Source organism: Melopsittacus undulatus, chromosome 7, assembly GCF_012275295.1.
Source record: "Melopsittacus undulatus isolate bMelUnd1 chromosome 7, bMelUnd1.mat.Z, whole genome shotgun sequence".
Taxonomy (NCBI): Eukaryota; Metazoa; Chordata; class Aves; order Psittaciformes; family Psittaculidae; genus Melopsittacus; species Melopsittacus undulatus.
In genome coordinates this window covers 44725177-44797265 of record NC_047533.1, presented here as the reverse complement: position 1 = coordinate 44797265, position 72089 = coordinate 44725177, and the positions used below count along the sequence as shown (strand labels likewise).

General features: G+C 39.6%; 1 protein-coding gene across 2 annotated transcripts; it reads left to right on the top strand.

Moving 5' to 3' along the window:
* Window positions 1–39652: 39652 nt before the first annotated feature.
* Window positions 39653–49731, top strand: NPY2R (neuropeptide Y receptor Y2). 2 transcript variants are annotated; one of them, XM_005148936.4, is made up of 2 exons: window positions 39653–39674; window positions 47162–49731. In XM_005148936.4, the coding sequence occupies exon 2, from the start codon at window positions 47198–47200 to the stop codon at window positions 48353–48355; it is 1158 nt and encodes a 385-aa protein (XP_005148993.2). In that variant the 5' UTR covers window positions 39653–39674; window positions 47162–47197; the 3' UTR covers window positions 48356–49731. The 2 variants fall into 2 exon arrangements, with proteins under 2 accessions (XP_005148993.2, XP_030904704.2); XM_031048844.2 differs by lacking the exon at window positions 39653–39674 and adding an exon at window positions 43939–44219.
* Window positions 49732–72089: the final 22358 nt, after the last annotated feature.

Genomic DNA, 72089 nt, shown 5'->3' with positions numbered 1-72089 from the left:
GGAATCTAAAATGTCACTGGGTACCTCAGTTTAGCCAGTCATTTAGAAATCAGGAAAACCACAGAAATTGGGAAAAAAACCACCTTTTAAACTTAATGCTTACATTTCTGGCCATCAACTAGGTTTTAATACTAAACTTCAGAATTTCTACACTTTTTCAGAGTGCCGTGTGAGGTGCTGGTTGTGAAATCTGTCAGAACTAATGTTATTGTCTGTTTAATTGTACACATGGTATTTTGAAACTGTATGTGCTGACATTTCATGATACAATAACTCCAAAACCCCCAACATGTTCTAGGATTTAGCTGCCGTTATTCTGGCAGAGCAATGACTAGAAGATGTAATAAAAAAGGATTTCAAACTCTAAGGAGGCAGAGCTGGTTTCTAGTAAGATACATCAGAAATCCATCCAATCCCTAAGGTATAAATGTAGGCTAGAAATAAGGATGGAAACAATAAATTTATGTACAGATACATAGGATGTATTTCTCTACTTCCAATTTTCTGCAGTGGGACTTATACTTAAATAGAGTAATCATATACAGGCAACATTAATCTCACTGAAATCAATCTTCCTGTATAGAAACAGAATATAGCAGTGAACTGGGACATCAGGCAGTGTCTCCATATGAAGCATGATTTAACAGACTAGGTCTCACCCAAGCAAGGAAGAAAGGTGAAAAATGTGAACATGACAAAAGCTCATTCCAAACCCTGGAAAAATACAAAGGAACTTGCAAGAAACTTGACATGGCAGCAGCAATCTTTGTGGAGTCACAACACTATATACTACCAAATCTGTGTGGCAGGGACACCATGTTTACAAGACTCAAGGACTGCTCCGGTGGCCTTCCTTGTTGCTGCTGCCTCCCCTGGAAGCTCGTGTGGAATTGTACCATAACACAAAGGTCTCAGTCTCAAGCACAGCTATTTCAAAATTACTTTTGTATTTCTCTTTGTCTACGATTCAGTATGGATAGCTGTGTGGAGTACACACATTTGATGAGAGAGCTCGAATTCTCATTCAGTTGGATGAGATAATATGGATAAACAAAATGGGCTTGGAGATGCTGTCTTATGACTGCATACATTCCGGTTACAGGCCAGTCAGAAAGGAGACTTTCTTCCTTATCCTTGTTACCCTGGTAAGTCTCCCAAACCAAACTTTTATATCTCCTTTCCTACATCACATCTGGTTTTGTTTTTTTTTTCTTCATTTTGTTTAATGTTTTTGTTGTCAATAGGAGCAAGAGTATAATTTAGTTCATATGCACAGCCTATTTCCACTTCACCAAACAAATGATGCCCTATCACTGTTTGAGAAGCCTCTGATTAAGACCTATATAGTTAATATCAACTACATACCATAAGTAAAGCAAATCCTGTACATTTTTGGCATTATAAGATTGGTTGTGACAAGCAAGTTCATGAAATGGTGGGTTCAGTGAAGTAAAAGTTTTATTCAGGGCTTGCTAAAATAAAAATTCTGCATCCAAAATTCAATTTTCACATTTTCCTCTGAAATTCCTGTTTTGATAGAAAAAAATAAAAGTTTCATTCATCAATAAAAAGAAGGGAGACATTTACCAGAAATATTTTTCATTATTTCCCACTATACCTGGAAGATCCTGTTTTGTTTAATAGCAGCTACAGATTGTTGCCAGCAAGATATGTAAATGGGGCTTTCCTTTGAGTAATTTAGTAACACATAGGGCTTCAAGGCATACAGATTCCCTCCTGTCATTCCCCATGATGATTTTCACCTAAAACTATTTAGTCAGCAGACATACAAATAGCTCTTTCGGCTTTAACAGTATCTATTAGAACACTTGTAAAACAATTATAGGAAAAGCTGTTCTATGCCCTAAAGTTTGCCCAATAGCAAGTATCTGTTCCCTGTGTGTTATTGCTTGCTCCCAGGTCACCTGTGAGACAGTACTTAGTCTGCCCCAGCAGAAAGCTAACAAAATTGTTAACAGGGAAGAAATTGCTCCTTCTCCGGTCATGGGGGAGACTTCAGAGGGAGACGTGAACTGAAAGCTCATTTCTGCTGGAGACAGAAGAGTCCTTGCTTTGACGTCAGTGTCGATCAAGAGTGAAGTGGCACTAACCAATTCTGATTAAGCCTCAAGTTCTTTACAGGCTCTGAATAAATCATAGGAAAAAGCATTTGATGCTGTAAGCTTGCTGAGAAAGTTTAATCATGGGCTATTCACAGTAGTTTCAGGAACATACCACTTCCCAGTCACTTGTATTTGCTATACTTCCTACATCTAAAACCACATCTATACCTACTGCAAGTGACTGTTGTCTTTTCCATCTGAATCCCAGCAGGCTCTGCTGGTTCCCCTCCCACAGCACCGTGGTACACCAGCCTGCTGAGGACTACTGGCTGTGAGTGCCACAGCAATCCAAGAGAACTAGAATTGTCACAGAAGCCAGCTCCTTGAGCTTGTTGCTCTACACCAAGGCAGCACATTTCCAGCAGAGTCATGAATCTCAATACAAGTGCTTCCCTTGCAACACCATTAAGTCAGCCCTTAAGACCAGCAGCATTTCTCAGAGTTTTTTAGTTCACTTCTTGCCCAAACACACCATAAAGAAAGAGGCCCAGTGTCACAGGGGATCCTAAATTCATTGAGAAAAGGGGGTTTGGTTCTATGTTGAAGCAGGAGCATTCCATCCTGCCCACATGTCTGCGAGCAGTAACTAACATGGTTGTGGCTCATTGCCCACACATCAGTCCAATATAACTGCTATGTATACTTGCTAAAAGCTGCCTTAGTCCAGTCATGGCATTAAACCAGCCTCACCTCCCAGGTTTGTCATTTTTTTTTTTTCACAGGCAAGGGGCAGAAGGAAGAGGATGAGTATCACAATTTTCTGCCCTGGAAAAAAATAAGGCAAAAGTTGTCTGCTTTTCCTTTTATCATCCATCAGGGTAAGGCTAATTAGGTTGCTGAAGAGATGCTTTCCAAAGCAGCTTCAACTGAGAGTCTACAACCTTGGAGATACAGACAGGCAGCCATGAGAACCTTCTTCTACATGGGCCTAGAATCTCTAAATACATTTGCATATCTCCCCTCATCACATCAACAGCTCCAGCTGAGATTCCCTCCCTCTGGGTGATTTCACAGGACTTGGTAATGTTCCTTGTGCCTGCAGATACAGATATCCCTAAGAGAATTCCTGTTTGATGTTGATTGCAAAAAAGAAAGTGTCTGGAACTGAATTGCTGGAGATTCTCAAGTTTTGCATATGTTTGGCCCATGTGTTGCTAAAACCGGCTATCTGCAAGCCAAACTTTAAATCTAGGTGGAGGTCAGAGACAGTGGGTTGCAGCTACACATATTTGGATCTAACATGACACTGCTCCTGGATTTCAGCAAATAAATACATGTAGCACTGCACTGAACCATGCTGTCTGCAAGTTGGAGGTGACTGACTTGCCTATGTCCCCACTACGTTTCATTGCAAAGATAATTATGTTCTTTTACTCTGAGCTGGAGGAAAAACTGTGCTACAAAACCTGCACCTGCATCTTGTGAAAGCTAAAAAAGCTAAAGGTTTATTCCTCTTAGTCTGGAAACCCCTGTGGTATCAGCTATGAGAGCAACTATTCCATGCATGCGACAGGCATCTGAGGATGTAAGCATGATTGTGTCTCCATCCAGAACACAGGGCTAGACAAAGCAGCTGAACTGGTAGTCCTGGAGGTTTGCTGAAACATCCAATGCCCAGAGACAGCTACTGCTGAGATTCCTTTTTCATCTACAGGAGCCAGCAAAACAACAGAACTTCTCTTGTATTTAAATACCCTGTAGTTTTTGACAGACATACTGCTTATAATTGGTAATATAATGCATAAAATAACATTCTATTTGCAGCTTTCAACAATTTTATTATCCTCACAAGACAGCTGAAAAAATCCAGATGGGGAAGATAAGGTTATTCTGCCCATGAGCAGCTATCAAATTGATGGTTATGGCAGAGACAGTAACCATGTCTGCTAATTCACAAGCATTATCCTCTGTCAGGGATCATGATGCCTTCTAAGCTAAGTGGTGTTATTAAAATTAGAGGTGTGTAACAGGAGTAAATGATAACTTATCTATGCAATATGGATGAAAAACAGTGTGTTTGGAAGCCTTTAGTCTCTGGTGAGGGCCATTAGTGAAGTCCTATTTACTGCAGGGAGAGTCTAATGAAAGAAATCACCCAAGGATTCAGCCCTCACTCATTAATTTTGCCTTTTAATTTCATTGGTAGATTGCTTTAATTTTTGATTTTTAACATAGTTTCCTTTATTGTTTTTGAGATGATGAATTACATGTTACCAATCCTTACCTGTTGCAAGGGCTAATGTTCCTGGGTTTAGTCCTTAATAAAATTATTTGATGATAACATAATTGTTCATGGAGCCACCATCTATTAAGTACTTAGTGCTTTTAAAAAAGATCTTCTTTAATTTAGTATACAGGAAAGAGCCAGGTTATGCAGTGTCTTTCTAATTAAAATTACATTTACTCTTAAAGCTAACAGTCTGAATTCTCATCTAAGTCAGAACCTTTTCAAGGTAGCTTATGTATTGAGCCAAGTCCTGCCCTTCTCCATCAGCAAGAATGTATGAGCAGGATTCCTGTATCTCCTTCAGATGCCATGCATTGTATTTTTGCTGGGATTAGTGCTAGAGTTTGCTCTCTTTCACTTTGCCCTGTAAGTTACTGGAGTCTATTTTCATGGTTAACTTCACACAATATTAACATATACATCTGTATTCCTCCTTCTGTTCCCCAGCATCATAAGTATCAGAGAGCTGCTGCAGCCAGACAGGACCCAAATAACCTGTTAAGTAAATACTTGTGTCATGTTAGAGAAACACCAGTGAGGGTTTAGAGTTCATTTTGGGTTTCTGGAGCTTTCTGCAATAATGATACTGTTTCAGCTCAACAAGTGGATTTGTGGTGGACTCCAAGCGGATATTTTGTCACCGTTTATGTATGATAACTGGAGTGCATTAAACCTGTAGCTGCCATTATGTTCAATCAACTATCTGGGACCTTGTGCAAAACACGACGAAAAACATTGTACCCTGGCTGCACTGGTGGTATTAACTAAAATACTTGAATAAAACTTGTGTACTTGTCTAAATTCAGTGATATTTCACCTCTTGATTACAATACATAAGTACTCTCTTCCCACTGAACGAAGAAAACTTGTATGGGTCTTGTATGATGTAAATCAGAGCTCCAAAAGCATTTTTTCACTATTGAGACCAAGGGTATCGACCTTTACCTGATCTTATTTCATACAACCTGAAGAAAGGAAAAATTTGAAGAAAACATATTTCAGTTGTGGGGTTAGAGGGACAATGAGCTGGTTCATGATACTTTGTGCATCTTTTTGTGCATTGTCTTCAATGTATAACTTCTCTTATGACTTTAAATTTTCTGATTGTTTTTTATCCATGCTTGTAAACTGTTTTTAAAAAGTCCTAAGTCAACTGACCTGTTCTGCTACTTATGTATTCCAAATAATGTATGAGATATTTCTGATTGATAGAAAAACCTTATACCTGGGAGTGATGCCTGTAGTTCACTCTGTTTTGGGTGTGAAAGACATTTCCTGTCTGCTTGTTGCTGTAGTTCCCACTTGATATTTGAAACAGTTGCAGATTGACAAAAATCATAGACATCTCAACATTTTTAAGAAGAAAGACAAATTTTATGCAAAACTACAAAAACATTAGCCTCTCCATTACAGAGGACTAGCCACTTAATTTGAATGCATGGTATTCCCTTGTGGAAGTGTTCTATACCATCAGATATGATATATTATCTCCTTAAATATTTTCAATTAATATACTGGAAGATACTGCTGCAGAGATTGTGGCTGTAATTCTATACCAAGGAAGAAAGAGCATAGAATGAAACTGGATGCTTGTTCTTGATAATTTTCCAGCTTTAGGCTTCTAATTTTTGCTATATATGTTTTCTATTACTTGTTTTAAAAGCAATAGAATCACAAAAAGAAAAAGTCATTCTTGTAATTTTTGTTCCTCTCAATCATGTTCCTGCTTGATCCCTCCTTCCTTGACCATAGAATCATAGAATAGTTAGGGTTGGAAAGGACCTTAAGATCATCTAGTTCCAACCCCCCTGCCATGGGCAGCGACACCTCACCCTAAACCATATCACCCAAGGCTTCATCCAACCTGGTCTTGAACACCGCCAGGGATGGAGCATTCACAACCTCCCTGGGCAACGCATTCTAGTACCTCACCACCCTCACAGTAAAGAATTTCTTCCTTATATCCAATCTAAACCTCTGCTGTCATTCTTGTAATTTTTGTTCCCCTCAATCATGTTTCTGCTTAATCCCTCCTTCCCTGACCAGCCATCCCACTTCATGCATGAAAAGGTGTTCAGCTGCTGACAGGAATCAGCAATGTGCTGTGTTGCTAGGGCAGCTCTGCGCAGCTCTGCACAGCTCTGCCCTGCTCTCTTTTTCTAAAGATAGCCCAGTGCTGATATCAAAATCCATTGCCTGTTGTTATTTTAAAATGTCATTCACAATAACTATGCTCTGAATCTTTATATTCTGCATGTTTTTTTCCTTTGCTTTAATTGCCAAAAAATTGACCATTTGTCTTTTGCTTCTATCATGCTGGCTTAATTAAACTTCTGTTAAAAGATGAATCTGGATTTGAGCAGAAAATCAGCCAATGAACTGGAACAAGTAACTGGGCTGAGTTTGCTGACAACAGAACCTAGACTTTACCAAAAGAAGTTATTCTGCATTTAATCACTAACTCATCATATGCTGAAATGCCAGTTAAGAAACTGTCTCTTTATGTTATGTAGCAGCTGCACTATATTTCTGTGTATAATGGGATTCATCCTGCTGAGACGAATCTGCAGTGTTACTGTTGGAGGCTCATGGAAGGTAAAACTTATCTGGCGTTGATCTGCAGTGCTAAAGTATTCTCAGTGTTGACAGAGGAAATTATCTTTCACAGAGGCAAAGGTGAAGTGAGTTCCTTCAATCTGAATAAATTCATGTGATGCTGTGCAGACCTCCTCCCCTTCCTGTTGCTAAACATGAATAAATATTCCCTTCTAGTGTGACTGTATCACCTGATAGTACTTCATAATGACTTCCTTACTCCAAGTCACCTAGTATATAAGTCTAGGAGAACAGATTTTGCATATGGCATGGTTTTAGTTTGTTGGAAGTATAAATAATTGTAGTAATAAATTGAACCGACCTTTTAGCTACAGTCAACAAGAACAATCACAGGAAAGAAAAAGAGAGCAGCAGAAAGTAAATATTGAGGAGCAGAAAGTAAATATTATCTGTCAGCATTGAAAATGCTTAAGAATTTTGAAAAATGATAACCCATTGCTTAATGATATTAAAATCATTTTACAGAGATATTTTTCTCTAACCAACCTAAACAATTAGCTACCATTTAGTAAAAAGTTGTCTTATGTTTATGATGGTTCACATCTTTTTCTACTGTATTATACACAAGTATCAAATTCCTTCCCATAGACTTTAAACCAGCACTTTCATTGTTATCCTTTATTCCAGACTATTTTTTGATCATGACATTTCTTGGGTGACAAGCGCTGAGGATACTATTCCATACTGTCTTCAAGAACTGACAGTTTCTATTCAGTAGCAGTCGGCAGCTTTATGTTTTGAAAACCAGACAGACCAGAAGTACATATTTGAGTGACTTAGGCCAAGCATCTTAAACATATCTCACTTCTAGTGGTGTGGTTAGGTGAATGCAGGTACTATAGTTTTGCTAACACTTGGTGGCTAGAGGAGGTAAAAAAAATCTTGGTTTTCCAGCTCGATTTTGTCTGATATAAAATAAGGTTTCACAGAAATGAACAAATTTCTGCAATCACCAAGGACTGTTGTGCTAAGAGGAGGCAATCACAGTCTTTTTTTTTGCTGGAGATGGGTAGCTTTCCGTTAGTGATTGAATATGCATTGAGTCAGGTTTTTTAAAAAAAAGAACAAACAAAAAACCCAGGAGACAATGCAGGGAAGAGATTGAGTCTGGAGACCACAGAATCATTTCCAAGCTTCTGACTAGATAAATCTCTGATTATTTGCACAAAACCACTAATAAAAGCAACAGAGAGCGTGTACTCTCACTGCCCCGAAAGCGTAGGTGTAGGCATTCTGCTGGCTTGTGGGGGACCTACAGCTAGTCCTGAGGTAAACTTAAACAAAAGTATTTATATTTAATTTGCTGGTATTTCCAAAAAAATCAGGTTGTCAACAGTCTTTGCTACACTATTATTTGCAACCTTGAAATTGAAGCTAAGAAGTAATTTATACAGAGGAAAGTATTAAAAAATATGTGAAAGAAATTACTACATTTTTTAAGTACAATCCATAGCTAGTCTTTGCTTTTCTCTACGAGGTTTGTTTTTTTTTGCAGATGAAACACTAATGTTACCTGGCTTTGAAAGACTACATTTATAGTCTTGTGCTTAAAGAAATATGACTTTCTGAAAAGTTATTGTAACAAGAACTTCTCCATTGTCACCATAATGCCTGGATTTACAGAGAAGCAGCTGACAACAAATCTTTCTCTTTTTTTGACACTACATTTATAATGCTGTATTTGCAGATAAATATAAAGAATATATGTTTTGTACATAAAAGGAACCCAAGCTCTATGTAACTCTATTCTGTAAATAATTTGGATGGAAATTTGAACAAAGGATGGAAACTTGAAGGATGTTTTCCCCAGAAAAACATCACAGTTACAGTCTGACTCTGAAGAAAAAAAGAGATCTATAGAGTAAAACCACAGTTAATATATCTCCAGGAGCACACAGTAGCAAAATGTGAAGGTTGGGATAAGTATTTTGCTATTGCTCTTTAGCTGACTCACCTAGAAATAGTTTGGTACAAACCCAATTATAACATAAAACGTGTTTATATGCAGCTTTGTGCATAAGTTATTAGGCACCACTAGAAGTGATTCAGAAGAAAGTTCCTTTGGTGTGTCTTATTGCAAACAGCATGCCTCATGAATAACTCATGAAACTGTATTGCAAAGCTGTTTTGAGCATTTGTTTGGTGAGATTACTTCAACTATCTATGCCCATGCATATGCCATTGCAGGAACACTAATACAGCATTAAGCTTACCAAAGCCAAGAGAAAAGCAAACATATTAAGCAAACATAAAAATTCAAGAGTATCTATTGGAATGACAGTATTTGAATAAAGATTTTTGACCTTTTATGTTTCTGAGCCATTAGTATTCCTTCCACCTAGATTTACTGAGTGGAGTGTTCTGTCACTATTCCTTGTGCAATATCATAATTTAGATATCAGATGACTCTATTTCTATTGTAAGTGAAATCCCTGACATTGCAACTGAAATCATGGCAGGTGAAATCCCTGCCATGCTATATGATCCTGTGACTTCATCATATACAAGAGGTAAAAACCTGAGTCTCGCGAAGTCAAGGGAGACATTCTGGTTGATTTCAAGGGGATCCAAAGAGCAAATGTAGCAGTGTTTGCTCTAGCAAAGCATACATTGTCAGAACAGCTATAGTAATGGGATATGCTAAATTGCACTTATGTTTAAGCACCTACTATGTCTTCACATATATTTCAATACCTCTTCTGACTCCCTTGTTTGAACTGTACACTGCCTACTTTGAGGATGTGTCTGCAAACATATTTCTCATTTCTCATGTGATAAGGGGTTGTAGAACCACGGCTGGTTGAAACATGACAACTGCATGGCAGCAAAGAAATTGCTATGATATCTCGTGCATTTTAAAGAATATTTACCGAATTGTTTTACTTGTTAGACTGCACATTTTAAATAAAGAGTAAAAAAAATCCACTAAAAGTGAAAGGTATGGAAGATCTGGACAGTCTTTTTCACTGATTAGGAAATTTAGAGGAAAAAGTCATTTCAAGTGACCAAAGCTTTTGAGAATTTAGAGTAAATTTAGCAAAAAATTCTGACCAGAGAGTAGGAATTTTTAAAAAAAAGTCTTGGGACTTTCTGTTTCAAATTTATTGAAACATTTTTATTCATTTTGGATACATGTTATTTTGAAACGAATCTATATTAAATACAAAAATAGAAAAAAAAATGCAACCAAAATTAGAACAGTATTTTCAGAATGAAATCTTTTTCTTTTCAGTTCAACAAAGTATTTTGGGTCAACTTGAAATATTTCTTTTCTTGATATTTTTTCATATTTCTGAGAGAAAAACACCACATAATTTGTTTTGTCTCATTGGAGAAGGTGATCACATCTTACACTTTCCTATGAGTTTTAATTATTCATACCTATGTTTCTTTAAAAAAAAAGGTTTCCTCTGCTGCTATGGCTCAGCAACTGAATTGAGATCTGATTATTTCTAATTGTGATGCAGCACCTCTGGCCAGTACAAAAGCAATCAGTGAAACAGGCATGTGAATGCCATGGAAACACAATTTTTCTGAACCATGAAAAATACAGAGTTCTTCACAAGACTCGCAGTTCTTCACAGTATCTTCATAACTATTTAATACTATATCTCACATTTAAAAGTTTACCAGATATTTTTCACAGGCTACATATAGGACATCTTCCACCATGGAAAAGTGGTTGCTCTGTGATGGATAGGGGCAGATTTGCTTGTAGCATTTGCTGTAGCTGGATGAAGAGTTCAGATCCTGAAAGAGAGGACTTAAATAGAATTCACTAGGGTGCTAGACAAATGTCTCCGTTATTGTAAAAAACACCTTTGTGTCTCAGAGGTAATTCTGAGTTAATTCTATTCCTGCACCACTGAAGCTGAAACAGAATGTTTTATTTTATTTCCCCATGTTGTAAACTGTTGTTTAAGCAATAATTGTCTGCTTTCTATTTTATCCAAAAAAACATTTGACTTGCTTATTGAATAGATTTCATTGCATAGAGATGTGATGGAGAGTACACATGGCAAAGGCTCAGCAGACAATTTCATGACATCTTGAAGACGTGAAAGATAAGAAATAATAGCAGGGTCTGCATATATTATCACAGAATCATAGAACAGTTAGGGTTGGAAGGAGCTTTAAGATCACCTAGTTCCAACACCCATGCTGTGGGCAGGGACCCCTCACACTAAACCGTGTCACCCAAGGCTCTGTCCAGCCTGGCCTTGAACACTGCCAGGGATGGAGCATTTACCACTTCTTTGGGCAACCTGTTCCAGTGCCTCACCACCCTCACAATAAAGAACTTCCTTATATCTAACCTAAACTTACCCTGTTTTAGTTTAAACCCATTACCCCTTCTCCTGTTCACATTTTCATGCACATTTGAAAGGGGCTGTGGTTTCTGAAGGGTCAACACAGTGCTGTAGACAAACAGAGGTATCACACATAGTTAATTTCTTCCAGAGCTCCTTAACTTGTTGCAACAAAAGCGCTACTTGTCAACAACATCTATAGCCTTTATATTATAATAATCCTGGATTTAAACACAAATGACACATATAAAGATTACAGTTCTTCCCTCCCCTGTGGTGTTCTGCAGCATATTGTATTAAAAAGAAATAGCTCCTGGGTAATGACTATAAAAAGTGTAGCACTGGAGTTTTCCTAAGTCCGGCCCTTGACTATACATATAGTACTCATGTGTAAACACATATCCCTATTGCAAGATCTCATAATGAACAGAATATGACTAGAATATGTATTGTCTGATTATTAATCAATTAACTGAATGCCACAGATGCCTGCAGAGATGTCCAGTGAGCCCTGGAAGTTGAATAAAAGAAGGACTCCTGTGCAGACTCATACATGAGAGAAAATACTCATAGAGAGGCAAAAGAACAGGACATATTTAGGTAGGCAGAGTATAATTATACAAAATGAACTGCAGCCAAGGAACTAGGCTGAAAGAAAGCTATACTGCTATGAAATCTGAGAATAAACACCACTAAATAAGAAACAAGCCTTGAGACTCTCCATAAGCATTAAATCCTACAGTTCAGTCCATTGGTCTGAGAAAGATTTAGATTTCTCTTTGTTGTTGTTACCAGCAACATGTTTTAAAAGATGCTGGAGCTGTGCTGATCACTTTTAACTGTATTAAATTGTTATCATTATTTTTCCCTTATATTTCAAGCAAATACACATTTTATTACAGTCAGTATGGTATTTATAGTATTGCTAGCATTTTTTTTATATAATCTAGATACCTAAACAGGATATTCTACCCTGTTTTATTTTGCTGCGTAATTATATTTAATAACATTTCTTTTTCCTGATTTTCTCTCACTCCTAAATTACTTCCTTCCAAGTCAGAGGTACATTTAATTTAACAGCTTTCATTCCCTGAACTTCTCTAATGGTTGCCCTGTTCAATAAAGCTGTACTGGTCTCTTCTTTCTCCACAGTGCTACATGAAGATCATGGTAGGCTTAGTACTTTGGCTTCATTTGAAGGAGCATGGCAGACAAACGGGAAAATGGGAGAGGTCAGCTTTCAGTGACACTCTAGTACAGAGCAATTCAAACTTTTCAAGACAGAAATAATAAAGAATAATTCACCGGAGACTATCTGCAAACATGGTCTGAGCTCTGACCTCAAAGAAAAATCAGCATTGTATTTACAGCAGACTAATCTGGAGGACCCTTCTGCCTAGTCCTGACCTCCACTCTTGGAAGATCTATAGGAGAGTTGCAGCTGGATGGAAGCAGGGTGCTGCACTTCTCCCTCATACCAGTGGAACATCTGCCTTTCAGATGCTTTTCACATGGAGTGAACTTGACAGTCCTAATGCAGAAAGGGAAACTGTGAGCAGGATTGAGAATGTGCTGGGACTGTGCGCTTGCTCTCATGCTCAAACAACAATATTTGAACTTTTCTCTAAGTGCTCTAAGGGGAAAGATTTTTAACACCTGAAATATCCTGCTGAAAAACAACACAACTGCACTGAAAAGAAGCTTTTCCCAAGCATTTTTTTCGTAGTATGCGTGAACAAATCAGTGCACTGTGGTCTGTTGTGCTAGTACCAAGGTGCCAGTGCTGGAGAGTCACCAGTCCTATGGTCGGGTTTTGATGCTGTCTGGTTGCTCTCCACTGGGACTTTCTCTGCTGGAAAGTCTTGTGAAACACACCCTGCATAAAATCAGAGGTGGTGGTGAAAGCTGCAGTATCTATAGTTACTGTAAAAATGTAACTCACCATTCACATGCACATCAAGCTCTCTGGGCCATGACCCTCCTTGAAATGGTGCTGGCAGGGAAAAGCCAGTGTGACAGAGAAGAACCGCTGCAGTCTATGAATTTGATGAGCGAAGTTTGGACAAGGAACTTTTGACAATCCTGTATTGACTCAGCCCCTTATCTTTTATTCTTCTCACTGCCTCATGCAGACATAAGCATTAGAAACATGAAAGCAGCAGCTAAGCAAGGGTCCCAAGACTGCTCCTCTTAAAGAGTATTTTTCATTACTTATGTTCAGATGGCATTGCCATGCTATGATGGTGAATAGAAATGCTGTAAAACTTACCAGGTCTGGGAATCATGGTGAATTCTCATCCCCTGAATTTAATGTGTAATAGTAACTTGCAGGGGATTGAGAATCGAGTCAGGTACCTCCTAATGTAAATGGCTAGAGTTTTCAACAGATAAAATGAAGTGCAGTCACATTAGCAGAAACAGGACTGTAGACCTGTCACTGATGAGCTGATTTAAATGCAATCCTATGATGGTAAATGATGGTAAGCACGCCTCTGGCCTCATGCTTTCTAGAGAAGCTATTAATAGGAGGGCAAAAATTTTTTAAAAAATAATTATTTTTCCATTCTTGCTGCTTCATTACTTTGCTTAGGGCAGGATCTTTATTTAACAGTAAACATAAAATGATACATTAGTGATCATAATACATGATCCACAAGCACAAATTCATGCTGAATGTGTTTTCTGCTGAAAGGCAGAGGCAGGTCTGGGGCTATGCCTGCTCTGTGATTCCTGCTCATTTCTCCAATTGTCAAGCTGCAGGAGCAGGAACCTCACTTCCACTGGGATCAAGAGGATAACTCAGTGCTAACATTTTCTCTTGCCTTCCTTACACCATGCAAGAGTGCTGATCTATCACAGTAGATAATCAGACTGATTCAGCTCCTGACAACATGATGATTACTTTGGAGAAATGACTAACTGAAACAAGTTGTGAGAATATCTTACTCAGCAGCAGCAGTTCAGGAGCATTGAGGAGAGGGTGCTTTGCCTGATAAGGGCAGAAACATGATTTCAGTTGGGAGGCACAGAGAAGCAATATGCTTCTTCTGATTCTTCCATGCAACCTATGTTTTGGATGATAATAATTAATCTGCTGTCTTTAATACTTATCAACAGCTAGGCTGAGCTGGTCTAAAGACATCAATATTAGAAAGTAGTGAGAGAGAATAATAATGCTAGGGTGACACTAGTCACAGGAAAACAAAGTTTTTATTTTATCCTATATGTGTTCAGAACCATGTAGAGTATTTGCAGCTTTTCTGGGCTCAAAATATAAGCTCAAAATTTATTCCATAGAATAGCCAAAATAAAGCAATAAAAGAACCCCAAAACCAAAACCCAAAAGAATTTGCTTGATTGGTGATAGAGTCAGACTTTTACTATGTACCATAACTTTTCAGAAGTAGAAACTTGGATGAGTCCGTATCCCTTAAAGACTGTACCTGACCTGCTTTACTTTGCTGCATGCTGAAGCATTTTGACCTTTTCTGTAGCACAAGATAGGATCCTCCAAGTGTCACAGTAGAAAGAGATATCTTGTGAAAAAGCTAATTCTATCTAGAGTTTGATGCTTCACAACTTTATATCCTGTCTTGCATAATGTGCCAGAAATGATGGGCTGTGAATGAGCAATGAAAAGATGACCTCTGTGAAGTTAATGATAAGCAGAGGCTCAAATTCCAGTCCATACCACAGCCCTTGCTCTTCTTCACCATGTCCCTTCCCCCAGCAATACTGGAAAGTGTTTGAAGACAGCTTAGTTTCACCATCTGGAGACAGAACATGTTATGCAATGCCCAGATTTCACAATGTTTTTTATTATTACTCTGTCTCTACAAAATTGTTATCATGACTTTCCAATGGCAAATAGATTCAGTCCTAGCAGGATAGGAGAGAGTTCTGCTTATTTAATTTGTAGAATGGAACTGAAGGATGCTCAAAGATGAGGTGAGGCATGCAGCATCGAAAGGGGCCTATCAAATACTTCTCTGAACAACTGTCAGATAGATACAGCACAAGACAGACAGAAAATCGAGTTACTTTAGGCTAAAATGTTATTTCATGAAAGCATCAACCTGCAGTTCTCCATCAAGTAAACAGGACAGGTTCTAGAAAAATTATAAAGACTGAAGAAAGATTTTCAGTGTGAAAAAATTCCAAATACAGTATCTACAGACTGCATAAAACTGTCCTTGTTATTTCCTCAAGTTTTCAGATTGGTAAATCTCCCAAACTGAGAACTACAACCTAGCTGTAAAGTGGCAAGTCATAAAATGTAATTATCTCTTAATAAACACATAAATTGTAAGAAGCATAGAGGTATTTGAACAGGTACAAAAGTGTCATTATTATCTTGGTTTTCCTCTTGAGAGGCTACAGAAGCTTGAGAGGCAGCACATGATATGTTCCTGGGCATTTACATTTAAGAAAATACTTAGCTAATGTTTTAGAGCATTTGAAAGGACAAATTCAGCCACAGATCCAAAACTTTAAAATCTGGGAGAAGTCTGAATCAGGATTTGCATCCCTGTTTTACAGCTGTTGCTCACTGAAATGCAGAGCAGAAAAACAAAGCACTTTCCCTACCGGCAGAGAATGCAGAAGGATCAGAGTTGGCATTGATTCTTTTGATTCAAGAAACTCTCAGATCCAAGCTGTATACTCACCAAAGCAATGTAAATGTTATCAGTCCAAAACGTGGCAAAATCTGTCAGATTTTTATTTTCATTTCAGATTTAAAATGTAGATAATATCATGTAGATAATATCTGAAAAGGTCCTCAGCACTTGGCCAGTTTTTCAATGGAAACTGTTCAATGAGAGATTGATTTATGATTGTGCTTTGAAATTGCCATGCATTTGAATATTATTCCTTTGTTTTTGACATGAAGGAGGTGAAAGCTAATGTGTTTATCTGGATTTTATTCAGACATTCTGTGGTTTTCAAGCCTGAAATAAATGCAAAGGGTCAGCTTTATCAGCTTTTGTGATAATTTTTACACCATTGGAAATATATTACAATTATTAATATCTATCATGCTATATTTCTGGAAATCTTCTGATACTGCAAATTCATAGTTTGCTTAAAAAAAAATTTACTAATATTCAAATAGCTTTGAAATAATTATAGCTTGTAATAAACCAAGCCATTAGTCTAGTTTTCCCTTGCTTCATCAGAAATCTGGGATCTGTCCTTTTCCACCTGGAAAGGACGAAAGCATACTACGATGGCATTAAAAATACCACAGGCAACTGTCAGAAATATGTCCATAAAATGTATTTATTCTATTTAAATGAAATGTGTTGATTACTTTAAATAAGAAAACAGCAACAGACTGTAATTTATGTATTTCTTTAATGATGCAGGTCATACATTAAGATCTTATAAACCTTTAGCATAAAGTAAGAGTCTTAAACCTCCACTGGTTCATTAGCTGTTTTCTGTCCTCAGGATTCAGCAAGCATTTTTCGTATCTATGTCCTAGAGTAGACACTTATGGCAAAGGAAGCAGCAGGGAAATGGATATAGATGCCGATGCTGACCACCTAAAATTCCGTTTCTCCCAAGTGTAGACAACTGTGGAGGTCTAGCCTGCATGTAAGTTTTATATACTTACGGTTTTACAGACACAGGAATTTTTCATTTATGGTTGCATTCAGGTCTTGCTATTCCCCCAAACATCTCTGCCTGCAGGATCTAAGCCACCCTTTTTCAAGAGTAAAATCTATACCTTTCTACTTCCCCTCATGATTTTGATGTCTGAGTCACTTTCAGTCTTCTTAAAAGACAGAAAAGCCACGAGCTGCACACTGAAACAAGCATCTTGATATGAAAGGAAGGATAAAATCCTTGCAACTAAAATGCTTGGAAAGAATAAAAAAAGAATACATAATGCTGCATGTATTTCTCTCATACAGTATTACAGAGAAAGCCTCAAGCAAAGCCTGCCAAAGAAACTGGAAATACTCCCAGAAATCTATGAGGGCATTTGACCAGGTTTATAATGTCTAAATCTTTTAACATGAACTTCTACCTTGTGCTTTTAACACTGACAACCCAGAGGACCTTGATAACACCCTGGAATGAGCTTCAGTGCAAATTTGGAAAGGTGCTTATTTCAAACCTCTCCACTCAGCTCCCTCCAAGAAATAGCACTGCTTCATATCTCTGCAAATCAATGCCCTGCAGCCCCACACTGACGTCGACCTCCTGCCTAGCTCTGCAGGTCAGGGCTTGCGAGACATGGTGGGAAAGCAGCAAGAGCTTGCCAGCCAGGGCTGGGGCAGGGTGAACACAGGAACCTTGTGAGGATGCTCCTGGGTACTGATCTCAGTTTGTCATTGACCTTACTTGGTAGTGAGTAATTACCTACTGAGAGAGTGGTGCCTCTGAGACAGGCTGTCTCCTGCTGTACTTGCATTTGCATGAAATTGCCCACCATGATGGGATTCTAGTGGCTTTCTAGATACTAGTAGATAATAATATTGTAATAAGATAGGGTGAAACATGGATACATACTCTTGTACTGGCTATATACCTATTGCTATTTATCTACCCCTTGAAAAAGTCTTAATAGCTAAACTGAGTTGCAACCTTATTGTTGATGTTTTCCTCAGTTTTCTGATATAAGTCAAGCAAAGTATTTTGTAACTGTACTGTATGAGGCTTTTTTTTGTCTGTTTATTCATTAATTTGCAAAAGTTAGTTGCTCATGATGAGTCATGTTTAGTGATTAAATTAGCTTTTACTCTATGACAGTTCTGATCAGGAAGTTGAATTAGTACCTGTGTTTATTGCAATGATTTTCTTTAATGCTATGTACTTACTCTCCCATGCTACTACAGTGTCACTAGTGATGAAGATGACTCTGGCAGAAATCAACCTGTAAAAGGCAGCACTATACAGCAACAAAGAAATAAGTGACCTTTCTTGATTCCAGCTAAAATGATTGATTTCCCAATGCGGCTAGTATCAGAAAATGACCTGCTTTCACTGAAGTCAATTTCTCTTTGATGTTACACATCACTTGCTTGATTAGATTTAAAGTAATAGTACTAACAGCCATGGTCACTGTTTTGGGATTTTTTGGTCATATTTAAATTAGTCACTTCTGATTTTTGTGACAGCTTTGCTGCATTCCCGTCTGTTGCTGTGCTAGAAACCAGAAAGATCGTTACCTGATCAACAAAACTAGAAACAGCAAGGCTGTTCACATGTTTTAATGACTATCAGTAGAACACCATCATTGCAACAAAGGCACTGAAGAGTCTCAAGAAAAAATTGAATAAGCTGAAAAAGAATTGGTTCATGTATCCAGATCGTTCTATTAGAAAATGGCAATGTGGCTGATGGTAGAGTTGTGTGAAAAAGTAACACATCACTGAGAAGAAAATGTATCTGCCAATATCTGTTAGAAATCTGTGAGAAAAAGATTATTTTAAAATAGTAGGGGGGAAAAAATGAAAAAATAAGCAGTAAACTTGCCCTCCAGAAGTAAAGGCTTTCTATCCCTGGGGGGATTAATAATTGACATGTAGAAGCTTCTGTGGTTGAACAGCCACTAAGCAGATGGGTGGATATGATTATTCCCTCTCATATATTTACTGATGGAAAGTTCCCAGTACAATATTAACATGGTATGAATTGCTTTATGCTCTTGAGATTTTTAGTTCCATAAATATTTTTGGCAGCTTGGCTAAGGGGATATCATTCTCTGGCCTTTATTTTATTTCATACTTTTAAAGCATAGGTTTTACATTTCCCACAGAGCTGTACACTGAAACCACAAAACCCATCTGTTGCCTCTTCTCTGAGAACACTGTTTGTGCGACTTCACTCCCTTACTGAAAAAATACATAGTATGAAGATTTCCTGACTCTACTTGCCCATGCAGTGTAAGGGCAGAATTTAATGTAACTACTTTAATCTGATGCTGGGGCTGTTCAGCCTGGAGAAGAGAAGGCTGCATGGAGACTTCATAGCAGCCTTCCAGTATCTGAAGGGGGCTTACAGGGATGCTGGGGAGGGACTCTTCATTAGGGACTGTAGGGATAGGACAAGGGGTAATGGGTTGAAACTTAAACAGCAGAGGTTTAGATTGGATATAAAGAAGAAATTCTTTACTGTGAGGGTGGTGAGGCACTGGAATGGGTTGCCCAGGGAGGTGGTGAATGCTCCATCCCTGGCAGTGTTCAAGGCCAGGTTGAATGAAGCCTTAGGTGATATGGGTTAGTGTGAGGTGTTCCTGCCCACGGCAGGAGGGTTGGAACTAGATGATCTTGAGGTCCTTTCCAACCTTAATTATTCTATGATCTCATGTAGGGGGCTTACCTCTTGTCTATTACTTGCCTATTTTTATATCATTGACAATTTACACTTCATCTCGTATACTAGATTTTTTCTGTGTTGGTCTAAGCGCAGGTCAATATTATTCTCCAGTCATTTCCTAGCACACACTATTATATTTCAATTGAACAATCTATTCTAAAAGTACAGAACAAATTGCTTGGAGCTTTCAGTTTGCTTTGGTGGAAACCCAGCTTCCCGGTGGTATTAGATTTTTTGCAAAATCCTGGGGTCTTAAGCATCCTCCTTCACCATATACATGTATATTTTTGACCAGTAAAAACGCAGAAATACTCTCCATTTCACTGACTTTTTGTAAAATTAATATGGATCATACCAAATGTTATACTTTGTTGTGTCTTACCCCCAAAAATGTATGGAGACTGTTTCAAACCACTAGCTCAATGAGGCAAATTGAAAAATGAATGATCTACCTCCTAGCAATAGAGGCCTTATAAAACTAAGGGCAACAGCCTGTACTTTGACTTCAAATTTCAGGTGCATAAACACAAACCACAAGCCTTTGGTCTGTAATCTTGCTGGTTTCCTCCTATTGACAATAATATTGATAAGAATTCCCTCTCAGTTCTGTCAGCCTTCCTGATACATTATTCTTTCTTTCAATAACCACTTTTTTTTCTGAAATACTTCCTAAGAAGTAGACTGTAAAGTTAGAAAAATACAAGCACTGTGTGGAAGGACAATCTCCACTCTATAGGAACACAAGATTACCTATTTTCCTTGGTGATATCCATCTAGTCAGATATCTTATCTTTGACGGTGGCTACTACAAGATGAGTAGGAAGGGGAGACACAGCTCTTTATCTTGGAGCACACACAACCTATAGATCTTTAGCAATTTATATTACAATAACCTCATGTGCTAGAGATGTCATCTGGGCGAATAACTGTCTTCATTTCTTCCTTTAGACAAAAGACATTAGTTCCTTCCTCTCTCTTTGAAGCACAATTTCTTATTCATTGGATACCCTTGTCTCTCCTGGATTATTTTGACTTGGTCCTGTGGGAAGAGACACATTAATATGGTTTCTGAGCTACAAGGAGTTGTCATGCAAATATATTTAGGATTTTACTAAAATTGCATGTGCATTATTTTCTTCTCTTAAGCTGAAATCCTTTCCTTCTTTTACATACCTTAATGTAATGTGCCACTACGTTCATGAAGAGTGAGTATCCTTAGAGATGTGAATATTTAAACTTACGGTCTGAACAAGAAAGAGACTCAGATTAGGCTATCAATAATCTATATGTTTACAAATATACAAATATAGAATAGGGCAAGATTTTTCTTCCTTCCTTCAATCTAATAAAGCATATGATTCATTCAGTAAGGGGTTGTTACTGTGGTATTGATTCAACAGTTCTTTCCCCTCTCTTCCATTCTTCATCCCAGTGTTCCCAAAACACATGCTGGTGGGGAAAGTTCATAACCTGGAAGTTCAGCGTCTCATGTTTGGCCAGAGTAATGTCAGACTATTAAAATAAAATGTCAAACCTGTTTGCTTTTTAATGATCTAGCATAATTGGATGCAGGGTTTCAGACAGGAGCCAACTACAAAGCTAGGAAGAAAAGTAATGTCAACACAAAGGTACCATTGTCATATTATAACTTTCAGATACTCTTCATGAATGTAATAATGATGATTTGAAAGTTTATAGGGAATTGTTTTAATTCCTGGGTAAAGAAGCAAGGAAGTAATAGTGACTGTGGTCACAGGAAAGCCAAATTGGCCTCCAGTCATTGGTAACTACATTGCAAAACCAGGAAAATATGGGCAAACCAGTTTTGTGACATTGAAATTCAGTTTCAATTTTGTGCATTTCACTGCTTCCAATTTTTGTTTCTGTAAACTAGTAAGTTACCTGCATGATGCTTGGCTACTACTGAATGAGCACCTGTGGGAGACTTTTTGTGTTTGGTGATCAAGTAATCCATCTTAATAGATTCAGCTTTTTAATTTTGTTCCTTTGAATTTTAATCAGGCCCTTAACTCATGGCAGATTCAAATAATTCATTTTTTTTTTCTCCAGTTCTGGGTTTGGTTTTGATTTCTACTGAAGAAGGGAAAGGAAAAGTGGGATAAAAATAAACCAGACACCTGTGAATCAAGGCATTTTCAATTTTCACATTGCCTCCATGTTTGTGACGTTTTTTCTGTTCTTTTAATAGGCTATTTTCCTGATTTGAAATAACTGTATATCAGGCTGTGATGGCAATAATAAAACTTGATTTCTTGAAATGGTTCACACAAGCATATTTTATTCTCTTCATTGCTGCTTAGTGATGGCTTGGACTCCCCAGTACAATTCCACTCTTTATTGCTGGCAATATGTATCGAGCACATAGCATTTTCTCACATTAGTGGCTGTATGGGAAACTTGTCAGCCCCTATGTTTTTTTAGTAAAATTTTAGGAATAAAAAAAGTTACTAGTAAAACCTCTTATGTAGTCCCAAGTCAATCTTTGTTCTGCTGCAGGTACATTTCGGAGGAAAATTTAATTCCTTTGATTTTCCACTCAAGTAGGGCATTGTTTGTGATCTAATAACAGATCTAGCTATCCACTGTATTACCTTTTCCATGTCTAAAATTCTTGCAGAGTTATAAGCCCTTTCATTTCCTGCTTTTTAATGAATGGGTTTTATATAACTGTTCATTAGTGTAATTGTTGTTGATTTTTATTTTGCACTTCATTATTTCTCCAACAAAACTTATGCCATTGTTACTCTCTTAGCAAAACAGAGCAAATTAATCTCAGCATCTGGTAAAACTGTTCATAGGTGGGCATAAATAAGATGTAAGACTCTTCTTACATTACAGTTCTTGATTATGCTTACCTACAGAGCTCAGGATGCCTGAGGATACCCTTAGGAGATATTTAGCAGACATCTAGAGACATCAAACTCTCTAATCTTTACAAGAGGCCTCTTTGACAAGATAGCTCATGCTAGCAGTGTTCTGAGTCCTAAATCAATAGAAACCAACTTGAGAGCAGAAGAGCTTTGCTGTACTGTTTCAGTAGCAACCAGCCTAAATGAGAGCTGAAATTACAGTCCTGAAGTGAATTACTCCAATCCTAATAACCTCAGTTATTAATTCCTTCCTAAGTGATAGCTGTAATAATAGCTCCTCTTAGCTTGTACATCAAGAAAGTGCCATAAAGAACCCCTCTGTCTCCCTAAAGGCTTGTTACAATTTCCCCACTTGTTTTTGATTTACATATCAGTCACAGAGACACTGGTGCTGATTTCCTGAACAACTTCTATTCAGCTTCAGAAGAGAGAAAAAGGATGGTAGAGCTGGAATAAAAGCAGACACTTCAAAGCCTGTCTCTGAATAGCTGGGAGACCAATAAGATGAGGATATATAATAATCACTTTATGTTAAGGGATGCTTAAGCTCCTGTGACATATTTATTGTGCAGTTTGAAGTTCTAGCATGAGCCTCTCATGGAAATGATAAGCCAGCAACAGAAGCTCTATTAGAAGTCATGGCTGTTTACTCTTTGTCCGTAAAGGCCAGTTACAAATATCCTGAATTCTATATTGTCGCACTTCCTCATCTGGAGTAGGGGATTTAAGAGTTTATAAATGGCATCAATTTACGCATTTTAGTGATACTATTACAAAAGAAAGAAGCAATAAAGTTCCATTTTTTGCTTTATTTCTATATTTTCTCTATTTTTCTCTCTACTGAGTTCAGTTTCCACTGACTTTCTTGTTATTCTGTGTCAGTGTTGTTTATACATGCTATGCTGTGTGTAGCTATCTTTCCTTGGGTATCACAAAGCCTCTGACCCCATGCCAAACTGTCTTTCTAATCGGAAACCTCTTCCACTGCCTCAAAATGTAAAATCATTAGAAGCAAAGCTAACACTTACTAGAAGGAGATAGGTATTCAAAAATTAAATAAATTCCTATGTAAAATATACATGTGTATTTTGTTAATGAGGATTTTCATAAAAATAAGATGGTTAATTTCAAAGAACATCTGTCTATTATAACGGTATAGTTAACCCCATTCTTGCTGATCACTGACTAGAACATTATACTTTAGCTTTGAAGCCTGGTATCAAATAGAAGATAGTATCACAAAGGCAAGACACAGAAGAAATATGTGCCTTATGTAAACTTTACAAGTTGTCATTATTATAGGTTTCTTTTCTGTAAGAGAACAGTGTCAAAGAAGAATAACAGGGAAATAGAAAAATGAAATGCTGGAATAATAATTTTTGTCAATATACTTCTAAGGGCAAAGACCCATAGACGTGTATTGTTTGTGCTCTTGGAGAAGTGGGTCAAATAGTTTGGATTGAATTATGTTCTCCTTGATCTCCATGGTGAGCACTTACACACAGAATTTCAAAGGGCTGTGCTGGGTGAGAAACAATGATTCTTAAATATGTGATTTACAGAGTCAAGAGGTGGGAATGTGTTCGGTTTGTGTGGCATGGTTTTGGTAGCAGAGGGCTATAGGGATGGCTTCTGTGAGAAGCTGATGGATGCTTCTCCCATGTTCAATAGGGTCAAAGCCAGATGGCTCCAAGACAGATCCACTGCTAGCCAAGTCAGAGCCCTTCAGTAACAGTGATAGCACCTCTGGGATAACAGATTTAATGAAGAAGAGGGAAAAGTTACTGCACAACAGCAGCTGGAAAAAGTGAGAATATATGACAAACAGCTCTGCAGACACCAAGATCAATGTAGAAGGAGGGCAGGAGGTGCTTCAGGTGCTGGAGCAGAGATTCGCCCACAGTCTGTGGTGAAGCTCATGGTGAGGCAGGCTGTTCCCTGCAGTCCATGGAGGCTCATGGTGGAGCAGATCTCCACATGCAGCCCATGTAGGACCCCATGCTAGAGCAGGGGGATGTTTGAAGGATGCTGTGACCCCATGGGAAGCCTGGCAGGACCTGTGACCCCAAGGGGGACACATGCTGGAGCAGTCTGTTCCTGAAGGACTGCATCCTGTGTAAGGCAGCAGTTTGTCAAGAACTGGAGCCTGTGGGAAGGACTCACGTTGGAGGAGTTTGGGGAAGCTTATATCCTGTGGGACGGATCCTGATAATGTGCAGAAGACTGACAACCCCAGGGCCCTTGAGGAGGAAAGGCCACCTAGGTGGTGAGGAAAGGCTAGGGAGGTGCTACATGAGATCTGCAGAGGCTATGGTGAAGGTGGAGCAGAGGGGCTCACACCCCTGCTGCTGTAATCTCCAAAGATAAAGCTGTGGCAGTGTGTCGTGGTTTAAACTAAATCTGCACACTCCTTTGTTTCCTCTCCCCCCCTCCACCAGAGGGATGGGAAGGAGAGCCGGAGGAATACAACTCCCACAGATTGAGGTAAAATCAGTCCAGCAATTAAGGTATAACACAAATCACTACTGCTACCACTAACAAATCAATGTTGGAGGAAATAAACAGGGAGAGAGAATACGATACCACCCGCGGACAGGAGCACAGCCCGGAAGAGAGAGCTAACCCCTCCCCTCCCGGCCAGCTTACAGTTCCCTCCCCGAGCCCAGCACGGCGTGTTAACCCCTTCCCTTCCGGCCAGCTTCCAGTCCCCTCCCCGAGCAGGACGTGCTGTGGTATGGAATACCTCCCCGACTAGCCCAGACCAGGCGCCCTATCTCTCCCTCCTCCCTGGCAGACCATGAGCTACTGCTGAACCCATAACACAGTGACACCTACTTCTATTGGGAAGGACTAGTTCTGGTGCCCTTACTGCGGGCCCACTCTTTGCCCCCTGCTTTAGCAACAGCATCCAGAGAACACAAGAGCTTCACAAGCAGGAGGTGGGGATTAGTATAGGCAAAGAGTAATCTGACAGCCACTGAATCTGTTAATGGACCATTAATGTCAACAGAAATCAATGGGAGTTACTCTAAACATGGGGTAAATCTAAGGATGGCAATACAAAAACCTGTCAACCCTAAATGATTTTCTCTGTGATGCTTGCGCTTAATGAACCCAGGGGGGTTACAGGTTGCCCAGGGGGGTTGTGCAGTCTCCTACGTTGGAGATATTCAAGGCCCACCTGGACAAGTTCCTGTGTGATGTACTCTAGGTTACCCTGCTCTTGCAGGGGGCTTGGACTAGATGATTTTTCGAGGTCCCTTCCAACCCTTGGGATTCTGTGATTCTGTGTGACTGAATATAATTAACAATGCCTGGATATCTTCTACAGTTTTATTTTCTGTGGAGGAGTGCACAATTCAAAGGGTCTTTCTGACACTACTAAACACCATTCTTTTGCTCCATGCTAAAACTTCTCTGCTCAAGCAAGGTCATTTCTGTCTGTGAAAAAGCCTCACACTTCAGAGTGGTTCCAAGATCTCATTGTGGCCCAGACTTAGAAAGGTATTCAGAACTCTTATAGATTGAAACTGGCATGTAAAACATCAAAGTCCCTAACTCCCACTGATTCACTGATACATTTTAAAGTAACTCCAGATCAAAAAGGCCAAAACCACCAAGGAGCCTGGATCCTACTCATAAATAAAGGTGTCTACTTGTAAAATGAGACTACTGTTAGAAATGTCAGAAATTCCAACTGCTTCCTCACCCCCAAGGTGCTTAAAGTCTGCTGGTTTGCATCCTTAATGGCCCCTCAGCACCTCTTGCTCTCTGGCATTCAGAAAGCTCTGGGTGTGCCAAAAAGATCCATACATATTCACAAACAAAATACCCAAAATAGCTGTTACATTAGTAATTCTCAGACTGCACGTTATTCAGGCAAAAGAGAATGGATGTGCACTTTCCACAATAGTACGCTTCTGAGGTGACCTAGTCCCTGTGGCATAGAGGAGACAGCTGTTTGGCCTTTTCCCCTTGAAGAGGTGTTGAAGCTGCATTCCTCTTCACTCAAGTGGATACATGAGCAATGTGTTCCAGGTTGTGATGCTCCTGGGCTCCATGGTAAGGATAAGATACTGGACAGCCTGGAAGAGTTTCCCATTTAGAACTCAACCCTCACTGCAATTTCTGTCTGATTTTTGGTTGACATGGTGCCTCCTGGGATCTTTTTCTAGGTGCACAGTGTGGTTCGTATAGACAACTGCATTGTTTAAAAGTGAGGTTTTGCATCTCACATTACTGAGTTTTCCTAACCCTCTCCAGTCTTTTTCCCAAATGTCAAGTTTTAGCACTTCAGCTGCCTGAACTCACAACTGGGAAGTTTCTCAGGCTGATTTCTATAGGCCCACTAAACATGCATTGGGTAACCAGCCCTCTCCTGGTTACCAGTGTTATCTGTGCCAACACAGAGACCTTGGAAGCCACTCTCTTCTTTCTCCTCCCCCCTTCCAAAGAATAAGACCTGCAGAATGGGAAACAGTGCTTTGTAGCTACACTCAGCACCCTGCATGGATGAGATTTGTTCTCAGTGTGTGTGGGATTTGGTTATCACCTGTGTGAACTGATAAGCACTTTAACCACTATAGCTATGTCCAGCAGGGCTGATAAGTCAAGGCATTCTGCCACCTACACTCACAACCCAGTCAGTTAATAATGTAAGCTGAAAGTGATGAGCCAAGCCATGAAGCATGCACATAATGTGCCAGCCATTCGATTGCTGTAGCAGCAACAACCTCTGGCAGAGAGAAAGGACAGGCAGCTGAAGATGATAACCTTTTAAATTGCTCTAACATGCACTTGGAAAGCCTATGAATCTGAATCCCTAAATACAAATTCTCTGCCATGAAGAATAACTGCATAACAGAGTTTTTTCTGCATTGCAGACTGTCAGAGGCAGACAGTTCACTCACTCGTTACAAAGGGATGATGAAACTTTTAGACCTGTGGTTCCATGCAGTATGGTTAAAAAGACACTGACAACAGTCATCGTTAGGACCACTGAATGTGATAATGATTTATGGATCACAGTCCTCTCCATAGGCAGCTGTTCACTGTTATGTACCCTATGCTGGGCATGTATTTCCTTCAAGTCAACTAATCCATAGCTCTCCCTTCTTTCATCTTAATTCTTTTGGGTCGGAACTGTTGAACCTCCTGCTCTGTAGCCCAGAGAATGGTTTTTTGTTAGTCTGGTGAAGGCAGAGGTCTGATTTCCTTCCAGATAAGGATTTCTGCTATAGAAACATTTTCAGAGCAAGATGCTTTAACTGAGAGGTGGAGCTACCTGACTGCATATTGACCTCACAGAATCCAAGTTTTCATATGTATTAGAAATATTTTGTTCTTTTCATGTGTTGTGTATATAGGTGCATATTAAAATGCATGGACAGGCCTGAAATGATGTCCTGTAAAGTAGTTTAATATCTCTTACTGAGATGCAGTGGTCCTCTGAAAGCAGTGGTCCCTAACTCTTCAAGTTGTTGTCCCTACTGTTCCATCCCTGCAATAAAAGGGTGAACATAGTGTTAAGTGGTATAGTATAAGAAACTAAGGCATGGTGTAACCCCATATAGGTGAATTACTAAACTACAATAAGTAATCATGCATAATTATTATGGTTTATTTCATTCTATCATTCCTTAATATTAATTTTACTAATTTACAGACTTATTCTCCCTGTAAATCAATGTAAAGATTGCCATGAAATTCAATTTCCTTTGGGATTAGGCCTGAAGAAGCTGTTCTTTAATGTGCTGTACACACAACCTGCTACAATATGAAAAGTCTTATTTTAAGGCTAGTTCAAGAAATCAGATATATCAGTGTTTCAAAATCTACTTGTTGAATGAAATGTTACAAAAGTGTGGACTTGAGCAGTGACTTGAAAAAACACACGTCTTTTCAAAAGAATAATAAAGTGAAGGTATTACTATCCAAGTAAAGTTCAATTATTTTCTAGCTAAAGCATATTTTTCATACATATAGATCCAAGTACACATAGAATAAACATCCAGTATGGTTTTGTATTTAACAAACTCTTTGAATTATATGCTTAGGAACTCTGCGTTCATTTACGTTGTTTTCATTCCACTCTAATTACAATTATTTCTTCCGTCAGACAAATGCCACTCTTGATTTCCCTTAAAATTACTCATTTCTTTGGACTTTTATCACATCTTTGTACAATCTTTTTTTAAGAGGCCACCAATATCTCCTGATTTGTTTTTAATTTCTTTTTTTTTTAATTTTTTTGTCATCTAAGGCATTTTTGTGATGAAAGACCTGTTAAATTAATTGCATGACAAATAAAGGTAAACCATTGGGAATTCACCCTGAATATAGACTGCTAGACAGGTGATTACTGTGTTCTGCTTAACAGTTATCATTTATTTAATTTTGTTTTTTTCTTGTGCAAAACTGAATTAAGCTATTTTAATTATTCTGAGAGTCATTTTGATTCTGATTTGAATCATTTATTGCACCATAAAGTGCAATAAACACTTCTGATATGTTGCTTAGTCTGGGAGAATTGATTTTGTCTCCATTTTTATAGATGTTGATAGCCTCCATGTAACAAAGAGACATAAAGTACTGCTAAATATCTCTGCTTCTGAAAAGGGGTAGAAATGGTCTTGTTGAATCCATAAAAGCAAGCTTAGCCTCCAGCAAACATAATGTTTTCCAAAGACTGGAAGGACAAGTGCAAATATAAAGGAAATAATCATATCACATATATCTCACTGCTGATTGCTACAAGCATCAGTCTGAGTCAATTTCAAATATCCATGCTTATGTGATGAGGTACAAGCCTGGGGCAGGTCTGTTAGTGTACAGGCAGAGAACCTCCACTACCAGCATTTATCTCAGTGTATGTCTCCTTTAGTAGCTGTTGTCATTGCTGAAACAAACTACAAATATTATTGTCTTCAGTCAGAAACATTGCAGTCAGAAGGATAACCCGTGTAAGGGAAGAGTTGTAGAACAGGGTCTAAGGTCTTATCCCTAAAGCACAACTTACAAATGTTCGGCATTCAAGAATAAAATAGTCTTCGCCACTGAGTGCCTGAGGGGCAGCCAGGAGCCCTCCTTCAAAGGAAGACTGGTGCACTGCAAGACAGCTTGTAGAACATTTATTCCAAAGCTGCTGCTAAAGGCATTCTGAAAAAAGAATCTGGGAAATGGCCCAATTGAATGGTTAATGTCTCTCAAACTGCAGACAGGAGAGAATCCCTGCCCAGAAGCAGCTGAGCGCAGCAGTAATTGACTGGCAGCTTTTTTAGGGTATTGAAGAGGGTCCATTCCACATTTTGGTTTTGCAAAGTAAATAATTTCTTTTAGAAACTTGCTCAGATTGTAAGCACAGAAAGGTCTTGAATCAGGACAGTACGTGAATGTGAAAGATTAGGATAAAGTCGGAAAAGCGCTTTCCTGTGTTTGAAGTAGTACACCTAATAGGTCTCTTTTCTTCAACTGGATTAAAGCTATGATCCGCAGTACTGAAAATTCCATCTTCAAAATTCATCCGGTTGGAAAAACATCAGACTTGTTTAAAAAGTCTTAAGATTTGAAGCCTTGCATTTTTTATTTACTTTATATGTTATTCTTTAGGCTGTATTTCTGAAGCAGCTTCAAACCTTTCCATGAGATCAGAAGGGCTCAAAATGTACTCAGAAATTAATATTTCTCTGCAATTTCTCGCTGCTATCATTTGGGGCTTGAAGAGAAAGCATTAACAGTTGTGATACTTGCAATAACATTACAAGAACTGGAAAAGCTGGGTCTGCTTTTTCTCCCATCCTAAAAGCAAAAAGAACTGTGAAAAAAGGACAGCCATTTCATGCATGTGCATATATGCAATCTGTCTGTCTCATAGGGTTTGCTTTTGAAAACTCTCAGCAGCCACAACTGGTCTGGCTAATGGTCCTTTATAACAGAACTATTTATTTCCCCTCCCTATGTACACAAAAGCTACTTTAGATGTATCTTTTCATTCTTTTTCCAAGATGCATAGAATATCTTACCTTATAAAGGGAGCAGCTCAGCTGAAGAGGTACATCATGATATGGCTCATGTAAAAAATTGAGCTGTTTGGAAAAAAGCCTGTATATTTCTTCAGTCATATAAAGATAAATCGAGAATGACAAAAGATAGCTGTAGTAAGGAAGGAGACAAAAAGAAATCAAAGGCAAGAACATGGGGATGACTGTATAATGGATATATATTGACAGACTGAAAAAAATTGGGGCTCACAGCTCACACAGAATGAAGAGAAGAGAGAATCAAGTTGCAAACTGATTGAAAGGGTAATATGGCTTTACTGATCTTTCATCTGGTTTCAAGCTGGGTTTGCCACTCTGGACTGAATTAAGATTAGATGGGGAACAGAGAGATGTTAGAAACTCATTGACGCCCTGTGTAACCTACTGGGTCTGTGAGTAGATGCTACCCCAGAGCCAGCCACTTCCCTCACATAGTGTCATCCGGGATGTAAAAGCGTTAGCTCTTGACAGCTTCCTAACACACTATGCCAATACTGTGGGAATATAAAAGCTGGGTAAAGCTCAGAAAATGTGTAAGGGGATGGTGCTCACCACTTGACTTCAGTAAGGTGATTCAGGTCTCTGCAATGATGGTTTAAGGAATGCAGCTGCAGCTATGGATACTGTCAATCATACCTGGGAGTCTGAAGGCCAGTGGGTTAAAGGTAATTTAAATACTGGATGCTACTGACTTTTCTTCTGTGGATACCAAAAAGGATAGTTTTCAGTGCCAGTCCTGAGGGTGTTTGTAAGCAAAGAATGTGAGGGATAAACCTTTTGGCCTCTATAACACTAAAGCTGCTGCTATTCTGTCTCTGGATTTGCTCCTGGACAGCTTAACTGCGTTCCCTCTCACTTTTCATGGCAATGCCATGATTTATTTTGGCTGATGACAAAGGAAGATTTATGATTATATTTCTGAAACATCTAGCGTACAAAAGCCACTGAAAACAGCAAGAAGTTGTGCATCCCAGCAGCCTTTACTCAGTCCCTCTTGGAACTGAAAACAGGTGTGGAGAACGGCTGCAGTTGCTACAGCTGAATTCACTGTGGGATACATGGAGCCCTGTGAGAATGGGGCAAGCTGTTTAGCTGGGGTTTAGAGAATACTGGCTTTCAAATTTGGATTCCTTGCTTGATGCTGCATAGTGAGCCCTCTGTGATAGCAGTGGGAAATGTCAAGCAACTGAGATCAAACAGGCATGACCAGAATTATGATTTGATTGTCCAGGGACAATGTCAGCAACCTGTTATATGAACCTGTCAAACAAGAAAACAGAAGTTTCTGCCTTGAGAGATTGTTTCTCAGCAATCTCTAGCTCATCTGATCCCAGATTTCAACAGTAACACATCCAAATATACTGTCGAGACACCCTCTAAGTTTCACAGTGCTTCAAATAAGCAGTGGATTTTAGAGCACTTTTAAACAGAAAAAAAATCTTATCCTACCCTTTTTTCAGTGTGTGGCTACAGTAGACCAAGTTAAATTAAGGCAGAAGCAAGTAACAGCAAATTAAATTTAAAAGCAGTAAGAGAATAACTGATTTTGGTTCTTACTATTGGTGTTATATATAGGGACATACAGATTGTAAATTATATGCAGAGCAAATTGCCATCCATTAATTTAAATGGCAGATAACCAGTCTGAAAGATTTTTTTTCCATCACCGCTCTCCTTTTCTCCAGGAAAAAGAATAATAAAAAAATAGAGATCACATTCCAACCTTTTGCCCAAACAGCACATTTCCAGGGGCTGTGATTTGGCATTCTTCTCTCTGTACTGTGACACAGCAAATGGATACCAAAACTGCAACCTGAAAATTGTCTTGAGATGTTATGATACTTGATAATCACCAATAAGTAGCCATAAGCATGCCTTGGAACAGCTAACAGTGTATAAAATAAATATTCTGTCAGTATTTCCTGCCACATAAACCCTCTTTCTGGGGAGGGGTGCTGGAGAGCTTCTCAGCATTTTTGCCTGTTCTCTGAGCTGGGAGAAGGAACAATGAGAAATAGTGAAAAGGGAAGCAGAATTCTGCTTTGCAGGGTATTTAGAACAAGATAGACAAGAAAAGACAAAGAAGTACAGCAGAAAAGGTTGGGTAAGGAGAAGGTACGGTATTCAATTCTCATGAAATCCTCACAGTGAGAGGGCCAATTTGACAGAGGGGGTTTTACAGCCTCCAGAACTTCTGGTCTTCCTTTAATTATTTAGGCCTAGCTTCCAATACCTTTATTTGAGCAGCACCTCCTTATGCCTGAGAAAAATGACTTGCTCACCGTGATATAACAGTCACACCATCAGAAAGCCCTGGAACAACATTCAGCCATGTAAACTGGACTCCGATCCAGAAATTTTAATGACTGTAGTAGAAAAAACTCCTAAAAATACGTTCATTAAAAATAAAATTTGTTTTATGCCTGCTAACTCAGTCTCTGCACAACAGATTTCTTGACTGGATTAAAATAACTTAATGTTCTATAGATTTATACAAAAGAGCCATATCTATTTAACACTATTTGTTCACTTCCTTTCATTTTTGCAGAGCCCCATATTTTCCTTAGCTCCACTGGAAAGAAGTGACATGGTCAAACAACAACAACAAAACAATCCCTGCCATTGATAATTGCCACACAATTCTTTCAGTTGAGAAATATCCTGCACCATTTACAGGCTACTGAGATGCAATCAAAATTAAATGGATGGAAATAACTCTGAAGTGTCAGCTTTAAGCTCTAGCATAGAAACGCAGGGTCTTATTTTCACGACAACACAGAAAATGGCCTTCTGGGTCAAACTAATTGTCCATTCCATCTCTAAGAGTGACAACAGGAAATGCTGTTCGGGGACAATTCATGATCCTGTCTGTCTGCAGTCCACCCCTCTCATATTCCTCCATTCCTCAGTGCCCGGACTGAGGGTGTCAGCGAGCACATTCCTGCCTCTTCTTTTCAGTATCTACAGACCTGCCGCCCTGCAATTTGCCTGGTTTGGCCTTTTTCAACTTGCTGGTGCTGTGGGTCTCCCGCAGTCTCCTGTACCAGCGTATTTCAGAGGGCAGAACAGGTTGTGATCTGCGGTATTGAGAAAAGACTTTCTTTTTCAGGTTTTAAACTGCTCTCCAATCAGTTTCTGTGAGTGCCCACAGGACACAGCAGGACTTGGCAAGTAACAATTTGGTATTTGCTTTACTCACTGCCTTTATGATTTTATAAATCGCAGAATCACAGAATCCCAAGGGTTGGAAGGGACCTCGAAAAATCATCTAGTCCAACCCCCCTGCAAGAGCAGGGTAACCTAGAGTACATCACACAGGAACTTGTCCAGGTGGGTCTTGAATATCTCCAACGTAGGAGACTCCACAACCCCCCTGGGCAACCTGTTCTAGTGCTCTGTCACTCTTACAGTAAAGAAGTTCTTCCTCATGTTGATCATACCCCACTCAGCCTGGGGAGGGATAAGGTTATGAATAGTCCCAGTCTTTTCTGATTCCCTGTAAAGGCAGTTTCTCTATGCCTTTAATCATCTCAGTTGCTTTTCTCTGCATTTGCCCTAATTTCCCTTCTTAAAATGTGGAAATAGGATTGCACAGTATTCAAAATATGGATGCATATATATGGTTTTACATTTTCTGGTTTGTTCTCAGCATCTTTTCTGAGAACACCCAAAATTTTGTTGGCATTTTTGATGGCTGCTGCTGTGTTTTGAGAAGATGAGCTCAGAGACACCCAGGTCTCTTTCCTGACCTTCAGCTGTCAGTTTCCAGTTCAGCACTGTGTAAGCATGGCTTAGGTTATTCTCCCTAGATACACTATATATCTACACAGGAACTCATCTGCCACTTTTTACTGCACTTGTTCAGCTTTTTATTGCCTTTCTAGGTCTCCTTAGTACATGTGTGCATGTGTGTGTGTCATTTGACTCCCTGAAGGAGCTCAGTATCATCTTCAAACAGAGACATATTTCTGTACCCCCTTCCTTCTGTAGGTCACTGAGGAAGATCTTAAATAAGACTCATTCCCTAGACTCTACTGCTTACTCTTCTTCATCCTGAAAAGTGGCAATGAGTCCCTTCACTCCCTACCCTGCAGGCAGCTTTCAACCCATATAAGCATCAGTTCACAGCAACTTCTTTTCTCCCATTGAATTCTATTAGGCATCTTGTCAATGTTTTGTTGAAAACCTGAACAAAATATATCTTTGATATATAATAACTTGGGCAACTTCAGAAAGCTGGTGAGGCAGGATATCCCTTTACAGGATTTGCTTAAGTCCAGTGTAGGCCACCACTTGTATACAGAAATGGTAGTAAATCCTATGCTAATCTGAGCGTTGGCTGCCAGAAGCTGTTTCTGAGAAATGGGAAGGTGAGAACGGTAGCTCCTTTCTATATTGACTCTATTGTATCTATATCCACCTAGGGTGGAAAATCTTAAACCAAAACAGCCTGAAGGGAGGGATGTTACAGAATCTGCAATAAAGCAAAACAGATTTGGATAGAGGGGAGCAGAGTCCAGTGCCTGCAGAAGCTTTCTCAGTGTGGAAACCTTCTCCACTACAGCCAGCAGGAGAGCTAGTAAGGAGCTCCAGTTTTGAATGATGGTCCCAAGATCAATGTCATAGTTTCCAAAACAGCAGGTAAGTTTGTAGTGGATAAACTCTGTCTCCTGCCCCGATTATCTGAAAAGCAGAAGACTCAAAGGCTTGCTTTGCAGAGCTTCTGGACTGGTCCCTCTATGGCTATTTCTGCAATCCCAGGTAATGGATCCTCATACATTTAGTGTCACTAGTCTGTTTTTGATTGTTTTTCTGCAGGAGAGGGAGCCATTGTCAAAAGCAGACAGTGAGGCAGCTGGAGGCTGTTGTCAGCCATGAAAGGTGAGTCTGGATCTCAACACTTTTCCCCTGAGACTGAGCACCATTTTTAAGCCATGGGGCTTGCAGTAAAGTACTACACAGCACTGAAGTCAAGTCCTTTTTCCTTAAAACAAATGTGGGTAGCAGAAGCCATGCTCTGACTTTAAATTGTCTTTCTTGCACCACCATACTAATACTTTCTAAAGTATAAGACATGTCTATGGTAAAAAATTTTGGGGAAAAATATGGATTAGGTCTGGAACCAATTAGTAGTTCAACAGTCCAATGTAGGACTGGCAGATTTCTTTGTACAGCATCAGAAGTTTCTGGGCTAAGCTCACGTAGGATTAAAATAAAATAGTAATAGACTGCTGTATGTGAAGCTCCCACTGACTGGATATCTTTCACACAAAGGCACAATGCAGATTCTTGTTCTATTTACATCTGAAAATCAAAAATTATATTTGACATGGGAAATATTTAAAAATAATGTTTGATATTATAGCACACTATATCCCTGCAATCGTATTTCCAAGTGTGTGCCCTAGTGTTACTACACTGTTCTACTGAGTTTATAAGGAAAAAGTCAGAGAACTGAGTGTGTCCTATATTGTTTTTCACAACTAGAAGTCTTCTTTCTACTATGCTGTGTAAAAGTTCACAAAGAAGTATAACCAGCAAAGGGAATGTTTTTGACTAGCAAATATTAGCACTTTATTACAATATTCCAATAGTAAAACTATTGTAGATTTTCTTAACAGACAAACTAAATTTTACACCTCCAAATAAAGGTGCATAATATGCCCATGCCTACTTCATTTAGTAACAAGGTGAATTGTGGATGCCATGAGCCGTGACATGTGGATGACTCCTGCCATGAGAGGTGGAAGCCTTGACTGTGGTAATGCACCTTTGTCTCCAAGCTCATTGATTTGCTGCCATGCATTGTGAAGGATCTCTGCAAAAGCATATCTCATGCTCAAAATTCTTTCTAAAAGAAGCATGTTTTCACTGCAATAAAGGTAAAGAGGAGACATATAAGGGTATGTTTAAGCTAGGAAATTTCAGGGTTTTTATAAGAAGCAGATTTCAGGTTGGTAGCTCCTGAAGGCAGCCTAGACCAACTGGTTTCACTATCCAGAAGTTCTGTTCTACCCTGTTTAAACATAGTATCAATTTTACCTGTTTTCAGTGGGAACAGAATGAAATCTTGCATTCCTGTGTTCTTCTTAGAAGCTGAGGTTTTCTTAGCAGCTCTTGACATTTCAAGGCCTTATGCTTCCAAGAAGAAGGTGCTCAGATGGCTCAAAAAGAGCAAGTAAATGGTTTGCAAGGGACAGTCAAGGTGTTCTGAACTGCCAATTTTTCTGTTATTTTAGAGTATATGACCACAAGCTGGCTTGAAAATATGGCACAGAAGTTCATAGAAGTTCTCAACAGCAGCTCTCACTTATGCTTAGACTTGTGCAGAGGCCAGGCAGATTCATGCTTATTTTTAACCTCGCAATACTTGTTTTTGTGCTATGTTTTGTGCATCCTTCATAGTTTGACTTATAAGATTTGAGGGAATGAGGTAAGCTACCGAAGTAATCTGTTCTCGGGGAAAAGCAACCCTTTGACATGTAGAACTGACTGCTTTTTTTCACATGGGGATGTCTGTTCTGCTCAGTTGCTGAGTGGTCAGAAATAATAATTATCTGAGAAGCTATCAAGTGCCAACCTCTGCCAGAGTACAAATAATTTAAAACTATGAAGTCAGGATTTTCAGTGGTTGCTGAGAAGACAGCTACCCAATTCCTGTTTGGTTTAAGGAAAAGCTAATTTCCTTCAGAAGCCTAGGTTTTACTAGGTTAAGGTTTAACAGTCATGCTGATAGTCAGCTACACAGTATAAGATAGAATGTTCTGGACTGTTTGGGAAAAAAATATTCAGATTTGTTCAATGTCTCTGCCTTTTGTCTCTGACAAGGTAAGTCAGTTAAACAATTGATTTTTTAATAGGTATGATTGCCTTAAAATGTCATAAGGTGGTAGAAAATCTATTGAAAATTACCCAAGAATTTATCTTAATTCCTGCTAATGGTATTCAGTACTTTCTCACTAAGTAGGATAGATATATTTACACTATAAAGAACAGGACAGTAATGCTAAAAACATGCAAAATTACATGGCAGTTAATCTTTGCAGAGGGGAAAATTGTGGTAAAGAAGCAATGTGCCAAATGTTCTCAAGTTTTGTAGTGAAGCAAAGATAAAGAAGGTCTCTCTTCTTCTCACACACAGACATTAACACCATCCTCTATTTTCTGACAGTAAACAAATTTTGCTATTAGAAAAGACCACATCTGACATTCCCAGGGGTGGGGGGGGGGGAGACCAATAGGAAAACCAGGTACGTACAGATGCTTGTCAGCAGGATGATGTTGGAAAAAATGTGACGGAAATAAAAGAAGATAGGAACAGAAGGGATTGTCCTGACTGGCAGGAATCAATGCTGGAGGAAAGCTATAATCACAGGGAAGATTTTGGAATAAAAGAGGAAGGTGATTTTTGTACATAACAGAAAAGCCAGGGTGAGACAGGATGTGTGCAGCAGAATGGTCTCCAGTCGCTTGACTGCAGAACTCTGCTGCAGAATGTGTAGAGAAATCTGTTTTTCCAGTCTCTTCACTAGAAGCTGTTGATGTGTGGTATTAACTTCATGTAATGGCAGATCAATCTAAACCTGCCATCATCTACACTGTTAACTAAAGAATGAGAATGAGAGAGCTGTGTGAAAGTGTAAAATTGCCAACATGACAAGAACTTATACTCACATCAGTATGGGCTTACAGAAGAAATAACTAATTCTGTCCCATATTTGACAATTTTAGTCTTATTGTATGGATATTTGTCCTGGAACACAGTAAATGATATTTAGGAGAAATGAAGTCCGTATCAGGAACTTTTCTTGGAGGAGCTATTTTGCCTATTTTCCCATGCAGATAAGCCCCCACAAGCCTTTGTGTACAACAAGAAGAATCACACAGCGATTCTGTAAGGATAAATTTAATAAAATCTGTAAAGCATTAAGGCCCTATATAATCTGTGTACCTGAAATTAATGGACAGTAGGTGTTTAAAGGTCTCTGAGGGGACCAACTACCAGTACAGTGGATTCCAGTCCAGATACTGATGGTGAGAAAATTTACTTACATAACCATGATACCAGAAGTGACAGAAGGAATTCCTTTCACTGAAAGTTTATGTACTCATTGTGTACAAAGAACTAGTTGCTGAGATCCCCACTATAGTCAGAGAAGGTTCTGTAAACAGTTGATGGTGTTTAGGAAGCAATTTGTCTGACCAAACATAAGCATCTGTTTCAGGAGGAAATGAATCAGGTTTTAAACCCCTCCAGTTAAAGTAGCTCTCTCCTAACTACAAAGGAAGTCTAGGATAACTAACCCAGATGCAAACACCTCTACCATAGACTGCCACACGCATCCTCTTGAGATGATTTTACATTTCTATGGGGTTTCATATATCTCTTACCATTCCCCAGGACCCTGAGATGATCCTTCTGCAGCTCACAGGGCAGGGAGGTTCTGCAGCTGAACCTTCCCAGCTCCAACCTGCAAAAGCAGCTCTGCAGGAAGAGCTTCTTGCTAAAAGAAGGCTGTGCCAGTCAGACGTGCTGGGTGAAGGGATTAGATCTTCAGGGAATGGTTGCAGAATTTCACTGGAGCACGAAGAGGCTTTCAGCTGACCTGGAATTAGTGGGAGCTGACACATTCTTTTGTGCAGAAGCCGGGCGGTATGGATGAGCTGTGTGCACAGATGGTGCTCTGGCTGCCGATCTTGTAGCTGTAGGTAATCACAGAACAGTTATCCTTCCAAACATGCCAAGCCCCTACCCACTTTTTTCCCAAGCCTCTTCCCATTCCCACTCCTCCATCCTGAAATACCCCTAGCAATTAAAGTGCCATCAATCTCTGCAAAACGTGGGTGTGAATCAAGGGCAATTAGCAAAGGAAAACCGAGGGTTCATTTAGAAAGCTGCCAATTCAATTCTGAGTGGGAGGCAGACTCTTTGTAAAATTATCAGAGCACTTTTTCAACCCCGTGAAGCTAGGCTGACAGGCTTAACTTGTTCACAAACAGTGCCATCAGTTAAAAATGAGATAGTAAAGTTTCACTATACCTGTAGATGTTGTACCTGTAATGAAAAACATCCTGTCAGTTTATCAGCAAGGAAGAAGATGGAGCAGTTGAAACTTTTCAGCATTTCTGGATGTTAGCATGTAAGTTATATGATTACAGTTTGAGAAAAGGACGTTACAGGTTTCCTGCATTTAGCCTGTCTCTGGTGTCCTTCAGAAGTTCTGAAATGGTGACAGAGTTCATGGAAGAAACTGTAAGGACTTAATTTTTAAAATGACTCAAAATGATAATAGGTATGGAAAATGTTTCTTTTTCACTTTTTCAGCAACTGAAGTGATTTCTCAAGGATAAAAAATGCTTACATATGAAATCCATTAATTTAATGCCGTGCGTTGTTATCAAATGGCATAATTCCATGAAATAATGCACAGAGGTACAGAATGACTCTGGATGAAGCCGGTGGGTGGTTTAGCATGGCTTGTAAATTCTGTGCAAATGTGAAGAAATGAACTGAAATGATGTGCTGTAAACTCATGAGAATTTATCCAGTTTCAAGATGTGGGAAAGATACTCGAGTCCTAGTGATTATATCACTGTGCTAGGATTGCAAGTGAAAAAAGCATTTCTTTATGTCAGATGACACAGCTTCATAAATTACTGGAAACTAGTTCTCATTGCATCATTTATTTATGCTCACAATTAATATGATGAGTTTTACATGCCATTACATATCAGATGGCATTACAGGAAGGGCTGTCTTCATTCGGGGATGCCATTGTTCAACAAAATAATTTAATTTGTGATAAGTTACCCATCAATATCCATATTGATTCATCCAAGTATCTCTTTGGAATCTGGATGCCAACCATAACAAGTCATCTGCATCTTAATATAAGCTGGCTGAGGAAGGGCCGAAAGATAACACATTTCCTTGAGCATATGAGCAAGCTGAGAAAGTTCCTTTCTCATGAAAACAGCATCAAATTTTAACAAAAACCCCAAAATGCTATATGGACATTTTTGAAAAATAAGCTGATTAAAATATATCTTTCTGAGTAATGCATAGTCAGCTGCATGCTCTATGCACTCTACATGGAGAAGTGAATGCATGTAAACTTTATGATCGTTTTTCTACATTATAAGAAATGTAACTGGTAAAGGGGAAAACACATATAAGAATTCATTCAACACATCCACTGCTGACGTGTTGCTGATTCTGTCAGCAAGTCAAAATTAAGCTTGAAGACCATCTGAATAAGCTTTATGAACACACGTAACTTTTCAGAATCATTACAAGAATAATTTTTAGGCACAGCAAAGGGTGAGTGGAGTTGCTGCTTGTGGCAGCTGAGGATTTCCAGAATTAGAACTGACGTACAGCAAGTGTAAAGCAAGCAGATACCATTGACTCACTTTGGAAACCATTTAGAGATATATTGCTTTCCCAGCTACCGGAAACTGAGGACTGAAGTGTGTACAATATTCAAGCTCTCAGCTATATGTGAGGATCTATTTTCAATGACAAATGCTCTAAAAATAAGCAGAGTATGCCTGCCTCAGGAACAACTAAAAACTCTTCAGAAATGGCAACAACTGGTTGCTTACCAAACTTTCAATACCTTCGTGAACTGCCACCTTCCACGTTACATTTTGGAGTTTACAGAAATGTCTTTGTTTAAAAAGAAATGGAATTAAGAAGAAATAGGGTTTCATGAGTTTGGAGACCAAACTGTCCAAAATGCAAGCAACAAAAAAATAGAGTAAAATAGTTTATTCCTTGTATTTTTAAATCCAAACAGGTATTTGGTCATCCTCTTTGAGTTCCAGATGACAGAAAGACCTTAATAAATGCTGGGCAGCTTTGGTTGAGGTCTAGTAATGAAAAAACAACTTCAAGTTCGCAACTTGAAGTTGGTTCCTGTGTGTATCTACCAATTTCTTACATTCCCCACTGGCGTGTATTTATTCCCTTAGTCATCTAAGGAAGATTGATTACAGGTGTTTATGTATAAGGCTGTTTCTTATTACTGTATGTGAAAAAGAGAGAATTGAACCTGCGAGACTGAATCTAAACCGAAAGGGAGCGAAAAAAAATGACAGTTTATAAATGTATTCAAAAATGTTCACAGAAACTTTATTCTTTAACTACTTAACTGTTATTTTAAGCAAGAAAAATCTTTGTCCTCTAAAATTTTATACTATATGATCTCTGCATTGGTACCACATAAAAGATTCAAGGTAGATATTCTCTCTCAAGCTCATCTTTTAATGTATTACTGTTTTTCTTTCCACTTTATTTTGAAGGACTGTCCATGCTATGTAGAATACTCCATTCCCTAAAACCTGACTCACTCCAGGAAAATCTGCATGATTAAGGACTGACAGAATTTGGGTCAAATGGGTGGCATACAGCACAGCACTGCTTTGAAAGATCAGTGCTCAGAGGGTAGTGATTTCTTTTAAATTCATTCCAGCAAATGAAACACGGAGAATTTTAATGGAGGAGAGGATATGAGAGCTGCTGCCTTTCCTGCCTTGCTGATACTCATCGAGCCTTATTTGCCTGTCCAGCAAATCTGATGTTGGCCCATTTATGGATTAAGATAGACAACTCTTTCTTAGTTCTCTAACTGAAACAGAAGTCATTACTGCTTTGAGCCTGGGTACTACCTGCAAACCTTTCTTTTGCTCCTGAGAACTGGTAAACTTCTGAGGAGCAGGCAGAAATGTTTATTTTGACCTCTGAAAAAAAAACCAACTACATTACCCAGCATTTGACAAGACAATTTTCTGACTCTGAAGAGACTTAAACAGACACTGACAGAAGTAAGCTATGTATACCAAATTTCTTACAGCCTGCCATACCTCCACAAGTGTGATTTACAGCAGAGACAACATGGTCCAACAGGTATTTTTTTCAAGATGTTAAGCTAGACTATCTGTGTTTCACCTTAGTACATCATATACATATTCACAGCCAAAGCTCATTTATAGGCTTGCCTTAAATAGGAAGCTGGGATTTAAATTTCATTTAAGCTCAAGCCAACTTACACAGTCTAATATGCAGTCTGTATCAAGACACAGCAAGAGCGTAGCTAGCAGGTTCAGAACTGACTGTTCCCCTCTATTTACCAATTGTGAGACCACATCTGAAATACTGGGGATTCAGTGCTAGAAAGATATTGACAGACTGGATAAACCCAGCAAAGGGCAACCTAGATAATCAAGGCTGGACCACATAACATTCAAGTGGGGCTGAGGAAACTGAGTTTGGTCAGGCTTAAAGAAGCCAAGGCTAAAGAGAAATCACCACCTGCCCACAATTACTAGGAAAAGCACAGGGTGAGGACAAGAAGCATTTGGTACAAGTTGGAACATGAGAAACTCTGACTTAGTACAATCCCGGGATGGGCTGTTCAGTGAGGGCAGCATCTCTCACTCAGAGATACTCAAACGCCCCTAGAGACATAGTCTAGGGCAACCTGCTGCATCTAGACCTGCTTTGCTCTTAAAGCTGGATGAGAAGACCTCTGGAAGTTCCATCCAACCTGTATGGTTCTGTGAGTCCATTACTCATGGTTCGTTATGGTTTATGGGATGGAAACTTCAGTGAACACAAAGAAAAGTATACACAGTTGCTTTGGAGGTCATCAGCCAACAGCACATTTCATGTTGAACAGCCCATTTACTACTTAATTCCTGCCCTTGATGTTAGTGTTTCCATGGACTTTTGTTCAAGGTAGAGTGTGAGGTCCTTAAATTCCAATTTTATGAGCAATAAAAGATGCTGTTGTTTATTGGAAATGCATTTCCATTAAGCATTTCAGTTGTGCCTGGACACAGAATCACTTTGCAAGAGGAAATAACAGCTTCTCACTTGCATGGGAAGCCAACCCTCACTGTCTTAACACCTTCTAAGAACTTGTACATTTTCTTAACTTTCTCTGGGAGCTTGGAAGCAAAAATAAGGAGCAGCCTTTCCTTAGCTGTGGGGTCGTGAGGGGGACAGATTGTAAAGATCTGTAGTGTTTCACTACACTCTCCAAGACATTAGTAGGAGCAAAAATACATGTTAAGCTAGAGTGTGCGGTGTAGCATACAACAGCAACACCTCCGAGACGTGTGAAATGCCACTGTTGACTACTTGTAAGGGAAGGAAAGGGAAGAACTGCAGGCTGTTGCGGTTGTATTATCCATGTGCTCTAATTACTAAAATTCATGTCACGCATTTATGCCTGCTGGTAGACCAAAACCTAAATCCTACTGTTTAAACTGACTCGGGAAATTAAATAGGCAGGGCTAGCAGAATTACAACTCCTGGCTCTTTTATTTAGTCATCAGAAGGGTCTATTTCGCAACCAGCGACGAGCATCCTCAGCTCTACAGCTGCTGCCTCCCTAGCGAGCGTAGCAGACGCATTACCAACAGCTCGCCCCGGAGCCCCTTTCCACGCTCCCGGAGCCCAGCGGGCGGAGCCGCGTCCCTCCCGCCCAACCCGCACCGACGGCTGCGGCGCCGGCCACTCCGTCGAGCCTGAGCTGTTCCGCGGGCGGCCCTTCCCCGGGCGGCAGGATCGGGCCGCCGCGTCCCGCCCCGCTGCCACGCGGGGGCCGCCGCCGCTTCCAAACTTTCGACGGGCCGTGCCGCGCCGCTGCCCCATCGACAGGGAGGAGAGAGCCGCCCCGGTGAGTGTGCGAGGGGTGGCGGGGAGGTGGAGGGACCCCTGCCGAGCCGCGTACTGGGAGGCGGGAGCAGCCGCCCCAAGGCGGGGGTCCCCTCCCTGCCCTGGGAGACCGGCTCCTGTGGGAATGCCGGCGGTAGCCACGCTCGCCTCCCTGGGGAGGGAAGGAGATGAGTATAGGAAGCGGGGCACCGGGAGCGCGGCGAGCGCGGGGCTCGGAGGGGTCCCCGCAGCGCCCGGCGGACAGTGAGGAGATGGTGGGGATGGTGACTTCCCCCGAGCAGCGGGAGGGCAGCGGCTGCAGCCGGGAAGCACGCCTGCCGCCAGCTTCGCCTCTGGCAACCCCAATCCCATCCTCAGCACTGCGGTCCTGATGGGAATGCTGCTTGCTAATGTAATCACGTATTTCTTCCTTTTTGCTTACTTGCTCTCAGAACCGATGTAAATCCTCTAGGGGCCTTCCTCTGCCGAAAGTTAGATGCAATTTGATGCCTGCCCCTGAGGACCTTACTGTTGGGGGAAAGTAAAATTAGGAAAAAAAAAACCCCAAACAGTGCTGTTCAGTAGGCAAGGTGTGCAAATCAGTGCTATCAGCTGGAGAGTTTATGCTTATAAAAGAGAATAAACAGTCCTGTCAAACATCCCTGAGGTCTAAAATGCCACTTCAGTTTTCCCTCCATGCTCTGAAAGCCGTTGATTCTTTGCCCATTTAACTGGCCCTCCGACAATGTCAAACTTGTCCAATTTATTTAATCACTTACTGACACTGCAGCTTGAAACCCTGGTCATCCCTCCTCCCTTCCTCACTTTTGTCTTATTGACAATACCAAAACCTTTCATCAGCCCAAACAGGGCAGTAACAAATAAAATGAAAGTGGCGGAACAAAAGGAGACTTTGCTTAAAAGAAGGGGTTGGAAGTAGGAATCAATAAAGAGGGACTAGAGGAACAGGTGAAAATATTTTGGGGAAGGAAGGGATGCTGCATTCTGTGACTGAGCTACATCATCCTGCCTGCATTTACGTCAAAGAAAGAAAAAACCCATGAAATTTGCATTCCTTCTCACCTTTCTACTACAGTGTGTAAATATGACCTACACTAATTTTGCACTGAAAATATTATGAGATTTTGGAGTACCTGCCAGTTCTGGGACCTCACCAGATCTCCATTCTAGTAATATGTGCAAGCAGAATTCTTGGGTGTAGGTCTGAGTGGAAGGAAAAAGCTCAGCAGAGTTCTGAACTTCTGTGTAGCCTTGGCTGTGCAAATTGTGGTGGCTCTCATACATTTTTAACCTGGTGGACTAACAGTATATTGGTGAGGAATTCCTCCCTGCCTCCTGTGTTTAGGCTTGTAGTTAATAGCTGATTATATTCCTAAAATCTGCAAGGTAAGCTTGTCTGAGCAGCTGGCACATCTCAGCTATGTATCTTGCAGTGTTTTGTATCTCAGGCTTACACTATTAATTGTACAGTAAATGTAGACTAAACAGTATAGCATAATTCTGACCAGTTTAGCTGGGGAAAATACCTTTCAGCTCATGCAGTCAATCTGTTGCTTTTGCAAAAAGAGCTTCCACTGAGAAATTATTTGGGATATTGTCTGAGGAGGAAGCAAACACAAAGGGCTCAGTCACCTGCTGGTAGACAACCTTCATTCCTCAGTTAGGAAATCACACCTAAGGATGTCACTCATTGATAATTAATGGGGACAGAGGTAGGGATAAAAATCTACAATGAAGTGCATCTGACTAATAAAAGAAAAAAAAAAGGCCATGTGAAACCAAAGGCATTAATAGCTAGACTATCTCTTTAGGCAGACCTGAATTTGTGATGGATTAAGCTCTGTGCAGCACCTCATTGCAAGAGAGTGACTTTTCCTTTCTACTCTTTCTTTCATTAGAGAATGTATGAATGGGGAAGCTGAGTTAGTAACTCAGGCTTGGCTTTCCCCTCAGTGGCAAGCAGTGGTGTTTTCTTGGCGAGCCCACTGGGCACTGGCAAATTCTTGGTCCTTTCTCAAGTCAAGCCCAGGAGTCTAAGTCAGCAGTTAACTGTAAAACATCCATATGTCCATTCATGTCTGCTGAAGTCTTAGGGCAGCATAGAAGTTGGTTCAGCCTGTGTAGAGAAGGCAACAAAACGTGATTGTGATGCCAGTGGTGAAATTATTACTGACATCAGCAGGGGAATGATTTGCTCTTCTTTATGACTGCAGTCAGAAATGAAGCCTTGACTGGCAGCCTCCAAGGAGCTGTGTTTTCTTAAACATTACACAGATAGGAAATATTATGTATAACTGAATTTTAATTGTTTCTTGAGTTAATTTCAGCATGAACAGGTTACACAGTCATTTCAGAGAAATGCTATTATTTCACTTCTTTTAAGGTGATATTTTTGTTTGCCTTTTTCTAAGAGAATGTTTCTTAAAGATCTCAATAATTAGTTCTCTGGTACTAAGGAGGGGCATAAACCTGTAAGAATTTAGTAACTATTTAAAGAAAATACTTTCCATTAAAGAAAAGCTGGAAGATTATTATACTAATAACTGGATGGTGCCATTTCATGTAGGATTCCCACAGGTATTAGTGGAAGTTTTGTGCTAAATCAGCAGTAGTTTAGGTAGTGGATTGTAAAAAAGGATATGCTGCCCAACAAGATCTTAATCCTTCTGCATTTACTTAGGCAAACTTTGTCTTTGAAATGCTTTTGAAACCTGTCCCAATTTCCAGCAGGAGTCATATTATAGATGACTGAATAATATTACAGGATCAGGCTTCAAATGTAAGGGCAACAGAATTTAAATATATTAAGACAGATCTTCTCTTAATCCTGTGCTGTAGAACGTGGGTTAGAGGAGGCAAGAGCTGGAGCTTTACCTTGTTACTTCTTGTCTTAGCCACCACAGACTGATTTCCGCACGTGTTCTTGTACTGTTTTGTTGTCAGGGACAGGTCTGTTGCTTAGACGAGGCTGCTGCAAGGATGGGGCCCCTGGAAGCAATAGGTGAAGAAAACCAGACAGATGAAATGAAAATAGAGCTGTTCACCAAGCTGTACTTGCCGAGATACACCACACCGCTCAATGAATTGGCTCTGGACCCTAAACCAGAACTGAAGGACAGCACAACACTAGTTGAAGTGCAGATAATCCTCATCTTTGCTTACTGCTCCATCATTCTGCTGGGGGTAATTGGAAACTCCCTTGTGATCCATGTGATCATCAAGTTCAAAAGCATGCGCACGGTGACTAACTTCTTCATTGCCAACCTGGCTGTGGCTGACCTGCTGGTGAATACATTGTGCCTGCCCTTTACTTTGGTTTACACGCTTCTGGGTGAATGGAAACTGGGCCCAGTCTTGTGCCACCTGGTGCCTTATGCTCAGGCTCTTGCTGTGCATGTGTCTACTGTTACTTTGACTGTGATAGCTTTGGATCGGCACCGCTGCATCGTCTACCACTTGGAAAGCAAAATCTCTAAGCGGATCAGCTTCCTGATTATAGGAGTTGCCTGGGCAGTCAGTGCCCTGTTGGCAAGTCCCCTGGCCATCTTCCGTGAGTACTCATTGATAGAGATAATTCCTGACTTCAAGATTGTGGTCTGCTCTGAGAAGTGGCCAGGAGAGGGGCAGCTCAACTATGGCACCATCTACAGCATCTCCATGCTCCTGATCCAGTACGTGCTGCCGCTGGCAGTCATCTCCTATGCCTACACCCGTATTTGGACCAAGCTGAGGAACCATGTGAGTCCTGGGGCAGCGAATGACCACTACCACCAGCGACGCCAGAAAACCACTAAGATGCTGGTGTGCGTGGTTGTGGTGTTTGCCGTTTGCTGGCTGCCATTTCACACCTTCCAGCTAGTCAGTGACATTGACAGTCAGGTGTTAGACCTGAAAGAATACAAACTGATCTACACAGTGTTTCATGTGATTGCCATGTGCTCAACATTTGCTAATCCCCTTCTCTATGGCTGGATGAATAGCAACTACAGGACGGCCTTTCTCACGGCCTTCCAGTGCGAGCAGCGGCTGGACTCCATCCACCCTGAAGTATCGGCAGCTTTCAAAGTCAGGAAGAAACTAGAAGTAAAAAGGGTTCAATTCCCTGGAGACTCTTTCACACAACCTACCAATGTCTAAGGTGTCTGACTTCAAAGAAGAAATGAATATGTTGTGGACAAAGGGATGAATCCATTTTGACACATGCATTTTTAATGCATACTTTTATTCATAAATGGTGAAAAAGTAGCAGGAAAGTCAAGGCAGGTGATATGATTTGAGGGGTGTCGATCAGCATGGAGAGTATGGAACTATACAGCTGCAAGGAAATAAAAGGGAGAGAGACTTTGTTTATGGTTGTCTCTAACAGTCTTAGAGAGACTCCCATCCCTCCCAATCCTTTTAGCAAGTCTGAATGACAAAAGCAAGGTTTGCTGGTTTGACTCTATGAAGGCAAATGGCCGATTTGTAATACAGGAATACTGATTGTGGAAGCAGGTAATTTTTATATTGGATATGGAGGTTGGGGAGAACAGAAGCCTGCCAAGAGAATGAAGCCTGTCTGGAGGCATTGGGCCACGCTGGCTAAAGCTCAGACTTTTCAGACCCCTTCTCTTCCACAGGCAGTTTTTGCAAAGGTAGGGAATTATGAAGAGAAATGTCACTGTTTTTTGACTTGTACTGAAGTAATTCAAACCAGAGCATTTGAAATAGATTATGGAAAGAAAGAAAAAAGAGGAAAAAAACCCACAAAACCAAACAAAACACCCAAACAACAGATTAAATATGAAGAAAGGTCAAGTTCCTACCTAAAATGAAATGTGGATTTTGGCCAATCAAATGGGGTTAAAAAGTCATTCCTTAAGAATTGGCTGTGGCTATGCTGCTGAGAAAATCACAAGTCTGTGACCTGATCACTGATTCCCTGCAGATCCCTACCTTTCATTCTGTGCTAGGCACAGCTCAAATGGAATGCTTTAAAGTGGTATTTGAGGGCAGGGGATGTAGTCTCAGGTCTTCTGTGAGCATTTCATAAACTGCCAATATTTTCATTTTCAAGACCTGCTTAAATGTCTAAGGTATTATTAACTCCACAGGCTTTGAATTGTTGCTGCTTTCTCCCTGCATAATAAAATAGCAGATAATTTTTGATCCTCTGGAAAGGCTGCTTGATGGTAAAGTGCTTTTTGTTATTGTGATTTTATGTCATACACTCGTCTTGGAGCTTTTTCCATCTTTAGCCTTTGTATAATTAAGAACATCTGAATTACTGTAATCTAATAAAAGTATGCTAGGTTTATGTGATAACTTGTCAGTTATTCTGCATGCTGTAGTTAATAAAGTTCCTTTTTTGCTCAGGTATAAAATTTTAACCTGTTTACTGTGTTGTACACAGCAATGTTCAACACCTCTGTGTCTTTGCTTAGCCTCCTTGAACTTATTAATTTCAACCCATGTTTATCCCAAGCTGCCCTGTGGCTTATCTATAATAAAAATAAGTGTGACACTTTCACTTAGTATTTCTTTCCAGTTACATTTTGGCTGCCTCATTTTTTTTTTATCTCAGCTTGTTGTTGCTGAATTTGTTGTGTTCTCTCTTGCAAATTAAAGCTCAACAAAACTCCATTACTGAAGCGTTAGCAATGAAATGGATGGCATCAGATCTTTATCAAGTGGAAGAATTTATCTTTGTATATGCAGTATTTGCCACCATCCACTAAATGTCCATGAAATCATTTGGACTTTGGTTTTCGTGAACAGAAAGGGAGGTCTAGAGAATTAGCGAGTGTTTATTCAAGCACGAAAAAGCATCCATCATTCTTAAACAGTTTTACAAAAATAGATTAATTCTCAACCATGTTGAGAATATATTGTCCACAAGTTATTTTTATCTTGGTATTAATAATATCCAAAATGTAAGCTCAAAACTCTTATGGGTGAGGAAGGATTATAGAAGTGTGCAATTATTATGGACATCAATCATATGTATCAGTTACAGTTGACTCTGAATCCTTCATCAAAAGTATTGTTTCCACAAATAGCTTCCTTTATTTAAAAAGCAAATGGTTTAAAAGTTCTGTTTCAACACTTTTAAGCCTGTTAAAGTGTGGTATATAGACAGTTTTGAAGTAACCATGACAGTGTGTGCTAAAGCTATAATTTCTGGGCTGGTACTCAGTAATTTTAAGTCTGCTTTACATTATCCTGCATGGAAGTGATTAATTAAAAATCATCTCTCAGTCTATTTCATGGTATCTTTATTTTACTGCTTCCTGAGCTTTCTTTGCAGCCATCACTCTGAGCCAAAGTTGGTGCGCTAATTTATTGCATTGCTTTCCAGTCTGCCATGTGGAGGTGGTGCCTGGGTCAGTGCCCACTTCAGGGTCACAGACCTCTGCATGGTGTCCCACTGAAGGATGTGGATTTTCCCATGGCTGCTTGAAGATGGAATGTGGAAGAACCAGCATGCACAGCCTGTCACATAGCTTAGTCGCTCCTTGGGACTTGGCTCCTGCCCAAACACAGCTGTGCAGTTTAAGTATTTTCTTACCAAAGGGAGTAAGGTAGTAACATCTATCAGAATTACCTCAAATTCCAGCTGTCAGGACGACCTGGAAACTTAGGGTTTGTCCCTGTTTCCCTCTAAGGAAAGTGAACCTGTAAGCAGGCTCTAACCACTGGATTGAGGAGTCTGCAGGGGTGCCTCTGCTTGCCTGTAATAGGAACTGGAATCCAGGTCTCTCCATTCACTTATTAGTGCTTTAATTAGTCTTTTTAAAAGCATTATATTATTTTCCCATTGAGTAGGTAAAAGCTTTATACAAAGCCAAAGAACACCAGCAGCAACACTCATTGAAGAATTTGCAAGTAGGCAGCGGGGCACCTGAAATCAAATGTCATTGCTGATTCAGGGCAAGAATTAGAATCAAAATGCCTCGGTTCTCAGGAGAATGACCTAGTCAGCACACTGCAGCCTCCTCTGAGGTAGCAACATATGTCTTCTTAGAGCTGTTCTATTGTATATAAAATAATTAAACTTTGAATATAATGATTTCATGGACAGATCATTATGATCTTTGCATGGTGCTCAGGTTCTGGGCCAAGGATGTCCAAACAGATAATGACAGAATTTAAATTAGGCCCACTGCCACTTTCTTTATGAGTACTTCTGTTGTAAAGACACTGCAGTGCAGGCAGGAGGATAGCAAAGAGAGTATCATCATGTTAATCTCTGGGTGGATTGTATATTAAACTCTCATTTGGTGCTGGTTTATAAAAGGGAGAGCTATTTGCCACATAGATCTCCACATAGGGCGGCAGACTAAGACTGAGCATAAGGAGTATCATTGTGATTAATCAAAATACATTTGAGGGCATAAGCAATTAAAAAAGAGGGACTAAGCAAGGGTAACAAATGGGTTTCATATGCATTCGTATTTATATATATATAGAATCATAGACTCACAGAATCATATAATCAGAATAGTTAGGGTTGGAAACAACCTTAAGATCATCAAGCTCCAGACACCCTGCCAGGGGCAGGGACACCTCGTACCATGTCACCCAAGGCTCTGTCCAACCTGGCCTTGAACACTGCCAGGGATGGAGCATTCACGACTTCCATGGGCAACCCATTCCAGTGCTTCATCACCCTTACATTTTATGGCAGAGCTGTGCAAAGCCTCTTTGGTAGAGTTAAGTTTGTTGGAAATACTTTCCTGTCGGAATGATAGTGTCTTATATAGAATGTGTAATGCACACACATATATTGCTAAAATATTAATAAGTTATCTAACACTAAGAGTAATAACTGAATGGAATTGCATTTTATCTGTCAGACCACAAAATAACACTGAATTCACAAAGTATAATTCATTTCCTTGCTTCATAGTTTCTAAACTCCCTCAGGGATTTTTCTTGTTTTAATCCAGATAATGACCTTAAAGGATGATTTTTGTCTTTGGATCCTGAGTTATTTACCTGGTATCATCATTATAAATGCCACTCCACAATCAGGGAGCTACTTTGTGCCAAAAAACAGGTTTTTTGCTATAAGAAGCCAGGAGATGTATGTAAATCTATACAGGTTAGTGTTGCTGAGGAGCCATGTTTAAAATACTGCAGTATAAATGCTTATTTGTGCAATCAATAGTGACTTGCACATCTTATCTTCATTTTTAAAAAATATTAAATCAGGTGTTATTTTAAAACAAAATACAACAGGAGTGAGGAAATCTGAAACTGCTAAAACTGGAGAAGTAAGGAAGCCAGAGGATGAGGGGCTACTTCAAGAAGCAAGAAATAGAGAACGAGAACAGGGCTAGTGATTTATAGACTTTCCTTCTTTTAGTCTGAGTGGTGAGAGAAACGTGTTAAAATGAAGCCAGGGCAGATGAAGACAGAGATCAATTGTGTGCACAAAGGACAGTGTTGCCTGGGGAAACTGAGGAACTTCGAGGATAAATTCCCATGATCATTTCAGCCTTGAAATTCACATCATGTTTTCAAGCAAGTAAACCTGTGTCTGCACATTATTCCACCTGGAAGCAATATAGGAAAACAGCTCTGTACTGATAATGTGCCAGAAACAATGGATGTGCTATTAATTCTAGCCAGTACATGGGATGAATAATGCATACGTACTCCTCATAAGCTCATTTCAGATGAGATATATGAAAAAATTGGTGCTTGTGTTAGAGTCTTTCCCCTCACAGACTTTACTGAGTTCCTCTGGAAGAGAAAGAGCTTCAAGCTGTCAAACTTAAAAACTATGGAATTATGTATCTGGTGATGGAGGCACAATTTAACTTGAAAAAAATCTTTATATTTTTTGTTTTGCTGGTACTGTGTAAGTGAAACAGGCTGTGATTCACCTCTTGGACCCACAGTTGAATTTGGACAGCTAGACTTTATGTGAAACAGACTTTTATTTGTGTACTACTTCACAACTCTCGTAAGCTACTAACCCTGCTATACAGGATATTTTCAACAGCAGAGTTTACGTTTACACATCCATGAGGCCAAACTGTTTCTATCCCTTCAAGGATGTGCAGAAAAACAGAAATCAAGGGCAATTCTCCTATTTACTGTCATCCTCCAAAATTAGAGCTGTTGGTACCCAACTGGTTTTTAAAGTTTGTTGGAAACACTGCGACTTTTAAATTTACTTAAGGCAACCAAGCTGGTGAAACAGCAGGCCTTGCTCCTGTTCCAGTCTGGCTCTGGACAAGCCCATCCTAGTGGAGCATGGCCACACTTACCACCCATCTGAGCCAAACTGAAGACAGGAGCTGAGGTCCCTTCTCCAGCAGATTGTGAGGATTGCTTCCAAAAGCTGGGGTGGGGAAATGTGGATCAGTTTTTCAGGACTTCATAACCCTGTTTGTGCTGCTGTGAGGACAACACACATTGTATTTGGTGGTCCCAGTTAAAACCTGATGCAGATGACTCCACAGAGTGTAATTGTGCAAGTGCCACATGTATGCTGCCTTTCAAGCTGATCATAGTGCAGACAGCTGACAGTATCTCACCTGGGTATCGAGGGCATGGAAACTGCATACCGGCACAAGGAGAGCTATGATAGCTGCAGGTCACTTAGTCTGGGCTGACAACAATGTAGACACAGCACAGTTTGTCAGGCTGGCTAATCCTGTGTGCCTTAGAGGTAGATTAAGACTTGGTCTGGTATCTCCTACTGCCTCTAGAACTGACATACCCCAGGGCACAAAAACCCAATAGCCACTTCATAATAATATGGGAAGAAGTGAATTTCTTCCCTGTGTCTCCATCAGCCATACTACTCATACCAGAGCAGAACTGGCAGGGACAACTGCTGGAAGTAATATTTCACACATAAGAAGTGATAATATTCTTGTACTGACAAAAACACTGGCTGACAGGTGATTATGCCAAAATATAAATACTTTAAGACAGAGCTGGATGGAGTGGTGGGATGTGAGCCTGTGCAGCACAGCCCCTCCTCTGTAGCTGCAGCATGAAGCAGATGCTGCTTTAGGCACTTCTGGTTGGTGGGGGAGTGACGGGAGCAGGACAGACTCTTCCTCAAAATATCTGCCTCAATTTAGAATGTGGTATTTAGTGGCCCAGTTTCTGTCATGGGGTAGGACCTCCTTGACAGGAACAGATGATTTCATCTGTTCTCACAGTCACTGGGAGGTCTTCCTCACTTTTTCATAAAAATCCCATGATACAAAAAATTTACATAAAATAACAAATGTTACACTTTGAAGCCTAATCATCTCTGTCTCAAACAGAGGAGCTAATTATTTCCTTGCATTTGACGAGGGTTCATTTCAAACTATGAAGGACCAAGAAAAAAGAGGAGAATTTTCTGAGCATGAACACCTCCATTTGCTTGCACAGAACCATGGAGGAGTTTCTGGTGTTTGCATGCATTCTTGAGGTTTAAAACAATATAACCACTGGCTGATTATTTTGAAATTAGACTGTAAAATAAGGCTGTAAAAATAATGTTTTATGAATATCACCCTTAGAGAAAAGTATGTAATTACTTACAAGAGGCAAACACAGGAAGAAATGGTACGATGTCTTATCTAAGATAGTAAAGATGCTTTATAATGAAAGTTGAAGACTATAGACTCTAATTAAGACATAAAGTTGGTATCCATGTACTTAGGACTTACTTTTTCAGAGACACCCAGCAAAAAGCAAATAATTTCGTCAATTGATTAAATCCAGTAGCCTTTTCCTATAGGAAATGCTTACTATACTTACTAAATGTCCTCTTTGTGGACATAAATTTGTCTGTTCAAACTTCCAGTTTAATTATTGAAATAATACTGTGGGAAACAATGAAGACTCCTTAAAATATCACTTCAACAATACTGAGTCTGTATTTAACCCCAGTGCTTTTCAATCTTTTTCCTTCAGAGATAGATCCTGAGACCCTTAGCAAAACAGAAGGAACATTACTATCCCTGTACCAGAGACAGAAAAACCGGGGCAAAGACAAATAAAAGGATTGCTGGGTGTCATGTGGTTCCTGCTCACTGCTGGTGGCATTGCCTGTGTGTGGGTGCAGCTTGCTATGCCAGATGGCTGAAACTGAAAGCTTCCACACTATCTGTAGAAATAGGCTGGGAGTTCCTTCAATTACAATTATTTTACTAAATAAAACAAGAATAGAAGTGAATCTGAACAGCGCTTTGCTGATAGTCCACTGAATTAGCATGCTCCTTCTCACCGTTTTGGACTCTGCCAACTAGCACTCTTATAGGCAGAACTTGTGCATACACACAACAGACTGTTCCCAGTAGATTGTGTGGCCAAGACTAATACAGTTTTTTCTGTCCTCCAGCACTCTCCTATCAGGGACCATGACAGGACCTCAAACATGCCCTCATGCCACCTCTCAGGACGTACATCACACACCCACTACTTCATGCTATGAAAACCCTTCCTTGGTAGGCTGCAGTATGGCTCTCCCATAACTCCAAAGTCTCTGAAGATATGTCTGAGGGGTAGAGGGACACCTCCTAAGGTGCACAGGAGACCTAAGGCTAAATACTGCAGAACTGTAGGAGAGCTACTGCTTGCATACATTATCTGACCACAGGGCCAGAAGAATAGTGCACTGCCCAGTTTTACTGAGCTATAGTCTCTGTGTCTAAATTCCCTTGCATGGAGCAGGAGATTCTCCATCCTTCTACAAACGGTAAACCAATGTGTAAACAAGGATTTTTCAGGGCACTCTACTCAAACCCCAGCCTAACTTGGTAGTATAAGTGTGGTTGCTGTGGACAAATAGCAGAGCTAATACTGGATGCTGTAGCTCTCCAAAAACAAAAATATGAAACCCCCAAATATTTCCCTTCTGTTGTCTCCTTGGCCAGCCAACAATATTGTTATTGCTTAGCTGTTTTGCAGATCTATTATAACAGGTATGAATTCTGCATATAGGTGCTTGTTTATGTGTATGACCTACATTTGTATCTATGTAAAACTAAGTGAGGTTTCTACCTCAAAGAGCTTCAAGCCTATGTACTGTGTAAGGTTAGAGATGATGGTTACTTGCATAGTTACTTGCAGTAGAGGGAGACAGGAACACAAATTGTCATGGAACTTACACTAGTCAGTATGATATGCAGGAGTCAAGAAACCCCAGCCGTGTAACATTAATTCCTGCTTCTGTAGGAGACTGGTGAAACTTTAGCAATAGGGATACACAGTTTATGTTCTGCAGTGTTGAGTTCTTCCATGAGCTATCTTAAGCCAGAGGAATAATTGCAAGAACAAGCAGAACTAGAAAAGAAGACAGGGTTAGGCTACAACAAAGTCAGCCTCACTGTGTACAGCAGGTTGGCTTCCTTCAAAGCTGAGAAATCCATGGTTAGTTTAGTTACCTGAAATTGAACTTAGAAAAAGGGGAGAGAGAGAAATCATTACATTCAGGATCTTCATTTTTATTTGCTTGCTTTCTTCTAATGGTGAAGAAAAAGGTCTGCTGTCCAACTCTATGTATAATTGATTACCAGGACATAAATTGAGATGAAAAATAATGCCCTCCATAATTGCTATCCAAAACCCTAAACTTGAAATACACCTTGAAAGAATGCTTGCAGGTTTATCAATCCCATTCATCACCTCTTCTCTTCTAGTACTCGTGCTTATGCTATGAATGCTGATACTAAACATGTCTTTCTGACTCTTAAATTAGTTTGAAATCCAAATGGTGCATCAGCTTACTCTTGATAAACTACTACTTAGTGTCTCTCAACATCTCTTCTAGCTTGGGCTATAAAATCAGGGAGTAACTTTGTCTAACCTTACTTCATGCTTACTATTTAGCTATTCACTAATAAAACACTTAGAAGACTTAGAACAGTTCATAATTTCATACGCATGTGTTGAGTGTGTACAATACAGCTCATTTCTGGCTTCTCTGATTTTCCTATAGCAGAATATAGCTTTTACACTCAATTAAGAAAAAAAAAAGGAAAAAAGAAAACTTACCCCATTATTTGTATTGCTTAGTTTGCTACTTCTCTGGGACATATTACTGGTGATGACAAATTTTCGCTCTGTGTAAGATTACATATCTGGGTTGTATTATGGTAGCTTGTTGTAGGTGTAGCTCGGTACTATAAAGGAGTCTTTATCTGCATAATGCTTAAATGTTGATTTCTGTATTAAGCCCCCAAACCTACAACTTCAACAGCCACTTCAAATCACTATGCAAACCCCAGTAATTCAGACCAATAAAGCAGCAGAAAGAGCTGCATGGGTACTTGATGGGACAAGAAGGCAGGGTGAGGCAGTCTGCACCACACATGCCTCCTGACAGTTCTGTAACTTGAAACTGAACTTTGGTTCAAGAAGGTGTTTGGGTTACCTGTTTTACACTGTTACATAGAGAGTTGCTTGTTCCTTCTGGTGCAGATGGGTACTTATTTTGTGGGCTCTGCTGCTGGAGTGGTAGGTTCTTAGGGAATAAGATACACAAGCCTTTGCCTGTGGTGCTGGCAGCACTATAGTGTCCTTGATGTACTCTGCTCCCCCTTTCACCTTTCATTGACCATCTTCCCCCCTACCCATTTTGCTGCAAAAGGTATTTTCCTCTTGGCATCTACAAATGACAGTCCTTCACAGACTGTGTTACAGCCTTGTGTCTCTGCAAATCCAAAACAACTGACATTTAAACAGCAGGGAACAGTCAATAGTGCAAACAGAACTACAACTCTATCACAGCAGGGCTTCCTGTTTAAAGCAAATGAAATGCTGATTCATCAAAGAAAAACAGGTAAAACAGGGGAAATCAGAGTACTGATGCTTTTTTTTTTTGTTCTTATGTTGATAATTTCAAATTAGAAACTGCATTCACTTTTTTCTACCAAAGTTCTGCCTATCCAGTTTCACAGTTGCTGAGGTGAAAAGCAAATTAAAGAGGTAAATTATTAGGACTGCTTTTCCCAGCACAAGCGGACTGAACTGCACTTCTAATCTTTGTACCAGTGGGCGTGTGATTCTTGGTGTCTATATCTGAACTCTTGCAAATTGATGTGCTTCCTGCTGACTTTGATGATGGTTGCCAGCTTCTGTTACCAAAAAAAAAAGCTAGTGGATAGAAAGCAACCAGCTTCTGTTACCAAAAAGAGCTAAGAGATAGAAGGCAGCTGATGAGTGAGCTAACTGAGCAAGTGACTGACAAGTAATAGAAGGGCTAAGGAAAATTATAACGTCTTGTTTCTTCTTATGAAAAACATATATTTCCAGTAACATTTTCACATTATAATGCAGCTAGGAGAGATTTTGTGATGGTTTTCATTAATAATGAACATTTTAGGATTTTACTTTTAACAGCAACTGCTAATAAGACCACTTACTTTTCTTTCATAATTTTTTTACTTGCAGTGAAAGAAGTAATTTTAGATGTTACAAGAAGTCCATTGATGGTGTATCCTGTCTCTTCTCAAAATCTGGAAGACAGAAATCTGAAGTTTCAGTTCAGAACAGCTAAGAAAGTAAAAAAATATAGATTTATTTATTTATTTATGGAGGTAGATGAAGCTCTGCTTTAGTATTCTTTACTTCTTGGTGCCTCATGCGCCAATTAATTGTTTCTGTTGCAGCTGACTCAAAAATGTGAACTCTATTGAACATTAACTCAGTTAAGTTTTTTATATAAGGTGAGTCTCAAGTAGGATAACAAAGCAAACTTGCTTCATCAGTTGTCTTGCCTATATCAAATTACACCATGTGCATAGGTCACAGAGAAAATTACATATGGAGTGTGAGTTCAGTTTTTTAAAGCATAAGAATGGCTGGAGAAGGCTGGATCAAAGGTCCATTTAAGCTCCAAAACAAAAAAAAAAGAGGTGAATAATTGAGGTGAAAAGGGAAGAATAGTGACAAAGCGGACATATAATGACAACTCTCCTCCGTACTTTATGTTTTCTGGAGAGCTACACCTCCTGGATGTAAGTAATATATCTATATTAAATAAATGCTTCAATACTAAACATTTTTTAGATTTTAATTGCACAAACTTGTACCAGCAAACCTGTCTTGCTTTTTAAGCCTGTTCAAACAATTTATACTCTCTGGCCAAGGATTTCAAGGCTTAAATATGTGTTGCATAGAGGACAAATTCTCCTCTTTTTTCTTTTCATCTGAATCATTGTCAGTTTTATTTGCTGCCTCCCTCAACAAGCAAAGCCCAGGAGCTTGACCACAAGGCCTGAAATACCATTGACTTGTGCCTATTGATAAAAAAATGTCTACCAACTGACTTGTTATCTAAAGCCACACATTAAGAGAAACAGACATTTCTACCCACACTTAGGGGCCAGATGGAGTAAGATGCAAGAGCTGACTACAGCTCACTCCTCCACATTGACCCCCAGGCTTCTGCAGAGCTTTGGGTTGTTTTCACAACCAGGTCGGGTCACCTTCCACATTTGGCATGGCTCAGCAGCTGGCGTTTATCTTCTGTTAACCCCACTCTTTCATGTATTGATTTACTACCCTAATACACACCAAACAGAGGGTTGTGTAGATTGATATCTTGCATATTTGTGCTAGCAGCTCTAGAAAATAAGAAAAAGTAATTGTTTGGTGGCAAATGAGTCAGTCTATTCTTTCTTGTGGAACCCAGAAACTGTACATAGTCTGTAGATTATCATTATATTACTATAACATAGCCTTATAATGACTTTGTATATATTTTCAACTAAATTTCTATAGTTCCTCTCCCTGTTATAATTACCATATTCCTATTGACTGCTAATTATTTAAAGATCTATTAGGATATCACATAGGCAACAATGCAGCTACTCCAATATATGTAAAGGTTTTACAGGTAGACATACAAATTATGTACATGTTACACAAACTTCAGCAAATCCTATTTAAACCAGAGACTGAACTGCCTTCATCAATAAATGATGATTTGGGTGAAGATAAAACAACTGCTAGAAAATCAATATTTAGTCATTAGCTAAGGATACAGGCTGTTTTTATCTCTTTTCACATGAAATTACATAGTAATAAATAAATTCAGCATTTTGCTGCTTGGCTTTTCATCAGCAAATCATTTCTTATGAAAGCAAGCAGTCGGCCAGCTATCAGCAAAAGGCAGGCATCAAGCGGCTCATTATTTGAGACATGAGATTCTAACTGGAAAATACTGCTGCTTCCAAATCTTTCCTCTGCTGCCTGAAGTTATTGCTGTTGCTGTGAATATGGAGCCTTTGAAAGGTGCTGGGCTGGCATCAGCAGATGTCTGAAAACAGACTTTATCTTTTGCACCCGCAGGACCAGAGAGAGCAGTGGCAGCACAACGCATGCCAGTTAGCCTGATGCTATGTACTATCGATTATATGCCATTTCTTATAAACCAGGTGTCTCTGTGTCCTTCAGTAGGACTTCTATGTACAGAAGTGCAGGCTTAGTGTGTGTGCACAACCACTGAATCCCGGGAGGTGTACCTCAAGGAGTTGGATGGCAGGTTTGAAGTAGGTGGTTGAAGCAGGATGAGGTTTATTCACTTGCATGTCTGGTCTTCTGAACAATGGATGTCTGGTTATTCTGAACTATGGCCTTTTTTGACAAGGCTAAAGGCTTGTCTTTAAAGTCGATGCTCATCACAAGTCAAAATATTGGTCAAAATATTTTGGACCATCCCATTGCATAAACATGACTGTTCCAGCATTTGAGGTAAACAGTGGCACACAACCCCTTACCACAGTTTACAGAAGACTTCTAAATGTGGCTTTTAGATGCACAGCAGGGACTGACTCAAGGCTTCTCGCAATGCAAATGAAGTGTTTTAAAACCAGTTTTCAGACGTGGAGAGGTAAAATTTCCTTTTGCCTAGCTCTTGCAGGTGCCATCATCCTCCCCAGAAAGCACCAGGGAAGTCCTGTCATAAGGAATGGAAAACAGTTGTGCATTGCCCTTCCTGGTGTCAAGTCTGTGCTCTGGAAAGGAGAGCAGCAGGCACTCCTGGCTGGAGAGAGCACACAGACAGCAGGAGTAAGGATACAAAATGCCCTGGCTTTTGGTGAGTACAGAAGCCCTGCATCCTCCTGTCCCATGTAAGTTGGCATATGGAGTATACCAAGGAGTTTGATATGCAGCAGCAGCAGGAAGGGAACACAGATTAAGACCCCCTCTTCCTTAGTACTAGGGCTTTATACTACAGCATGGGCTCTTCCAGTTTTCCGGATCTCCTTTGGTGTTCATTCACTCTCCGTGTGCACCAAACAGGTTAGCTAACCAGGTCATTAATAGACCTTTATCCTGAAGCTCTCATTCAGGCAATAAGCCTACTGCATTGCATGAGACCAAAAGCATACGTAACAACTGCCTAGCTCATCCTTACCTTGAACCGCACTACGAAACTTGAAAGCATAAGACGATTAACATAGTTTCTGAACTCTAAAGAAAATTTAGCTGTGCATAATTTCCCCAGGCACTCTAGAAATACCTTTTTCTTGTGTAAGACTTTTGTAGGTCAGTCAAGTGTTATCAGTATCTAGTATTTAATGAGAAAGATAATGCTTTCACTGCTTCAGTCATCAGTTTTTCAAAAGCTGACTCTGTTTTGAGAAATCTGGGTGAGTTTTTTTGTATAAACATACAAACAAGGAGCACAAGGTACAGTAGAGATGAGTAACCTCTGCCCTTGTATTTCAGCAGGAGCCTCCATCACTCTGGATATACATAGCACTTGTTCTGCCATTTATTAATTCTTTAAGGACTGACTTGACACTTTGCAATTCATCACAATTGCAGAACAGAGCATAGCCAAACGTTTTCAAAAGCACACTAAAAGCACTTTCACTTTGTATGCCAGGCCCTCCAATCCTATTTGATAGCGTGTGTTGAACCAGATTAGGAAAATGGTTTGAAACTTTCCAGTCCCGCACATATTCTGAGCAGGAGAAAGTCAGAGCATGACAGCTGAGTGGGGGAAGAGAGATACCTTTTCCTAAACTTTCCTATTTCTCAAAAGCAAATGTTTTTTCATTGTCCCAGTAATATGTAATGGCAGTCTCCTAACCTTTTTTCGACACAGCCTAAACTATAGGAAAAACATACACCTATCAGAAAGTGAAATGTCTGGTTTTGCTTTGAAAAGCCATGGGAAGACTTTCCATTTTCCTTCAAGAATCATATGAAAGTAAAGCAAATGGATAAAGAAAGCTGGCTACAGTGGAAACACGTTTATTAGACAGACACAGAACTAGGTCAAACTGTATTAAGACCACATGTTTTATAAGGGAAAGCCTAAAAGTAAAGAAAGTGTGGAAAGGGATTCATTGCCTATCAAGCCTGACAGAAGATGAAATATGAAAACAATTGAATGTCTTAAAGATTACAGTATTATCAACATTAAGAATGTGTATTAAAAAGATTAACATAATTGGCAATGATTTTATATTGTGTAAATTTAAAGTGTAAGGAACTGCAAGAACGTAGAAATGGTAAACCAATGTCAAAAGAAAAAGCGTTCTCTTACTGCCTACATTTACTTGTCAAATATGCTTCATCATTACTTCTTCAATGGAAACATCGAGGTTTTGGTTAAAACAATTTCTATAGGCTGTGCCTGCTTTCCATTAAAAAAAATAAACACATTTTCACAGAAAAACAATCTTAGGCTTTCATTATCTAAAATTAAAACTGTACAGACTCATAAGAAGAAGTGCCATTCTTCAATGCAGATACCTTTGGATACATTGGAAAGAGACCTGGAAGCAAATTCATGATGAAATAGCAAAGATAGAAATTGAGAATGGAAAGAACGGCTGTGGAAACAAAGACAAATGAGTGTTTTAAAAACATATTTATGCTAGGCTGGTTCAAACAACATTGTGAGGCTTGTGAGTCATGGAAAGCAAGAAAATAATAGAAACAAACAGAGAACTGTCTCAGGAGATGGATAGACCTCATACTCTCTACCACCCTTCCTCAAGTGGTGGCCCTTACATGGCCTGCTGAGGAGGAGCTGTCCCCCGGGAAAGGGTAAGCTGAGCAGCCCCATGGCCCTAAAAAGCTGTTGTGAAACAAAACAGGCAATTAACATAAGGAATCACATGCACAGGATCTGCCAATTTGCTTACATCTGTTCGCTATAACGAGCAAGTAGTTAGGTCTCACTGCTCTGTGTTCCCAGCCATCCAAGCTTTAAAGACAGTACTGGGAGAAATAGGCTTGCAGTCAAATTACTTGAGCAGACTAAACACAGAAAGAACATTTTAAATTAGCTGGGTTCAAATACCAACTCACTTCAGAAATTAGAATTAATTTGATCTATCACTCTCTTGTATGTCTGTCAGCATCAGAAAATCACTAATTGGCACAGAAACAAAACTGGTTGCTCTAGAGTGGGACAGCAGAGCTATCAGATTTCAGGAAAGAGTTTACTTGTTTCACAAAGAGAAAATAGCAGGGGGAAAGAAATTAGCTTTAAGAGAGAAACTCAAGAGAAAGAGTTTCTCAACTAGTGAGAACTCAGCTAGTGTATACTATTGATCAGGATAGAAAATGTAAACAATATTATTAGTAACCAATATTATTAGCAATTATTAACATCAAATAGTAGAATGCATTTTTGTTGCTGCTGTCTGTGAATTATTAGTGAATGAAAACATGGTATTACTAATTATTGTTATATATAGTCTATTCCTACATTCATGCTTCTTTATTTTGGTCCCAAGAACATCTCCCAGTGAAGGCACAGGCCAAGATGAGCATAGCCTGTGGTTAGTTCCATTGTGGACTGTAGGGTGGGTGGTTTATTCCTGTCCTAGGTCAGACTGACAGCATGAATCTGAAGAGAAGCCAGAAATATGGCACCGTAGGAATACTGCCGTTTCTTCCTTGCTGTCTGGGATGTGAGCTCTCCTAAGAAGCGAGGCCGTGTCAAAGACTGCCACATCAGCCCCAGGTTAACTTCTTTTCTGGTTCTCAAATCCAGCTGTGAGCCCAAAAGGAGCCTTCAAATGATCTATTCCTTTTTCTAACAAAGGGGACTCACACAGAATACAAAGCTGACGTATGCCAGGTTGTCAGCAGACTGCCTGGGGAGAGACACACTACCAGTAGTCAGTCAGCCAGCCACATGCAAGAGATTATTTCTTTCCATTATTTATCTGTATTTAGCTTGTTAGAGAGCCTTGAATTGCACAGTGGATGAAAGGTATGTAAGCCTCAATTCACCTTCCAGCATGGATAGATCAGATACATCCTGTGGCATCTAAGCATGCAAGAAAAAAAAAAAAAGTGCCTGCTGGCCTGGCCACCCTCAGTTGTTTTGTTTGTTTGTTTGTTTGTTTTCTGTCAGGGTATGCAGAGTGATGCTGGGAGGAAGCAAACTGATGCCATGTCCATATTAAATGGAACAGAGGTCAGGAATATTACAATTGGACTCAATGGTTTTAAAGGTCTTTTCCAACCTCAATTATTCTATGATTCTACATCCCAGCCCTGGAGTAGCAGCAATCCCTTTCTCTTGTCTTGATGAAGCATTTTTCTAACATGCCACTCACTCCTCCTCAAGAAGCAGAGTGAAGAAGTCGTTGCTGCTGAGGTCCCTCACATCAGAGATGTCAAACTGAGAGGAGCAGGGTTCAACTAGTTTGTGAAGAGTGCAAAGATTGATCCAGCCCTAGGTTTGGCACAAAATTAGTGTATTGAACTCCCCTTCCTTTCTGCTGTATGCTCTTAGGAGTTGGAGAAAGTAATCAATGAAAGAACAGAGGCTCTAGTTACATCCTGTTTCCTGACTTATTCCAGGATAATATTCACACTGAGACAAATGGCAAAGTTGTAGCTTACCCATTGTCTTTAAAGAATCCATCTTTAAACTGCAATTCAGGGCAATTTGGTGCTGGTACCTGGTCTTCTGTCTTTTATGTAATTGATGTGATTTTTAACCACTGTGTTGCAAAGCAGAGAGAAGAAGAGAGCAAAAGAGAGAATAGGTCAGGTCAGCAGCACTGTAACCTATATTTAGGCTCCAGGAGGGGCTGATGGGAGCTGGCACACTTGTAAAACCTCATGCAATATGATACCAAGGTACTGGTGTCTGGTAGGATCCAGGTAATTCACCAGAGACTGTTACTAGTTGACTGCATTCTCCTTTCTCCTTCAATATCCAATTACAGGATGCTCACCACTTACACTCCTAAGAAAACATGTGCTTTCCCTTCATCTTTCCCTGGTGCCTCGAGCCACCATTCAATACTGTGAAGACTCCAGCAGCAGCTCCAGAGAGCTCCAACCTTGATCCTGTCCCTGGGCTGTCAGACAAAGGGAACCCCCATCTGGGGTGAAGTATCCCCTACACCAGAGCTGATATTTTTATTCAACACTAGCCATTTTCCCAATCATGTTCCTGGCAGCATGGGGCAGAAAGGAGTCATGTGGAATACTTCTGCTGTCCAGGAAGATTACACCGTGATTATACATTTATACTAAAATTCAAACTAGCAGCCTTTTATTTTTTTTTTCCTTTTTTTCTGCTAACTTTCAACTAACATGCAAATAATTAAATTTTAATCATGTCATGTTCATGAAAAATGTAATGGCATAGTTTATATACCAGTTCTTTCAAAGCTAATTTCAACTTTCTCCTGAAGTGAACATTTGTACCTAAACAGTTTGCATTTACAGAACTGATCTACACAAAAACAACTAATCCAAGTCCTTTAAATGATGAGATATTGTAGGGAAGAATTTGCCATTGATTAACTTAGGCAGCTAAAAACTAGAATGCTTCCTTCCTCAAATCCAGTATAATTAAAGGATGACTTCAATTTCTATCTTTGCTAGTTCATCATGAATTTACTTCCAGGCCTCTTCCCAAGGTATCCAAATGTATCTGCATTGAAAAATGATTCTTCTTCTCAAGAGTCTGCACAATGGACAGTAGAATTGAGAGCACCCTCAGCAAGTTTGCTGATGACACCAAACTGTGTGGTTCAGTTGATACGCTGGAGGGAAGGAATGCCATCCAGAGACATCTTGACATGCTTGTGAGGTGGGCTGATGCCAACCTCATGAAATTTAACCATTACAAGTTACTCCTACAGCTGGGTAGGAGCAATCCCAGGCACAGCTACAGGTTGACCAGAGAAGAGATTCAGAGCAGCCCTGCAGAGAAGGACTTGGGAGTGTTGGTCGATGAGAAAATGAACATGAAACAGCTGCAGTGTGCACTTGCAGCCCAGAAGGCCAACTGTATCCTGGGCTGCATCAAAAGGAGCGTGACCAGCAGGTAGAAGGAGGTGATCCTGCCCCTCTACTCTGCTCTTGTGAGACCTCACCTGGAGTATTGTGTGCATTTCTGTTGTCCTCAGCATCAAAAGGACATGGAACTGTTGGAATAAGTCCAGAGGAGGGCCACGAGGATGATCAGGGAACTGGAGCACCTCCTGTGTGAAGACAGGCTGAGAAAGTTGGGGCTGTTCAGCCTGGAGAAGAGAAGGCTGCATGGAGACCTCATAGCAGCCTTCCAGTGTCTGAAGGTGGCCTACAGGGATGCTGGTGAGGGACTCTTCATTAGGGACTGTAGTGACAGGACAGGGGGTAATGGGTTGAAACTTAAACCAGTGAAGTTTAGATTGGATATAAGGAAGAAATTCTTTACTGCAAGGGTGGCGAGGCACTGGAATGGATTGCCCAGGGAAGCTGCAAATGTTCCATCCTTGGCAGTGTTCAAGGCCAGGTTGGATGAAGCCTTCGGTGACATGGTTTAGTGTGAGGTGTCCCTGTCCATGGCAGGGGGGTTGGAACTAGATGATCTTGAGGGTCTTTCCAACCCTAACTATTCTATGATTCTAACTAGTAAGAATCTTAATTATCATTTTTCATAATGAGAAAATTATCCATTTGTGTAGCAATTTCTTCATTACAGATTTCTTCAGCTGTAAGATTTTCTGTCTGCACTGCAGCCAGCGTTGATTAGAATGCTGTGGTCTCACAGTCCCAGACAATTTTGTGTGAAAAGAACTAACTGCTAGTTCTGATGTGACAGTATTTTTTAACAGTGGGGAAAAAAAAAGTCTCAGATTTTTTAAAAATGTAATTTATGGCTAATTCAAACATTATTGTTACCTATGCCATGGTCTCCAATTTCTATTTTTCTGTAATTGGCAAGCTATAGTACAATTATCTCAAAAACCATATATTAAATCACATGAAAACGATAAAAATCAGAAGGACATTAGTTGAGAGGGTGGTTTGTTAGCTGTAAACATTCAGATTAATCACACTGTACTTCTAAATATTTGTTATCTTGTGTGCTTCCATCCTCTTTATTATTATTCTTTGATAGGTTGTTTTTGGCACCTCTGGGTATTTGTTTTTTATCAAATGATGATTCATAAATCATGAAAATCATGATTCATGAGCCTTGAAAGATTCATAGCTTTATATAAGCATCTGTCCTAGGTTCAGATTAAACCACAACAGCATCTGAGATTTAGAGGTGCATTTAACACTAATACAGTTTATCTGCACATTATTCTTTATTTTTATTTAGACTTGTCTCTTTACTACTTCAATTTTTCTGTGATGGAAATTGGCTTTCCTTATGCCTTACCTTTTGGAATGAGAGCCACAGAGAGAGAGAGAGCTCACAGGTTGCTAGTCTCTAGCTTTTCCAGCTATCCATATTTCTGGGACAATCTCTTCTAGCTCAATCCCTTGGTTGTACGATTACTCAGAGTTAGTAGGGTTTCATCTCTGACTGCAAATGAGAAAAAAAGGTCAATGGTTTTTTAAAACTCCATTGGAATTATTTATTTCTTTCTCGATCATACCAAATGTTGTTTTGCTAAAGAAAAAAATCAAGATGAATATTTTGTGAAGGGCAAACAAAACATACAGGCAACAGCTCATCCCCAGAGAAGATTCACTCCAAGTTGGCTAAGAATGAAGGACCTGACTGTTGTGAAGATTACTGTGCTCATGCAGCCTGGTAATGTCCACAGACGTAAGAAAAGGCTTTTCATAGATTAAGTTAAAGAGAAGGAATGGTATAGTCCTTGATTACTGAAGCCCTTAGAAGTGGCTACAGCTTTGGTGTGGGATCTCAGGAAGAGCTCTATTGGCAGAATGGTCAGTCCAGCAGAAAGGCTTTACAGCAAGAGCAGTTGTGCCTGGGAGAATATAGATCAGTTCACGGAGGAAAAACCAACCAATCAAATAAACCCCCAAACTCTTCTGTATGTCTTTGGGATAGGTTAGTCCAATAGCTGACCTCTCCAATAAGCTCCAATAAGACAGAGGTACATTTTGACCAGCAACACCACAAAGACAGCATAAGGAACCTATGGCTGAATGTACTTATCTGACTGGTTTGGGTATTGACATTGAGGCACAGTGAAATGAGGACATTATTCCAAAATGTAGCTACTGGTGACAAATGCTTTGTGGTCCCTGCACAGAAGCAGACAAGGGAGTAACAGAAAATATTATGTATTTCTGGGGCATTCAGAAAATATAAAGACAGAAGAATAGAGTAACAGTATTTTCAAATTTATTGTATGCTTAAAACCCCAAACAGTGCTCATAAGAAGATTTCTTAGCTGAATAAACAATGAATCAAAAATGGTATTGAGTTATAGAAGCTAAGGATGCAACTGTATTATAAAGGCTCTCCAGAAAATAGGTTTACAAGGCTCATCTCAATGCAAAGAAGCTCTTTCATTTACATGGGTGTATACAGATCCTCAGCTATTGTCTCTGGACAGATTTGTCAAGTATTAAACCAGCAACCAGTGTACAGTTGGTCTTTTTTGTTCCCTGGAGTATGTAGATTTGCTGACTACTCAGTTCTGTCTGGGGGCTCTTTTCCTAAGACTTAGGAAAAAAAAAGAGAAAATTCAGAGTACTGAGGAAAATAAAAAGCTTCAGTCTCTACTGATGATAAAAATGTAAAGAGAAATGAGCAGATGGTACGCTATACACTGTCATTCTTGCAAAGCATACACATATATTAGAAAATAACTCTATCTCCATAAGAAAATAAAGCCTGTCACACATAACTGGAATATCCTTTCCTGTAAGGAGTATCTCATTTGTTGATCCAGTAGAAGCAGCAGTAGGTATTGTTGGGAAGCTGTGTGTGAGAAACAGACTGGGGTTTATTCCCAAAGTTAAATTTTATTTAAAAATGATGAAGTGGATCGCAATTTTCTTCCAGATTTACTCCATAATTATTTTATGCTACCGAAGAAGTGCTAGATAAAACAGATTAATTTTCAATAGCTTACCTTACCTTCTAAAACAATTCACCATGTTCCTCATGTCACTTTAATTGATATGCTTCAATTGATGGAACTTGATAGTTTTAACTAATTTTCAAGTTGTTATGAAGTCCATGATATTTAAGTCTGACTTGGCTACGTTTGTTAGTGATGGGAACGGAACAGTGATACTACCTTTGTGTTAAAATGAAGCAAAAATTCTGCAGAGTAGCTACAGTTTAAGTGAGTAGGAAGTAATCTTTTAACAATTTTTCCTTTTTATATGGATGCTGATTATCTAAATAGGCAGTTAGGCAACTGAAATAAATTTTATTATGACTTGGGTTAGAGATCTGAATGGAGATGGGGATGTATCCATCTCCAAGTCCACACTAGGATGTTAAACTTTATCTTCACCATGATCCACTGCCAGGCATAGGGCTCCAGCATTTCTTTCATCCAGGTTTGTGTCTGCACAACCCCTGGTGCCAACAGAGCGACCCCATCAGCAGCTGGTTACAGGTGCTAGGATGGATGGAGGGTGAGTCCTTCTAGGTAACTTAAGACAAGGATAGTGCCAGACCACAGAGCACCCAATGAAGCAGAGATTCCTAATTGAATGATCACAGCATTACTCTAAGAATAAAGGAACACACAAAATACTGGGATACATAAAGTCTGTAAAATCTAGCCTTTCATTTCACATTTGCAGCTGGTGATTTGGAATCTGTTGCTAACTCTATGACTCAAAATGCTAGTAAATAATAGGACTATCCATAACAAAAATCATTACTACATAAGCAGAACATTGTACCCTCAAATTAAAAGCAAATTTTCAAAATCCCTTTGTGATATTTATGATGTCCAGAATATACTTAAGCACATGTTGTCACTTTTTCTTTCCAGGAATTAGATTATCATGCAAGCATCCTTTCCAAAGTTGAGTTCACAAGCCTGTGCTGAGCTACATTTAGTAGTAATTTCTACGCAAGTCTTGTTTTGCTAACTAGCCTTTTTTTTTGATCTAAAGGTGAGACTTCAAGCAGTTGTGATTTCTTTAATAACTGATGTACTTTCCTACTGCCAATTTTCAAAATACAGACTTTGTGGCAAGATGCATACTCTAGCTGTTTAGGGACTCAATTATTCTAACATTCAGCAGAATAAAAACCATTTTGTCTACAGAAAAATAATATCCGATATATTTTTCATTACAGAATGAGTACAGAAATGATTTTGGCAGAATAAAACCCATCTCTTTAGATTCAGTACAAGTCTTCCCATGTAAAGTGTGTTTCATTTTCTATTATCTAAATCCTTCTGTGGTCACAGATGTTCTCTCTCATTTCATTTTACTTTTTGACAAGAGACAATCATGTATTTAGTCCAGCCATTTTGTGGACTTGGTTTTATCACAGAAAATATGCTTATCTGAAGTGATTCTTTGTGAATCTTGCCAAAAGCTCTTTCATGAAATTAGAAATAATATGGAAACCTTACTTGGCCCATCCAGTTCAAAGTATTTCTGATGCAGAAGCATAGCAAGCTCAGTGCTTATTGTAAGCATGCCTTATTAAATGATACATTTAAAGACCAATATTCCCTAGAAACTTCAGGTGTTATCTCAGCCAATTTTCATGTGAGAAACACTTGAAAGCTATACAAAACTTCTGGAGGAAATAGAGTAAATTGAATTTCAGGACACATGAAGTTATAGTATACCTAAAACACTGAGATAGAAAGCTAAAGGCTAAATTTTTTTTTTTTTTATTTCATACCAGTAATGAGCATTATAACTTCTCTTCCTCTGTTATTCAGAAGGCATGCAAATCAACTAGGTGATGGGTGTTTTTAGGGAAGCTTTAAGAAAAGGTGGAAAAACATGTAGACTATGATATGTTTATGATGTGGGCTTCCAATTCCAGCAGTGTCTTCATTCTGCAGTCTCCTGTAATATCTTTTAATTCCCATTGCAACTTCATACTATGGAAATGCAGTCAAATTTAAATCTCACTGTTAATTTTCCTAATAGTAAGGAATATGGTATAGATAAGTAGATTAACACAGATTAACAGCTGCTGTGAAGCACTGTGGTGCTGAAAGAGCAAACCAGATCACTTTTTGCAGTGCTCTTGGCAGTACTAAACAATAGCTTCTAGTTTAGAGACTTCAATAAAGAGTTTAGGAACAGCTGGATCCTGACATGCAGACACAATGTGATTTTCCAAAAATATTAATAGTGATGTACGAAAGAATTAGGAAAAGCACAGGTTCTTTCTTCCTGATGGCTTTTAAATGTTTGCATTTCATGTTCTGTGATCTAGAAAAGCACGTAAATGTAGTTCAGAAAGCATCTGTAAATAAAAGACCCCAAACCCAAGGCTGTAATATCTGTATTCAAGAACAGGAGTAAAATAAGAAATGAAAGCTTAAAGCTTAGACAAAAATTGCAGAAGTTGATAAAAGGAAGCTGCTACATCAATGCTGTATAGATGATCTGTTGATTGTTTCAGAAAGGGGAAGGCATCCTTTGAATTTTAAAAGGTTGACAAATACTGGGTTTGAGAGCTATGTTTTATCATGCAAAACTGTGGACTACAAATGTGCTGAAAAAGGCATCTGCCCAGAATCAAATA

What these genes read in the sequence shown, in the direction of transcription:
- NPY2R (XM_005148936.4), top strand. Translation starts at nt 47,198, where the DNA reads ATGGGGCCCCTGGAAGCAATAGGTGAAGAAAACCAGACAGATGAAATG.